Source organism: Amphiura filiformis, chromosome 13 (genome assembly GCF_039555335.1).
Source record: "Amphiura filiformis chromosome 13, Afil_fr2py, whole genome shotgun sequence".
NCBI lineage: Eukaryota > Metazoa > Echinodermata > Ophiuroidea > Amphilepidida > Amphiuridae > Amphiura > Amphiura filiformis.
The window spans coordinates 49,618,558-49,679,505 of record NC_092640.1 but is presented as its reverse complement, the minus strand read 5'-3'; the positions used below and the strand labels follow the sequence as shown (position 1 = coordinate 49,679,505).

Below are 60,948 nucleotides of genomic sequence, written 5' to 3'. Positions count from 1 at the left end.
AAGGGGGGGGGGGAGAACACGTACGAGGCTGAACTTTACCCACACAATTTCTCCTTTTCAGGAGAAATACGCACACAAAAATTGCAACAAGTCTCAACTTGTAATGTAATAATTATTCTCTTCGAATTTGTTTTTGCTATAGACCTGCCCTTTAATTTACAATATAAGTCCTTATTCTTTTGCGGGTACAAAAGTAGCCATGAAAAGGGCTGTTTTGTTTGTCTTTGGTTCTTCTAAATGAGTTTACTAATTGCTCTACCCGCTACCTGGTTGACTCCTTGGCGAATACTGGTTTCAGCCCTGGTCCTCATTGCATCAATTAAGTTGCGTACCATCTTGCGAATGCAGCAGTAATTTTGAGAAGATCTTGGAGGCCAGCTGGTGCTCCTTGCACATAGACGTCGCTTTGGATTTTGCACCAAAGGAAGAAATCCAGTGGCGTGAGGTCCGGTGATCTTGCAGCTGCTCCAAAGCATGACTCATCCCAACCCACCCGTTAGCTATCCGTGTGCAAAGTGAAAAACTAATACATTTATTTAAAAGGTCTTCAAAAGTTATAAGCCGATTGAAATAATTGTTTCGGTTTATTAAAGCTAATGATTAACGGGTTCTTTTCATACCAAGATATGTTTGATCAACTTGTTAGAAATAGGAAAAAAGGGCGCAGTGAGTGTTCTGTTATTTTATTTGGAGGGGGGGGGGGGGCACTCTGTGTGTAAGACATATCGATTGCAGTGGGAAACTTGGGTACGTTGACTGCATTGGTAAAGAAGATAAGAATATTCTAAACAGGTGTGATTGAGTGCTTTTTTAATCAATACTGAAAAATATATGCATATAAACATTTAGATAACAATGCTTTACCGGTCATACAGATGTGACAGGCTGTCGTTGTTTATTCTATTGCATTTCAAGTTGTGTTTAACTTCTAATGTTTGGTGACTTAAAATTGATAATCAGATATGTTGTGTCGAATATCATCTAGTTTTCGTCATTAAACATTCGTTAGAATTTAAACATTACTGGAAATAGAAGACAACTTATATCGATTATTCTATATTCGACATCCATTAAAAAGTATTGCTGTCATTACACGAGACATACTAGTACTACGAAAAGACCACTTAATATGATTATTGAAATCGATCGTAAAAACATTTTTAGTTCGGTGACTTTTAAATATTTTAAGTACATGACTACCTAATAGTTATATCCAATAAGTATACATAAGTATACATTCGAGTTGTTTATAAGGAATAGATACATTTGTTTGTGGAAACTGGGTGTGGTTTTTTGAGTTGTTGCATTGCTGTTGTACGCCAACTAAAACTTCATCTATATAAGAAACTCGTAAATCCGTTGCACTGCTGTACAGGGTGTCCCCGAAAGAAATGTTTCGTCAGAAACCTACTTATTTGGATATTTTAACGCCACAAATAAACATAAACTAACTGGCGTGGTTAAGGAATAAATCAGCTATCACATTTTTTTTGTAATTTTGACAATTGACATCAGCGCATAATGCGTCTATTCTCATTAATATACAGACTGCTCAAAAAATGCAAGTGAAAAGCGCCCTTTTAAGTGCCCTGGCAATTAGAGAATACCGTTGTGACATTATGCTTACATCAACGAAAAGGGCGTAGTCTTAGCTCTCAAATGTCGTTTGTTCTGTTCAATTTGCTTATCTTGAGATATGTTTAGTTGACAACAAAAGGGTAATATCACAATTTTGCTACTTTTACTAGGGAAGAGGGCTGTACATGTAAAGCAATGATAGCTGATGTTGATGCGTCAAATGCACTCCCCTTTTCGGGACTCGTGCATTTGACGCATCAACATCAGCGCGTGCATTATTTTGTTTAATTTCTCTCCCAACAAGTAATACGCGTTCATTAACCTATAAGTGTTTTTTAACATGTCTTGAGTGACAAAGAAAACAGTATTTACCATGATAAAATCATTGACATGCACATATATTTAATTTTACAGCATCAATTACACAACAATCCAAAACTAGATTTACTATTGTTGTTTTTTTGTTTTTTTACTTTTTTATCATGATACAGGTATAATGGAAAAAGAGAATCATTATACCTGTATTATGATAAAATAGTAAAAACTATTTTGTATTGTTGTGTAATAAGATGCATTCTTTTGATTTCACGAAGGAACTCTTGAAAAACTTGATTCTGTCATTGATTGTACAGCCCTCTTCCCTTGTAAAAGTGACACAATTGTGATTATACCCTTTTGTTGTTAACTAAACATATCTCGAGATTAAAACAAGCACATTGAATAGAACAAACGGCATTTGAGAGCTAAGACTACGCCCCTGACGTTGATGTAAGCAATGTCACAACGGTATTCTCTAATTACCAAAGAGAGCGCTATTCACTTGCCCATTTTTTTAGACAGGCTGTATATTTGATTCAGTGTAACGGATTGAAAATTAAGTAGCTTCGTAAAATTCTTATATTCCAAGAATGGTGTGGTCAATTGCCAAAATTCAAAAAGTACGCGATAGCTGATTTGTTCCTTAACCGCAACATTTATTTATTTATGTTTGGTTGAGGCGTAACAATACCCAAACAAGTAAGTTGCTGACGATATAGTTCTATCAGGGACACCCTGCAGTACGCTATTAAAGACTTCATCTAAGTGGTAACGTTATTGAACTCATGTAGTACGCCATGGATAAGGCCAACAACAACAACAACAACAACAACAACAACAAGAACAACAACAAATACTACAACAACAACAACAAAACGACCCAAATCATACAAACAAGTGGGCAATGATGACTCCAATGGAAGATAACACCAAACACATCAAGAATCAAGGACACTTGAGAGCACATCTAACACACCAAATTGCATTCTGATTATGAGGAATTTCCTTCTGATATCAAATAATTTAGATTTTTGATTAATATAGTATAGTACAAAATTTATGGCAAAATATTAGAATATTTTTGACATTTAACAGTCCTCGAAGTAAAGTTTATAAAATCTAATGATATGTACATAAAGTGTATGTAGATGAGAGGAAAAAGACGACCATCATTTGATTTTGTTACTTTTCGACAGTGGCGTAACTAGGGTTGATACGGTAGCGCCCGGGGCAAGAAACAAAATTGGCGCATACCCCATCCCCCGCCGAGAATTTCTTAGACGCGGGCAGTGGCGTAGCTAGGGGTTGTGGCGCCCAGGCTAAATATGCATAATGCCCCCCCAAGTCTTGAAACAATTGTTTCAAATGTTGGACAAATAAGGCCTACCACTAATTGATTTTGGTTACTAGAAGTTAAATATCGGTCTAATGTTCTCTCAATTGATTGTGTGCTGAAATGCGCGCAAAGCCCCCGACAATTCTGACTTTAAACGCTTGTAGGGGCGCAGAATCGATGCTGAATTGATCAATTTGGCGCCCCTAAGGGTTGCGCCAGGGACACGTTGCCCTCCTGCTCCCTAGTTACGCCACTGCCTTTCGAAAGACCGAGAATTTCCTCGTATTCAGAATGCAATTTGGTGTGTCTAATGTCCTCCCAGGTCCCGCAAAAATACTGAGCAAACGTTGCTATTCGTCACCTTAAAATAAATGAAATTTTGTATTGATCTTTCAAACTGCTATGATTTAGACAATTTATTACTATCGATATGAATTTAAATGTTGTACATAGCTTCCGCACATACACTTAATGTTACTGCGTGACAGATGTTTTTATTCAATCAAATCGTCTTATTTTAAAGTGGCAATCTGTGTTAATGGTTTGGGCGAGAATAATACGCCCCGTTATAAACGACCAAGGAATGTTATTAAATAATGACATTCAAATGATTATACTTTCTACTTTTATTTTTTATTGAATATCAAGGTTTGCTTTTACTATATAAAACCGTCCACTTCGATCCAAATTTGCTTTATTTTATACAAACTGCTTTGTACTTTTACCAATTTTGTTCATAAAACGGTTCGCAATATACGGTATTGGACTGAATACCAATTTGATAAAGCGGTTGGGTTGTTCCATTTGAGATCCACATACCATGGTGACTAAATTTTAAATGGAGTTACCCATTCACTTAACTTAACAAATAGAAGGTGTATGGATTTCATAATGGAATAGCCCTTTGCTGTATTTTGTTAACAAGCACATCACATGGAGAAACATGCTATATCTTTATTGATATTTATTGTGGCAAAATCTTCGATCTTTTTTAGTGAATGTAAAAAAGCAAAAGTAATATACAAACAAATTTTATACCTTCAGAAACCTACGATTAAATGTTTGTGTGCATAAACCTTTTTGCAGATTCGTTCGTTTGACAGAGATAATGTACGATTTAGATCTTCTGATGACCTGTGGTTGTAATATTTATGCATTATGCGGAACTCTCAAGTTCAATTTCAGAATCAACTGACTGAAATTTTGGAAATAAGACCTTATCTATTGAACCATACGATAAAAGCTAGAATGCATAAAAAACTTAATTCACCTCTGGATGTGGTACATTGATGATAATAAATAAACACAAAATATTTCTTTTATAATCAGAAGCCAATATTTGATGTTGCTCATAGCCATCCAGTCAGTACCCCAGCAAGCACACTATGTTTTACAGACAACTTGAAATATAATTCTGGGTTATATAGATGGTATATAAAATGTTTTAATAACATTAGAAAACATTTTGTTGTTGAAAATCTGTTACAAAACATTATCTCATAATGATATTTAAGCGTTAACAATATTTTACAATAACATCTTAAAACATTTGTTTTTGCTGGGACGCTTTTTGACGTGGAAGTTTCGTTTGGAAGCATGGTAGTTGTCATCTTGCATGGAGTACACTGTACAAAATATTTTGCTCAACGCTGAGTAAAAAGGTCACAGCTCAACAGTTGAGTAAAAAAATACTCAACATTGAGTAATTGTTTACTCATTTGTTGATTTGTGACATATATGATCTCAATGTTGAGTATTTTTTTACTCAACTGTTGAGCTGTGACCTTTTTACTCAGTGTTGAGTAACATATTGTTTACACTGTAAATACATTTTATAATAAATAACGTTTAAAATGAATGTCAAATGCAAGACTCCAAACGTTGTATACTATATCCAATATTGGTTGATGAATAAGGATCAATTATAGAAACGTCAAAACAAAATTGCTTTTTGTGTGTTTCTACCATATGGTAGGCCTAAAAGGAGTTTTCATTAGTTTCGTATTTCAAACGTTAATTCCTGCTGTTTAAGAACTATATACTTTATTTGCATTGTAAACATCAATAAAATCAAAACAAAGCTCGTTGTATTATTTATTCTTTCAATACGTTTATACTTTTAAACAAAACAGATGCGAAGTAAATCTAGCCAAACCAGAAATTGAAGCAACTCCAAGACAAATAAGGGGCACCCTCCGTAGAGGGACCCCAAAGCCATTCGTTCATACGTAGCATTATGCTATACACGTACACATTACGTTTATCCTGATTGGCCTCTGCTGCAGTTACTAAATAACATGCGAATTTAATGTTATCAAAAATATGATATTCGTGGAGTTTAACGTTATTTTAACGTGTTTTACCGTTTTTCCTACACTTTTTAAGGCCGTAATATCGAAACGGTTCCTACAAAATTAATACCTAGAATCATTTCCTCCCTTTTCGACGTACCGAGAAACTGCTGGCCCCCTTTGTCTTTTGATTCATTCAATAGAGGTGTATTATGTGTCATTTAATGTACATATATTCTGTACTACATTTAAATATAATATGCATAAACTTGTGTAATATAATCATTTTAGCGCCAATGATGTAAAATATATAAATTCTAAATAAGAGCTCTGTATAGCTTGATCTTTCCATACAAATGATTAAAATATGAATGTTGACCAAGATTGTTTTGACCAGTCCACAAAGAGCTATTCCAGAAAATAAGTGCACAAGCCCCTATAGAGGAGTAATTTTTCAATCAAGAAATGTTTTGATTTCTGAATACGACTGGAATTCCAGTTGCAGATGTCACTTAAAAAGTGACCAATGCCCAAAATGGGCTCTCAAATTCAGGATTTATAATATTTTCCTGCTGGATTAAATTGTTTCGCCAGCAGTCACGACTGGACAAAAAGTCCGGAAATCCGAACTCCTCTATATGGGTTGTGCATCTATTTTCTGGAATAGCTCAAATTTATTAGATATAATCGACAGTTGATCAGACTTTGAACAAAGAAATACATTGGATAATTGAACAAATGCACAGGGCTAGACGTATAATGTGCAAATAACAACATGTGAATATATTTATTCTGCTATGACATGTTTTAAAATATTCCTTCTGTCTATGTTTGAACTACACATTCTACAAATTGAAAACAATCAAGACTTGTCAGCAAAGCACAGCAAAATATCAATTTGCATAGTCTTGAAGCTGATTCCCGAATAGGCTTGTGGTTGCTTTCACAAAACAATGCCATCACTTTATAGGAAACTCATCGGATCAATGGTCAGTGAGATTAACATCCATGCTGTAAACACTGTATAAAATGAGAAAAACAATAGGCGAAATTATAGTGATTTTTTTTCCCATAACTAAATGACAAAAATAACAATCTAATAGCAACGCATAGCAAAACTCAAATGTATTGTGTTTATTAAAGCTATTAATTCCAATTAAAAAAAAAAACTTGAGATTATGTTTTTTTTTTCTTCAAAATCTGAGATTTTGAATAAACCGCAGGTACCGTCGTTTTATTGTTACGATGGAAATATTAGTCGAACACTGGCGACCTATGCGCTGGTATTAAATAGCGATTGTCTTTGTATTGCCTCGACTGTTTGGGCCCAAATTTAACAGAACATATCTGACGGTGAAAACTAACATTTTATACAAAGAAAAATACATTTCTGTTTCATGGAAATGTAATAATATGACTTTAACATACCAAAATACATTTGATCACATTTTGATTACATTCGATCAACATAAATATGAAAAAGAGGGCATAATGGGGGTTTTGGTTTTGTGGACACCTTGTATGACGTATGACGTGTTATTATACTCACCAAACAACACCACACTAGGATCCATGGCCAGAAAAATAGACTGATGCAACAGTGCATACAATGGTTAACACTCTGCCTAGATATATTTGCAAATTAAAAGAAACATAAAGAAAGATTAACAAACTGCCCTAAACATCGTTCTTGTATAAGCAACTCGTTAATAGGCACATATGCTTATACACGGATTATGATGGCGTATACAGGCCGAGTCAAAAAGAAGTTAGATCATGTTTGAGGAGCTGTAACTTGAGATCTGTAAGAAAAAAAATGACAATACCACTGGAAAGAGCAAATTATACACGTCTTAATAAAAAAAATGTTGGAATTGCTCACAGCAAATTCAAGTTATACTCATTTGTGGTATTTGTTATTTTTAGCAGATTCCTTGAAGATCTTACTCTTTTTTGACTCAGATATTTATTACAGGTACACTAAACGCTCAAAATATTCTTTCAAATGACATCCCCGAAAGTGGAAGCTTAGTCCATCCCTTGAGCTCCTTCAAGAGAGAAAAAAAAACGTATACACTTATATATATTTTGTAGCAGTTTTTCTTTAAAATTACCCAGTTTTGTATGTAAAATGACTCAGGTATTTGTATGTAGTTTTTTGATCAATTTCAGGTAAATAAACTCCTAGTTATGTTTATTTGTTTATATTTGAATTCAGAGACCTCCAAAGCATAATACAATTACACATTTCAGGCTCTGGTTGTTATTTTTAGGGGATTTTTTTGCGACATATTGGGAAAAAAGCTTGTTTTTGGCGGCCATTTTGAAGAAAAAAACCTGAACCAATAGGAACATGTATTTGATGCCAAAAATATTTCCAGATTCTGTTTCAGCCAAAATGACCATTATGTCCACATGTCTTATTATTAGTATTGTTATTTGCAATTTGCTTACACTTAGTTGTACTTACTCTGTTTCAGCTGGAGTAGGCTCCGCTGCCTGAGGCACAGTAACTACTGCTGGCGCTTGCTGAGAGGGTATTACAAAAATATAAGTTTAATATTTTATTTGAATTTTACCTACAAATGGCAGTGCAGAGAATGGTACAATGATATGACTTGGCCACAATTACTGTTTTGTAGAGCTTGGCCATTTTCGAAGAAAACCCAATAATGTGTTTACCAATTATAAGTCGAACAAAGTGTATTATACTTTGGTTAACCTGTAGTTTGGAAGCGTGATGACAAAGCGCCTTTGTACGTGTGCATGTACGGTCTGTTCGGTTAACTTTACAACTGTACAATGCGTCAAGACCAACATTTGACGTAATTTCAAATTGCATTTGGCCAATTGTGCTGGGCCAAACTTAAACGTAAACGTAAACAGTAGCGTAGCGACGAGGGTTGGGGTTGGGAGCAAAGGGTGCGTGCCCTGGGCGCCACCATTAGATGGGCGTTGAATTGACCAATTCAGCATTTATTCTGCGCCCACTCCAAGTGATGAAAGTCAAAACATTTGAAACAATAGTGATAGGCCCTATTTGTGCACATTGTGTGCGCACCGCGCACAATACTGTTTCAAGAATTGAGGGGGAGGGGGATTATGTAGCCTTGGGCGCTACATCACCTAGCTACGTCACTTGTCGTAATATAATCGATGAAACGGTTTCAGTTTCCAACAAGAATAATAACTCAAAGATCAATGTCCTTTCATTATCGTGGACTACAGCCTGTCTCAAAAAAATTGCTCAAGTGAAAAGCGCCCTCTTTGGCAATTAGGCAATTAAAAAATACCGTTATGACATGATGCTTACATCAACGTCAAGGGCGTATTCTTAGCTCTCGAATGCCGTTTGTTCTGTTCAATTTGCTTGTTTTAATCTCGAGATATGTTTAGTTAATGACGAAAGGGTAACATCACAATTGTGCCACTTTTACTAGGGAAGAGGGCTTTACATGTAAAAATACCGTTTTTACTGATGCAGGAATACTGATTCTCTTTTTCCACTTAAAACAGATTAAAAGATAAATAAATATTTCACATTCTGCTATAAAATTAAAAACATGTGCATGTCAATGATTTTATCACGGTAAATACTGTTCTCACTTAAGACATGTTAAAAGACAAACAAATATTGCACACTTAGCCTACAGGTTAATGAATGCGTATTACTTGTTGGGAGAGAAATTAGACAAAATAATGCACGCGCGCTGATGTTGATGCGTGCAATGCACGAGTCCCGAAGGGGGAATGCATTAGACGCATAAACATCAGCTATCATTGATGTACAGCTCTCTAGTGAAAGTGGCACAATTGTGATTTTACCCTTTCGTTGTTAAATAAACATATCTCGAGACTGAAACAAGCAAATTGAACAGAACAAACGGCATTTGAGAGCTAAGACTGCGCCCTTGACGTTGATGTAAGCATGATGTCACAATGTATCATGTCTAATGTCTAATTGCCAGAGAGGGCGCTTTTCACTTGCACACTTTTTTTGAGACAGGCTGTATATTGGCATTATTTTTACAAGATATTGCTATTTCTTCGGTATCTGAAAAACGCATAATAAATCCTGTCATCGTGGCGTAAGCGTTGCAAAATATAGTGCTAGCGTCTTGGCGTTAGTATAATTGTGTACGTACTTCTTGCTGGTCATATGGAGGGGGTGCTGGCTTATCATAAGATGTTGTCATGTTTATGGTATGTGTACAGATTTCAGCTTTGCTAGATGACCTCTGACCTGTAGTTGAAGGTGCAATTGCAGCTACTAGCTATTCAATTGAGTCTCGTGCTGGTGTTTCCTGCATGGGGAATATACAACAAAGCAATACGCGGAGTTAGAGTCCTCTATACCGCCACTAATGGAAAACGTTCATTCGAAGTATTGAATTAGAACTTGGCCAAATGGCCTTTGACAATGTAAGCTTATTTCGAGCACTGAAAATAAGGGCAAGTTGGATGCATTGTCATTTTAAGGATATTAGGTGGCTGTTTTCGCTTCTGCCGTTTTGGACACACGTATACAAAAAAAACACCAAAAAACAAAAAAACAAAAAACACACACAGTAATAGTGCCAAAAAACTAAAAATGATGCACCAAATGGACTTAATTAGGCTTTATTTTTGAAAACATTTCCAACTTGACACACCCCTGCGTATATAGGTAAAAGTATATTTTTTCTGGATCGCCATGATAAGATTAGCAATAGCCATCAAAAACAAAACCATGGACACCAAACAAGTTTCTGTGGCAAAATTGAGTTTGACAGTCGGACTAGGGTATACGCCCATGGTTTTTCTCTCTTTTCTCTTCTCTTTTTGTATTTTCTCTTTCTCCATGTCCCAGTTTCTTGGGGACCTCCGATGTCCACACTGGCTCTAAGGTAGAAATTATTTCTATATGCATGTGACACTACATGAAATGGGGTCTTTCTCGAAAAGGGCAGTGTCGATTTCTACTATATATTTAAAGTGCGGACGTATAATTTTAATCATGTTAATTGTCACTGCACGGATGATTAAAGGACCAGTCGTCAACATCGATCATTGTGGGGGTGGGGGTGGTGGGCAGTGAGACCAACCATAGGTTTCTGCATCCATTTTATTTTGAGCAAACATTTGTGTGATATTTTAGCAGAACGTAGATTTTGCCTGTACAAATATACTCTTATTACACATTTTGCGATGGCGCACTCACATTACGACGTCATATCCAATGGCGTAGCCGGGTGAGTGGGGCAGGGACGGCTTGAGTGTTTCCCGCAGAATTGTTACAGGGATAAAAATGGGTACGGGAAAGAGTAAAGTGTCCTTAAAATGAGACAAAATATAAATGGGGATGAAAGGACTAAAAATGGGATAAAATATCGACAAATGAGGATAAAAATTGATTTTCCCTCACACTAAAATCCTGGCTACGCTACTGGTCAGAGTCACTTTACGTGCGGAATATCTATACTAATTCTGGCATCACTAGGTTCAGGAGATTGTAACTATATACATTGCTTTCAAATAATAGTTGAAAATCAAACTAGAATTACAACATTCAACACTGGGTTATTATTTTCATGCTTTCTTATTTCTTAATAATGTAAACACACAATAAAATAAGTCAGAACAGACAATTAATAGTAAGCGGTAATATTGGAAGCAAAGAGGTCATATGTGTTTTAAATGTCCCTAAAGTCGTAATGTCTGAATATGTGATTTGCTCAAAAGCGAAACCCTCAAGTCTGTCTCAAAACTGGGCTATTATATAGGTTATAAGCTTTCACAGACAAATAATGTACACCCTGTACGTCGTAAACACACACAAAAAAAAAAATGTCGTCACCTAGTCACGATGTGTACAATTGTACACATGCCCTAATTTGCATAATTGTTAAGGTAATCATTTTTTTTAAAGTTTTTGCAAATCACTATCCAAAATAGTTATAATAGGCATACAAATACTTTTTTGATCGAGCCATCTTCCTTCGTGTCCGAAGGGGAATTGGAAGCGAAGAATTAAGTCCCGAAGAAGTGTTTTTAAATTCCTTTTATGTCTCAATATGTGATGCTTGATGAATCTTACTCCAAATGTACTTTTATACGGTTCATCTTGTTTACCGCCAATATTGAAATCTATTTATCGAATTAAATTATGACCTTCATGAATGTTTCAGTTATTGGGTGATTTACCAAAGTTATCGAAAATATCAATACTTTATGAATAGAACCTTATTATCATCATTATGAACTTATCATTATAAACCAAGTTTAGCTCCAAAGTACATTTTTACAGATGATTGATTTCAATATAGTAAAATTTTCATTTGCTTGAATCTCGCCTTTGACATAAATACACCGTTTTACATACATTTTTTTATAATGTCAAAATCCATGGGAACAAATTGCTAAATATTCAAGCTACTACTAATTCAAATCGAAATTTGAGATCTCCGTGATCTTGGAAACACGAAAGACCCGTGACTGTCACAACATTTTCCCACTACAAGTCTAGAAAAAGCGGAGCCAATCTGTTAAACAATATTTTTTTCTTCAAAATAAGGCTATTCAAATAATGGCTGGAAATGTTCTTAGCAATGTTATAAATTTTCTACCACATTTTACCTTTTTTGTTCATTTTAATCCGTGACATTCATCTCTACAATTTAATACATTCACGCATGGCATGGTTGTCTCTCCAGTTATAATAATATTATTGAAGTTAACTATCGATTGTCCAATATACCAAGGTTAAAACTAATGTTGCAAATGGTATTAGGTATAGGCATCATTAATGGATGTCTATTATCTCTATAGATGTTTTCGACAAATAAATGAAAATCAACTTAATAGCGAGCTGCAGCCAAGTATAGAATTCTTTATATTGGACCTGAAGGGCTGGGTAAAGGGCAAACTGAAAGTACTGTAAATAGAGAGAGAAAGCGATGCGGAATTGTTTTACATTTTGGGGCGTTTTTTTTTCCGAAATTTGATATTTGGGTGATATTTCAAGGCGGCGAAATGCAAACTCTTTTCTGCATAGCTACGTTACAATTCGTTTCGGTGATTTAGTAATATTGTATATTTTGTGACTGTATTTCGGCGTTTTCGATGCGATTTTAGGCTTACCGAGAATTAACGTTGATTTCTGGTCCTCCTCCATTTATAAGTTTACTTTGATCGTCGGCTTTTGCAAATAACATAATGTTATTGGCTTTGAATAAGTATCGTAGTCCTCTCGGTGGGGTTTTTCATGATATAAGTACTTTTATTTATTTATTTATTTATTTATTTATTTATTTATGTATAAGTATTATTTTTCAGGTGACTAACTTTGGAATTAAAAGTGCTCAAACCCATTACAGGTGAGCGTAGAAACAAATTCAAAGTATAGACCTCTGGAAAAGGCAACCGTTACTACTAGTTTCACAGCATACCCTCACTTACGATCATTGGGTATACCGATCATCAGACGGATAATTTGTCATGATTTCAAGTTAACACAAATGCATATACAGGTATATACATTCTGTGGTGTCAAAACCAGGACAAACCGAGCCATTCCAGCACAGTCTCTACTCCAAAAGTAGTCGAAAGTGCTCAACCACTATAAATAGTGGGGGCGTAATATAAGTATTATTTTTCAGGTGACTAACTTTGGAATTAAAAGTGCTCAAACCCATTACAGGTGAGCGTAGAAACAAATTCAAAGTATAGACCTCTGGAAAAGGCAACCGTTACTACTAGTTTCACAGCATACCCTCACTTACGATCATTGGGTATACCGATCATCAGACGGATAATTTGTCATGATTTCAAGTTAACACAAATGCATATACAGGTATATACATTATGTGGTGTCAAAACCAGGACAAACCGAGCCATTCCAGCACAGTCTCTACTCCAAAAGTAGTCGAAAGTGCTCAAGCACTATAAATAGTGGGGGCGTAATATAAGTATTATTTTTCAGGTGACTAACTTTGGAATTAAAAGTGCTCAAACCCATTACAGGTGAGCGTAGAAACAAATTCAAAGTATATACCTCTGGAAAAGGCAACCGTTACTACTAGTTTCACAGCATACCCTCACTTACGATCATTGGGTATACCGATCATCAGACGGATAATTTGTCATGATTTCAAGTTAACACAAATGCATATACAGGTATATACATTCTGTAATGTCAAAACCAGGACAAACCGAGCCATTCCAGCACAGTCTCTACTCCAAAAGTAGTCGAAAGTGCTCAACCACTATAAATAGTGGGGCGTAATATAAGTATTATTTTTCAGGTGACTAACTTTGGAATTAAAAGTGCTCAAACCCATTACAGGTGAGCGTAGAAACAAATTCAAAGTATAGACCTCTGGAAAATAATACAACCGCCCCCACTATTTACTAGTTTGAGCACATTCCCTCACTTTTGGACGAGACTGTGTTGGGGTTTGTCCTGATCATCAGACAGATAATTTGTCATGATTTCAAGTTAACACAAATGCATATACAGGTATATACATTCTGTGAATGTCAAAACCAGGACAAACCGAGCCATTCTGAGCACAGTCTCTACTCCAAAAGTAGTCGAAAGTGCTCACCACTATAAATAGTGGGGCGTAATATAGTAACGGTTATTTTTCCAGGTGACTATACTTTGGAATTAAATCATGCTTATCAAACCCATTACAGGTGAGCGTAGAAATGGGTTTGAGCACTTTTAATGGGTTTGAGCACTTTTAATTCCAAAGTTAGTCACCTGAAAAATAATACTTATATTACGCCTCCACTATTTATAGTGGTTGAGCACTTTCGACTACTTTTGGAGTAGAGACTGTGCTGGAATGGCTCGGTTTGTCCTGGTTTTGACAATTACAGAATGTATATACCTGTATATGCATTTGTGTTAACTTGAAATCATGACAAATTATCCGTCTGATGATCGGTATACCCAATGATCGTAAGTGAGGGTATGCTGTGAAACTAGTAGTAACGGTTGCCTTTTCCAGAGGTCTATACTTTGAATTTGTTTATTTATTTATGTATTTATTTATTTATTTCCATATTTATTTATTTATTTATTTCCATATTTATTTTTTTAATGACGTTTTAGGGGGTCGAGTGAACTGATGTATTTATTTATTTATTTATTTATTATTTATTATTTATTATTTATTATTTATTATTTATTATTTATTATTTATTATTTATTATTTATTATTTATTATTTATTTATTTATGTATTTAGTTATTTAGTTATTTAGTTATTTAGTTATTTAGTTATTTATTTATTTATTTATTTATTTATTTATTCATTTATTTTATTTTAATTTTCGATTGATTATTTGAACGACATGATGATTGAGTGAGCAGACTGATCGATTGCTACTTTAGTAGGACATCATACATAAGTATTGATTTTTCCGTTAAGCATTATCAAGAATTAATATCACAGGTTACAGAGGAGATAGGAAGTTGGTTTAGTGGTATTAACCGGGCTTCAGAACCAGGAGGTACCGGGTTCGCTTCCCACCTATGCCTAACCTTTTTAAGACCAGGGAAATTACTACAGTAAGTTTATTTGGCGCGCGATCTCGGATATTCATTTTCTGATGGCTGTACCTCGGTTCGCTCTTCTCACATCCTCAAAAACGTGTTATAACATGCCACTTATTCATGTTATACTGGTAGAAAGACAATTATGTATATTTCGCCATAGATATTGACAAAATCATGAAAAGAACCTTCTGAAAAGGAAATGTGTTTGTCAGTAGAATTAATGTGTATACAGGGCCCTGAAATCATGCATGAAATACAAAGAAGGTGATGTAATACAAAAGTCGGAGCCAGTAGGTTGGAGCTGCCCCACCCATGGCTCTAATTAAATATTGATTGCAGATATGTGTCAAATATTTGCACAACAATTTATAACCGCCTAAGATTGGCCGATAGAGTAGCATTTGGCGTAAAATGAGGACAAGAACAAATGTCGATGAATATTTTCACTGACTTAAGGGGGTACTACACCCATGTGGTAAATTTCTGACTATTTTTGCATTTTTCTCAAAAAATAAATACACACTGTTAACAAAAGTTATGTATATTATTGGGGCAAGGAATCCAATTACTACACTGAAATTTCAGTGCCCCAAGTCAAGTGGTTTAGTATATATGATAGGAAACGAGGTACATCCTAGCGGTACCAAATAACAAACCGCTTGTCTTGGGTCACTGAAATTCCAGTGTAGTAATTGGATTCCTTGCCCCTATAATATACATAACTTTTGTTACCAATGTGTTATTAGTTTTTGAGAAAAATGCAAAAATAGACACACATTTATCGAGGGGTGTAGTACCCCCTTAAAGCCATATTATAACATTTCTGTAAAAATAGATTAGTATTTTTTTCACAAAATGTTAGCCTTTACTGTCAGATATGTCCCCTTTTAATTATGAGCCGAACACGTGAGGTAAAGCAAAGAAAATTGGAATATACTAAAGGTAAAGGTAAATGAGACGATCCTGTATAAACAGTGATCGGAGTGCCCATCTCTCTTTCATTAGCGATTGGGTCAGACTTCTCCATGCAATGTTGCTAAAGTGCCTTACTCAAGGCCACAACACGATGGCGTCGCCGGGGCTCGAACCCACAACCTTCCGATTATGAGTCAATGCCCGTTCCGCTAGGCCACCGTGCTCCCGAATATACTACAAGCACCAATGCGTGTTACTCCGGCGGTTGTAATACGGTACGATCCTCCGATGTAATTGTCTGTGTATATATGCCGTGTACATACTGTATTCGACTAATGTTTCCATCGTAATAATAATCGTGCTGTAGATTTGAAAAAAATTTGCACCATAAGTCTTGATTTCAATCGTGTAAAATCCAGAATTTAAATGTTATAATATGGCTTTTAGGGCCTTGATGTCAATGATATAAGAAATAATTGCAGGGTCAATCAGTGAGAATACCCCCCAAAAAAAAAAAAAAAAAAAGGTTCAGTTTTTAATGGCAAACACACTAAAAATACTGAGAGCATCATTTTGCTAGTTTGTCCGTGTTTTCTAAATAGGGTGAGATAATCATACTGGAGTACAAAAAAAAGGCCATTAAGTGACAGATGAAGTGGGTCATTAGGTGAGAACAAAATTAAGAAGGGGACCATTCAGTGACTTTCAAAATAAAACAACGTGGCCTGATAGTCTCATCGCCGAGGTCAATCGTCGATGATGGGTTACTTGTCTGAATAAAAAAAAAAACACTGAAGGCAAAGTCGCTGCAATATAATTAATGGCGCCCATTTATGTCCTCCAAGTGAAGAGAACATAAAACATTAATGTAATATCCAGGCAAACACGTACTTGATACATCACGTTGAAAGCTTTGTCTGTCGCAGACAATCAAATTGCAAATTTTCATCACAATTACAGGCAGAGCTCTAGTCAATCGATTTCTATTGTTGTACAAGGCTCACTCAGTCATTTAATGAGGCAATACAAACGATCGAATTTGGTCTTGAAATGAGCACAATTTTGAGTTGCGCCTTTTCAATGTAATATTAATTTTCTCGGCCAAATTTTTAGTAAATGTCATTAAAATCTATAATGCCTGATGCTATATTTTTTTTTTCAAATCATAGTGTTAATTTTAGGCGTGAAATTCAGTAATTTTTATCAACCTTTTAGCTTCTCAAAGTAATATAGTTCGCTAATGAAGGATTTCCCGACTTTCTAACGCTCATCACCGTGAGCTATATGTGACCCGTTCCGACAAAACCAGGAACAAGTCGCATTTTTGACCTTTCATGATTTGAATACAAACTTAAGGATATTTTTGTAAATGATACCTTGATATTTTTGCAAAATTGCTAGTCTGAGATGTGCTAATTAGTTTCATGCCTAAGACTGGATTGAATAGGGATTACCATAGTTCAGCTGTCAATTATTGATTTATTAAACCTCTTTTTAAGGAGGATTTGGCAGTCCACTCAGTCTCAAGGTCAAATACCATGAAATTATTCCATAATTTGATTTTCCTATCTTTAAAGGCCTATTAACTCAAAAACAAACCTGGCGACTTGTTCCGGGTTTTGTTGGAGCTGGTCACATTTATAGTTTTGTCAGAATTTCAGTTTTGATTGCACCATTTTTTCAATTCCGCCTGCCAATTTTGTCAAAATCAACTCATGAATGTACCCATGGATGTATGATTCTGCAAGCCACAATAGAATGAGTTGGACATTTTGGCAGTCGCAAGTGTTAAAAGGTGAAATCAAAACGGATATTCTGACAAAACTATAATAAAAGACCCACACGGTGTGCCTTACAGTTGTGGGAAATATCTTTCTTTAGCAAACTGAATTAGTTTGAAACGCTAAATAATTAATTCCTTAAAAAGCTCGAGGGCAAACTTAAGGCCTATAAAATAAGAAAATCTTACACCAAAAGACAAAATTTCATGCCAGATTTTAATACCAAGATTTTTTAAATGTATATCCAAGCACTATGTTTTTAACTGCCATTTCTAGATTCTGAAAAACAAATATTGCTTTATATTTGACCAAGAAAATTAATTTCGTAGCAAAATGTAAATCTAAGCACTATATTTTTAACTGACATTTCTGAAGGAAAAAGCAAATATTACTTTATACTAGGAAATTAATTTCGTACCAAAATTGTGTATCTCTGCATTGTGCTGATTTTGACAAAAGAAGCTGGTGACTAAAGTGCTGCCTGATTAACTCAACTGAAAATATTGACGCTTAACATCACATTCTGTTCACTTACCGTGCGCATTCGTTGGAAAATCTATAAATCATATAAATTGTTATTACTGGTAATAGCTGCCTCTTGTTGAAATTGATGGTTAAATAATGAAATATAAAGACTAACATCAGAGGATGATTTAAGCACTTCCCACCACGCCACTGTGTTGACTTGCGGTTAGCACAGCTGTGTGAGTGAACATGACACCACTGCTCGCACATTGCATTGACGGGCATGGTTAAATTTGAATTTGGACTAATATATTTGCAATAAAAACGCATTCAAAATGCTAGTCGATTTCACATTAATGTTACCTACAGAAGGTGTGAATTATCCTTTATGCATACATCACTTTTGTTCTGAAATCGACCAAGTAATAATGACACACGCACAATTGTTAAACAACATCTTTTGCACAGAATTCAATGGGATTTGAAAAGTAAACTCTATTGATAACACGTTTGCAGTGCATGATGGGGCTTCCTTAAATCATCCTCTGGACTAAAATATATAGCCTAAAGAAATTGTTTTTATGTGTAAATAAGACATATTGTGTATTATTTACCTGGTATTGAATGTCTAACATGTTGATGAAATTTTAGTTTAGTTATGAAACAAACAAGAAAAAAATAAATAAAAATAATAAATATACCATTTTAAGGCAGAAAATATAGTCAGACTAAGGAGCTATATCCTTGATAGAAAAATGTCGAAAGAAATAAACGTAATGGATGACTCAAAACTGAGCGGGATATGCATTAAAACGTTTAAAAAACCGGGAGCGATCGTATGGGCTGCTCATCCATTGTAAAAAGAGTCAACACAGTACTTGAAACCGCATCAGGGAACTGATTGCGTAGCGAGCGTATTTCTTGCATATGCGCTACAGTGCGTGTTCGCTGGGGAATGCCGTATGCGTGATAGGGCGCTCATGACCAGTGGTGTGCGCAACCCCCCCCATTTGGGCACGTCACTGCTCATGACTCGATGCCGTCTGTACGCTCATGAGGAGAACATATTGAAACTCATCCCATGAATGCGTTTTAATCAGATCCCGCCGTCTCTCGTATGAGTCACCCAATACAACATCACAGGGAGTTAAATAAATTACAATGAACATTGCGTGTCTAGAGTATTGAGATAACATAATATATCTGGGTGTAGCTGAAATTGACCTTGGTTTTGTTTTGTGATGCGACGTTGTAATTCGTATTTCTGTTTTCATAAAGCTACGCTATCCTTTTAATGTTTTTGTGTGTATTTTTCATGTTAAGGTGGTACTACACCCCTGATGAATTTTGTGACTAATTTTGCATTTTTCTTAAAAATAACTACACACTGGTAAGTAACACAAGTTATGTAGGCTATATCATTGGGGCAAGGGATCAAATTACTTTACTGAAATTTCAGTGATTCAAAACAAGTTTGTTTATATAATTATGTTATAAAATTGAGGTACATTCTAGCGGTACCTCTTTTCTTATCGCAAATAACGTACCGCTTGTCTTCAAACAATCACTGATATTCCAGTATAGTAAATGGATTCCTTGCTCCTATAATATTACATAACTTTTGTTACCAGTGTGTTATTATTTTTTGAGAAAAATGCAAAAATAGTCACACATTTATCAAAGGGTGTAGAACCACCTTAACAACTGGTTTCATTTTCCAATGTATAGCATTTTTAGAATCTTTTTAGGGCAGGGCTTCCCGAGCTTTTTTTTCCCTTGACCCAAATTTTTTGAGAAAAATATGACGCAACCCAGAGCATAATACAAATGCTGTTACTTTCAAAATCTATATCAGCGGCGAACCGGGCAACATTTCCAGGAGAGGCACAGTGGCCTAGCAAGGGGTTGAGGATAAGGACAGATAATGGCTCACCCCCCCCCCCACCCCACCCCAATTCGTAAAGCAATTGTGCGGCGCGGAATTTTGGACAAATATGACCAATCACTACTTATTTTGGTTTAAAATGAAGTTGTATATCGGTCTTAAATTGCTCTTTCAAACGCGCGAAATTTTTGACCTCCATCGCTTGTAAGTGGCGCAGATCGATGCTGAATTGCTCAATTCGGCGCTACCACGGTGCTCCAACCCCATACCCCAACCCTCACCCCGTCGCTACGCCATTGGAGAAACGTAATATGGTTTCGTGGCAATATATTGTTTTCATATCGAAGATAATTTGCGCACCCGGGCTTAATTTTTATGGAGTTTTGTATATTTAGTCCAGATGAACAAATTTAATATTCATTTTATTAAGTTCTGTATATACGCACTTACATTCCATGAAGTTAATACATACATTTAAGGCAAAAGTGATCCACTTACTCCACTATCCCCTACACATGCATACATACACTTAAGCAAAACACGTGAGAAAAAATAGTAAATGAGAGAGAAAGACAAAACTTACATCAACGGCTGATGATACGCACATAAAATGTATTGTCCTACAACTTCTATGAGCGTTGAAAAGGTATGTCGACTTATCATGCGATCGTGTAATACATTAACGACGCGATCACTGGTGGCATTGTATCCCTGTGTATTCCTTCGGTTTGAAATCTAGATGAGGTGTGGTTGAGATAACTCATTAATGCGCTACTCCGATCGCAAAACTGAAGATAGTGCAAGTTCGGGGCCTTGTGTAAGAGTCGTGACATTGTATAATAGTCCGACATTACGGACCATGAACATGCGCAGCTGAGTGGCAAAAATGTGATTCTCGTATAAATAAGCAGACGACGTCGCAATATAAACGTCTTCTCGTATCTTTTCTGAAGATCTGAATTTTAAAGGTAAGCATGTTTCTTATATTGTTGAATATAACATTTTTAAAACAAAATGAATGTGTGATAGAGTTACCTATTTAGATTTCTGTTTATTTTTATTACCGATTTAATCCAGTAATTCCGACTCGCTGTGCTTGATGATTGACGGCTAGATGGCGACGGTACAAACAGGATGGTCCTCTCGCTATCCCGAAGGTCCGCCATTCTGAAGGTTTGCCATTCCGAAAGCTCGGTATTCCGAACGTGCAATTTCTCCACTCTCTATACGAATGTTATTAACATGATTAAAGGTTTGCTATTCAAAAAAAAAGTTTCTCTATTCCGATGGTTCTCTCTGCCAAAAACAAGAAGGTTCTTTATTCCGAATACGAAAATGAAAAAAAAAAGCGAGATCTCAAATCCGAAAACGCAAAAGGTTCTTTATTCACCTTTGGTAAAGGTTGGCTCGCGACCCTTTTTCAAATTGCCTGCGACCATGTAACATACGGTTCTGTACTTTATCAACGGTCAGATCATACCCAGTCCCACATTACTCTGTATAAACTCTCTATACCAGTTCAGAGGGCATACCGTAGTCTCGAAATGCATATCATGACCCTATTCTGTACCTGCGGTCACGTCTGTTTACGAGATGGATATAAATTTCTTTTCAGTTCGTCTGAATGGTTATAAACATTTTGTTGATGGCAGTGAGGTGACCATCTTACATACACATTGTATGCCAATTTGCTATTGGTTTTCACTCACAAAAAAGAACCTTTATTACAATTCGGAATAGAGATCTCGGGGACTCATTTCGGAATAAGGAACCAGTTTTATATTTCGGAATGAATGGAGAACCCTTTTTTTCAAATTGCCTGCGACCATGTAACATACGGTTCTGTACTTTATCAACGGTCAGATCATACCCAGTCCCACATTACTCTGTATAAACTCTCTATACCAGTTCAGAGGGCATACCGTAGTCTCGAAATGCATATCATGACCCTATTCTGTACCTGCGGTCACGTCTGTTTACGAGATGGATATAATTTCTTTTCACTCACAAAAAAGAACCTTTATTACTAATCATAGATCCATCCAGTTGTGATACAACTTTTACCCCACCACCTTTCTCGGGGGTAGGACCGGTCATCAAAAATGACCATAGAGGGTGGGGGTTGTGAAGTCCACCATTGGTTACTACTGTAAAACCATTGATGTTCAATTCAATCTAGTCAATTGTTTCCAAGAGCTACTGACTTTTTACTTGTCAGTTAGGTTTAAATAGCCATTTCCTTTGATAATTAGGAGAATATTTGGTGAAATTCGCATTTTGGTAGAAATTGAAGCCGATAATCAATTTTGCCTTTACTTTTGGACATAGCCAGAATATACCACAGTTGCATGGGCGCCCTCACATCATGACGTCACAGCGACATTATGGTGAGAATGATTGTACTTATTTTGGTATCACTGGATAGAGAAGACCAATAGCTTTGGTATTTTTGGTATCAAAGTTAACGGTATATGACGTTTATAATTGAAAATAAGGGAGAGCGCAACAGCCCCCACCCCCTGCCACCACCTGCTTCGTAGTACTTGTTAAAAACATGGATCAGTATCTTTATGGTTAACAGTCAGATTTAGGAGCTGATAAACATAGTGTGTGTAAGTGGGTAAGAAAAGCGGACCACATAACGTTTAGATATACAATAATTATTCCTGTGTAAACATTCGATGTGCTCCAGTAGAGCAGAATTTGGAAGCCGTGCATCGTACGGCTAGAGTTCAGAAACAATTCAGAAAATATTGTTAATGTGTATTGCTCAATTGGAATGGCCCCAAAATGAGTCTATTGGTAGATTCTCAATGATCTCAGTGAAGGGATTTTGATGATTTTTGAACCATTTTATAGACAACACTTCATTGTTATTTGAATCGTCAAGGCAGTTAATCTAACTGGCGTTTTTTTTAATTATGTCCCTCCAATCAAGAATGACATTCAAATAAATAAAAAAAAATGTGATTTTGTAGATACGAGGGGCGGTCAAAATTTGGTCTCATTTGAAAGCTTGTTCCTTCAAAACATTACCACAAAGATATTAGATTTTTACATCACTGTATGTGGGCAGGACACTTTTCAGAGGAAGCCTACCTCCATGAATTCACATGTACTACCAGAAGTGAATACAGGGTCATTATGGAAATTTCTCCGAACGGCGGTAAAAACTAAAATGAAATTTAACAATGTACAGTTGCTGTAAATGGTAATGAAGTCCTTGATATTCAACAGCAACGAAATGCTTCTTAGAGTTCAAGAATGGAATGAGCTTCCTTGAAGATCATCCAAGGTCCAAAAGACTTGCTGACGTCACCACTAACGATATACGTGCTGGTACAGTGGCATTGATAATGGATAAAGAGCCAAAAAAGAAAGATGAGACAGCCACCAAATATGACAACTCTGTTGAATGCGTTTTCAACATTAATCCATTAACATTGGGTATTCCAGGGTGTCTTCTAGATGGGGTCCCAGAATCTTAATGTACAAGTTTGATACCAATTGACATATTCAGGTGCGCCTTCTATACACTTAGAATGAGGACTGAGGCAAGTTTGATCTATGTGTGGCTAAAGGTGATAAAACGTACATTAATCACTGGAGAGCATTTAGTGGAAGCACATGGATCTCCCACACCTAAGAAGATCATCACTCGTTCACCATAGTGCAAGGTCTTCATCGCTGTTTCTGAGATCCAGGGAGAGTCTTGATGACAGATCATTTGCCAAATGAAAGTACAATCATAGGCATATATCATACAATTTTACTAGCAAAATTGAGGCAAGCCATCATGTGAAGAAGGTTGATGGTAGGAATGTGACTGTTCTCGGATTGTGTCCTGTACGCTATTCTTAGTTTGTCAAGCTGCCATTCACGGCAGAGGGTAAGTTAAATAAAGTAACCACATTGTAGTTCAGACATGGCCTCCAGTTAGTGAAACCTATTTTAGAATATCAGGTTTGCTGGTGATCAATGCTGGTGAGCCTTCACTGAAGAGTGGCTAAAGGAGGTATCGGAAGACTTCCATTTTGTTGACATAGAAGGTTTCAAGAAAAATTGCGACGGGTGCATTAAGGTTTGTAGTGACCATGCTCAAGAGCGAGATAGAAAGAATTTGGCTAGTACTCTTTCAAGTGCCTTGTTCTACGAACTTATTGACCGCCCCTCGTACGTACTTATAATGTGTAGAACGAAAAATAGTCCCTTAAAACTGACGAGTGGCTGCGGCGCACGCGTTATGGGGAGAAACGTACCAATCTATCGTATTTTTTATACTTAGCTTGATTCCCTTGACCTCTCTGTCGAAACTATATATATATCATGACGGAACTAAATGGCCATGCTGTTGAAGAACGAGTCGATTCAGTCTAAGATCGGTCTTTATTGGTCTCGGTCTCAGACCTACTGGTCTTGGTCCCGGCCTCCTGGTCTCGAAGAGACCAGCTCGAGATGAGCAAAATAGCACCATTCTGCGAGTAAACATCTGGCAGCCTGATTGAATGACTTTATTTGTGACAGTAAGGTTAAGCAAAACAAAATAAGTGAACTACAAATTTACAGTCTTACCTCAAGATCTACTTATTTATTTAGGATTGCTTAGTTAGGCATTTGGTTATTGTTTTCATTTTATAAACTGTTAGTAATGTAAAACAAACTCAATCTACTCTACTATTTCCTTTAATTATAAAAGTGAAAGTTCTGGGGGAAAAGACAACTTTTTTTATTCAATGTACTGGGTGTCTCAATAATAACAAGCCGTGTGATTGGGTGACAATAATAAAGATAATGTCATAATTGGAATCTGCGCCCAATAGGTATTTTTAAATTATTCTTGAAAATATTCAAGAAATAAAGACACAATGATACCTAAGAAAATGCAAATTCAAAAGTTGCAGCTTGTTCCATTGCATTTGTACAAGGGGAAGGTTAAAATAAGCACATCACACACAAAAAAAAAAAAAAAAAAAAAAACCACAAAAAAAAACCCACACAAACATATCAATTTGTAGATTGTTTGAAGTTAATGCCCAGAGAGGCCTGTGGTTGATTTTACGAAGATTTGCATCACTCTGTAGGAAACCCGTCGCATCTTTGGTCAGTGAGAGAAAAGACTCTGCTTATTAGGCTGCTGTTGTTGTTGTTGAAATAGGCCAGATAATGAATGTCTTTAACAGCCATGTTTGCAACACTGTATTAAATAAAAAAGGTATGCCTTGTTATTTTAGTTAAACTGTTACAAATGAGACATACAAATGTACAGAATACAAGGTTTTTGCTATTTCAGTTTATAAACTTGATGCACATATTTTAAGTTATTGTTTTCAAAAAACTGGGGTGTAGTTATTTTTTGTGATGTGTTCTTGTGGAGCATAAGCCCAATCTTATTGAACTTATTTGCGCGCTTCTCTCGTTGAATGTTCGTCTCCCTCTGCCGATCTTACAGGATACGTAAATCAAAAAATACCTTCCTCACGTTGAGATTGAGGGCATCCATAGATTGGCCTGGCCCAGGACCCACAAAAAGTAAATCTAAAAATCGAACCAATTTTCAATGTTGTTCTGATGCCTGTGCCCTTGTAATTTTGAGCTGAACAAATGAAGTAAAACAATGAAAATCGCTATAATTCCATCGCCTATCGTCAATGAGTGTATCAGTCCTTCGATCGCTACGAGATCGATCGGCTTCATGTGACATTAAGATCACGTAGATTAACTCGCGCAGCGTGACATTCAGCCACGCACACACGCATTCCGATCATATGAAATAAATCTTCTGTTCAGTGATTAATTCAAAGTCTCAGATAAAAGCGTTATATTGCGTTATTCTGTGTGCGCGTGTGGGTCGCTCATGTCGCGATATCGCCCAATATTATTATACTCACCAAACAACACCACACTACGAGCCATGGAAAGAAGAAAATACTAATGCAACAATGCAGACAATGGTTTACATCCCTAGTGAAAAAAAAAAAAAAGCTGAGTTTATGCTTTCAACTACCCATAATTTTTCGTCCAAAGCTAGCTAAAGTGAAATCTACAGGTTATTTGTATAAAAGAGTGATTTTACTGTAAATGTTCCTCAAATTCCAAGATATAAAAATAGGTGAGTAAACTTGTTGTATACTATACTATTATGTTTATCTAATTCCATGTGCAATTTCATAAAATGTCATTACTATTTAGGGGTGCATATTGGATGATGAAATTTAGACCCTCTTTTTAATCTCATTCAGAATTATGCAGTACCGTAGGCCTACATAATGACCATGGTAATATCTTAACATTGCACATGAAATTGGTTCAATATTATTATTATAATATACAAAACTTGACTCATCCAATATAACTTGGATTTTAGAGAATTTTTGGGCCTTGGATGCAAAATTCGGAAACCTCGCACAAAAAATCGTCACTACAAATCAACTTTATTACATGTTTTGTGACTTAAATTACAAGTTGTCAAAATTTGGTGATACATTTTTTGGTCAAATTTGTTTATAATTTTTCTTCCATGACTGCCATCTTGGATTTGTACAAAGAAATATAGAACAAAAAGGCAATTTCACAAGACCAGATCTCCAAATGCATTTATGAAAACCCGTATTTATAAATGATTTCTTCTTGTGAGTATTTGTATAAATCATGTAATCCATTTTCAAGGGTTACTGAAAAGGTGTTTTTTGAAAATAATGAATTTGAAACTGGAAATTATTAAATTTTGTGCCATTTTTCCTTGGTGTCCATAATCTTTCCAAACTGCCTATTCAAAACACGCATATAAAATTGGCCATAACTTCAGAACCATTTATCATACTGAGGTCATTTAAAGACTGAAATGCTCCATTTAATGTGCTCTTTAATATAAGGTATGATTCTACAATACAGCAGAAACTTCAAATTGTCATGGTCATCCCTACTAATACCTACAAGCGAGAGGTGTGGGGTTCAAGTCCCCGCACAGGCAGGTATGTCCTTAGTTTTTGCTCTGGTATATCGGCATATGCATGTCAGGTTTCCCTTTGTAAATTAATATTTAATTGTGCTAGTGTGCGATGCGTAATTCTGCTTTCCCATGTATATTGATATATTAAGAATAACGATTAAGCATCATTAATTTGATCTCGTGCACTAGTTTGTAATGTTTAAATGTTTCCCATGTTCCAGTGTATGAAGTGTACGTCTCTTCCCTTGATTGTATGATTCAGTCTTAAACTAAATGCCATCTATAACTATGATAATAGTTAAAACATTTTAAAACATTAAAGAAATGGACAGTATATAGAATTGCAGATTCATACGTAGTGAAATTGTTAATTTTGTTTAACTACTTGTCTAACAACATCGGCTGATGACGAGAAGTTCCTCGAAAGCACTCCCGGTAAGCGAAATAAACAAGTAATGTTGAAGTCTAAAAGTTTATAATTTTCAAAGTGGACATTGTTTAAATGTCCTTTCAACGTAAAGTTACATTTGTAGATTAATTTAACATGACGACACACTATAAGTGGATTTATGTAAATGCACATGTACCCTAGGTTTGCATAGTTGCCAGTTTGCTGGTACCTCTCTGAGCATTCTTACGGTAACCCTAGTTTCGTATTCGAGCCTTTTTACGTTAGGACTAGCGCACATTAGGACTAGCGGGCCTTTAACTTGTGACCACTGACCAGTCGTCCCCGACTACACTGTATGTTGTCATTGTACTTACTCTCTTTTAACAACAGTTGTTGTCACTACGACTTGCTGAGGAGGAGGCTGATTCACAACTACTGCTGGCGATTGACCCAAATGTGGTGGTGGGTAGCCCTGCTGAGGTGGATAGCCTTGCTGAGGGGGTGGGTAGCCCTGTTGAGGTGGGTAACCCTGTTGAGGGGGTGGGTAGCCCTGTTGAGGGGGTGGATAACCCTGTTGAGGTGGTGGGTAGTCCTGTTGAGGGGGTGGATAACCCTGTTGAGGTGGTGGGTAGTCCTGTTGAGGGGGTGGGTAGCCCTGTTGAGGGGGATACCCTTGTTGAGGGGGTGCCTGGTAAAACAAACAAAAAGAATAATTGCATATACACTTCATCATCAGGATTCAAAAGGTTTGACTGTGATGTGGTGATACAGAGAATGTTACAATTGTAAAAACTGTGCACAAGTGTCAATAATTAAATACTGAACCTGAACACTTAACTTTGACAAAAAGGGCATGACATCTTGATAGTGTTGGCTCTTTTTCTAAATTTTGTCATTGGCTTATCCCAGAACGCCTGGCAGGGAAATTTTCAAAGATTGTCACCAACATTTTACAAGATATACGTCACTTGGATCACGAAAAAGAAAACCAACATTCCTTGGCTTTGGTGATCCTTTTAACAAGTTATTTGACGTCAGATGACTCTTGAAATTACCTTCAAATTTTGTGAAACGTATTGATAGTTACTCACCAAAAAACACATTAAAACGATGGATAACAAAGTTTCATAAATAAAACAAAAAGCAGACAAAAGTCTACAAAAAAAAAGCTGATGGGGACGCTAACGTGATAATGGCCTGTTTTTTATTGTAACCTTACAACACCCATTTTTAGCATAAGCATATTGAAACGTATATTGCAACTTTATTTACGATTTATTTTGTGTATAGTAACATCATGCTTCGTGAAGCCCACTGATAGACAGCCCTTGTACGCGTGTATGTACACTATATGTGATTAACTGTACGGGCGAATCGACACTGTGACCAGCCGCTCTCCGCACCCACTTCCCTACCGCACATGAGGTAAACAAAACTATAGTTGCCGATTGTGTACGTACCTCCTGCTGGTCATAGGGAGGGGGCTCCAGTTTTTCATATGGTGTTGTCATGGTTATGGTAGGTGTACTTAGCTAGATGACTTGTTGTTGGAGGTTAACTTGCAGATGAGCCGCCTGATTATGTCTCCTGCTTAGGGAATATACAAGGAAGCAATTCAAATGTGAAAATTAGTCCCGATCCAGAATAATACAGCCTAGTCACCTCGCCACCGGCACCATATGTTATCCTTTTCACATAAATACACAATCCCTTTACACCAGACCTTTATTATTAATTGTAGAAATAAATAAAGGGTTTCGAATTCATCCAATCTATTTAGTTTGGTAAGCAATTACACCTAATCTGTAAGCATTAACACCCACTCGATTTTGGTTTGCCAAGTAATTACACCCAAATCACACTCAATCTATTTGCTCCGCTAAACAATTACACCTAATCTGATTGTGTTGAAAGTTGTACTTTGGTCCTTTCAACTCCATATGGACCTCGACTACTGTAAATTAAAGTCTGCATGTTTTGTGAGAGTTGAATGGATCAAAGTGCAACTTTCAAAAGTGCATATTGTCTTAGGTAATTAGCCATTGTGATCAAAACAAAGATGTGTGACATTATAAATTATTGTATTTGCTTAATTTTGCTACCAACTTGTGGGGAAAAGTGGGGAGGAACCCGTTTTCACCAAAAATCACCTCGACACAATCAATCCATTTTTGAAAAACATGTTTACATATACCTACTCTCTGAAAACCCCTGTATATTTGGTTTTCGTCTTGCCTCCTACTCCACCAAATTAGGGAAGAAATGTTTATTTTGCACACCCCTGAGCACGAAAGCTGGCTTCGCCCTTTGCTACAAGGAGGACCCTTACGAAAATGCAAGCAATGAAAAATGTGTGCGACAGCATGCAGCACGCGTGCGGCAGTGTGCAGCACACGTGCAGATGTGTGCAGCATGCAAGCAAGGCTTGCTGGTAGCGTGTTCATGTGTGCGAACCAGCTGTGTGCATGCAGGCACCGCACACAAATATCCACCGCGCACACAATTTGCTTGCAGAACCTGCGTGCAGACTACCAATCTGTACGCAAATTACGTGCAGACTACACTTGTGTGCGGACTGTAGGACTGCATGCAAATTGCAAGCATCTTGCATGCAGCACGCATATTGCTGCACGCATGCAGGGTTTTCAGATCACAAATTTAGAATGCTGCACGCATACAGGGTTTCCAGAAGCAGTAAAGGTAAAATGCTGCAGGCATGCAGGATTTTCAATGACTAATTCACTGTTACACAACTGACATCAAGTCACAATTTGGCAATGATCTAGAAGTGAAAATATTTAAATGTTTACAATGAATAAATAAGTTGGCCTTCGGACCAACATTTTCTAAGTATTTAACCTTCAGACCAAGATTTTTTGGCAGACCAAGAGGGGAGGGGGGGAAGCAATTTTTGGCAGGCCAACAGGGGACGGGGGCAAGCATTTTTTCGCAGGTCTAGAGGGAGGGCAAGCAAATTCCTGTTTCGATAGTTGGCATTTCAACTTTGGGCCAATGTTCAGTGGAATGCCATTCCTGTTTTGATAGTTGGCATTGAAACACTGGGCCAATGTTGGAATGCCATTCCTGTTTCGATAAATTGGCATTGCAACATTAGGCCGATATTTGGATGTCATTCCTGTTTCGAAATTTGACATTGCAACATTGGGCCAATGTTTGAATTCCATTCCTGTTTCAATAGTAGGCATTGCATCATTGGCCCAATGTTGGAATGCCATTTCTTTTTCGATAGTTGGCATTGCAATATTGGGCCAATGTTATGCCATTCATGAATCAACAGTTAATTGGCACTGCAAAAAATCAAAACAAAATTCAACATTTTTATAGTGAGTGTTATCAATATTCACAGTAAATTTGACCAATATTCATAAAATGATGCACTTTGGCCGGTTTAGTCATCAAAATATTGCTTATATTAACTTAAAACACTTCATCAAATGTGTATACCCCAATAGCTCAAATGGTAAAGCATCAGACTCCCATGCAGAAGGTCCCAGGTTCAAAATCAGGTAGGTTAAGTTAGATAAGTGACTTGTATAAAATTAAGCTAGGTAATTTTAGTTCATTGAGAAATGGATAGCCAGGTTATGTAAGACTAATTGTAAGGACAGTATACACTGTTAACCATTTTTTTTGATTTTTTTTTCATGATTTTGTCTCGCATATATATGGCCAGTACGTGCTGCACGCATGCAGTGCACGCTAATGGATTTGCATGCTGCATGCAAACTGCACACGCTCATGACCTGCACGCATGCAGCAAGCATCTGCACGCTTCCCTGCATGCGTGCCTCGTTCCAAATATACGTATCCGCACGCTACCAACTGCACGCGTGCTGCTTGCATGCTGCATGCGTTCAAAAACTGCGTGCCATTTTCGTAAGGGGAGCAATCCCGGACAGAATGTTGTCCAGAATAATGCAAGTTGACGGGTGGCATATACACACACATTTGCAAAATTTGAAATAAAATAAATAAGAGCGAAAAATAGAAAAATATAAACTATTAAACTTACATCGACAGCTGATGATAAGCATATACCATGTACGGCACTATAGTTTCTATGGTCGTTGAAATGGTGCGTCTACATATCGACAGCCTGTAGCACATGTATTTGTCACCGAGTCGTACAGCACATTGCATGAATAATATGATCATGCAATGTGCTATACGACTCGGTGAGAGATACATGTGCTGCAACCAAACACAGCATGATCGCCCTCATCGGATGATCGGCCTCCAAATCACCATTCATAACATTCGCCTTTTCAAAATATGGCGGACACAATAGGGTGGCGCTGGCGTTGCACGAAATGGGTAAAGTCTTCAGGCGGCATAAGACACGCGTCATGTGACGTTTGAGTCTGGCCGTTATAAATTGAAAAACAACATACTTACAGTGTGGTACATTGTCGTACCCAACGGTTTTAGAGTAAGATAATATTTCTTTGACACCACATAACAATTAATTAAGAATTTGTTGTGAAGATGTCATGATTATGTGTTAATCCAATGGCGACGTCAGAAATTGGCGACGTCAGAAAATTGAAGACTGCCCTCCTATTGTGTACGTCATATCTCGTTTTTATACATTTGGATTTTTTTATGCCGAATTCATAACGATATGCAATACTTGCATGTTCTGAAATAGTCGATATATCCTTCAAAACGCGTTTAAACAGCTATTCGGCTTTATGCTGTATCCAAAATGTCTCTATCACTGCACAGAGAGAGGTCAAATACGCATTCAACTACGTGTAAAAATAGCACGCATTCTTGATTTGGGGCTTTTGTGTAGAAATTACTGGTTGTCCTAAGGCTATGTAGACTTAACTTGCTATATACGTTATAAGGGACCGTTCACAAACACTTGTAAGGGGGGGGGCTGATGCAAAAAGGGGGGACCCTGAAAAATGTTGACCCTCCTAAGGGGGGGCCCTGAAAAAAATGGCCACAAATTTTTCTGGGAAAATTGAGTTTATATGCTTTTCTGTGGGGTTGACCGATAATTTTTATGTCAAAAAGGGGGGCCCTGAAATTTTCGAGGTCTGTAAGGGGGGGGGCCCGAAAAATTTTCGCGATAAAATTTTTTTGCATCAGGCCCCCCTTACAAGTGTTTGTGAACGGTCCCTAAATAGTCATCCCTGTAATATTTAGCAAAATCTCGAAGATTTTAAAGCAAACATAACAATATTGGCCTATATTTTGCGTATGATTTCCCGGGATTTTCCAATTTCACGGGCGTGCACTCACATTTTTAAACCACAGCAATATTATGTGGGGAATGTTCGTAGAAACAGAGGAAGAGGCATACGCATCATACACTGGAACATGGAAACATTCAAACATTACAACTAGCGCACGAAATCAAATTAATGATGCTTAATCGTTATTTTTAATATACGACGTATCAATATACAGGGGAAAGAAGAATTATACGCATCGCACACTAGCACATTTAAACATGAATTTACAAATGGGAACATAACATGCATAGGCAGATATACCAGAGAAAAAACTCCGGACATACCTGCCTGTGCGTGGACTTGAACCCCAGACCTCTGGCGAGCGCTCTACCACTGAGCTACACATACTGTCTCTGATAAACAGGACTCAAGACTAGTACTTATGGATATGAGCAGTCAAGGGTGAACAGTACAAACAATACATTACATCCCAGTGTACGAGATCAATTAATGATGCTTACCCGCCAGCCTACTATAATCATAGAAACAGAGGAAGAGGCTCATGATGCAGTCATGTCTACAGTAGAATTCACCACGACCTTTGCAGGACTTAAACCCCATTAAAAGCTATTAAATCAAGATAGCACTCATTGAAAACAGCTCAACTGATTAAATCATATCTTCTCTGGTTAAATACACACAACATATGTTTCTGCTTTACATGTACAATGGAGCAATAGCTGGTATTATAGTTTGAGTTGGGTGAACGATTATAAAGCGAACGCTAGAGAACAATTATGTGTGGGCTTTTGTTTACGAAATGAGACAAAACTCTGCTTATTGTTAACCAGCGTTCTGAGAAGCATGGTGGTTTGCAGACTTAACACGGTTTGGAAATAATTTCTTCATATTTCCTGGTGTTATCTGTCGTTTACATATCCTTCCTAAAACACCAACGTACGAATATTTCCAAACATCTAAACTAGCTAAAAATTTAGGACATGTTACAAAACTATATTTTCTAGAATTTTAGAAGAGTACTTTTTAATATTGGTCGGTTATTTGTCACATAGCGACGTTAACTAGGCAATTACCCATACTTCTAACATACGCTATTTGTAGAGGTTACGCGTCAATGGTAAGAGCACTGTGTATTGTGTATAGGAAAACGGACAGTAACTGCAGTATGTTACACATCATACACTGGAACATGGAAACATTCAAACATTACAACTAGCGCACGTGATCAAATTAATGATGCTTATTCGTTATTCTTAATATATCAATATACAGGGGAAAGAAGAATTACGCATCGCACACTAGCACATTTAAACATGAATTTACAAATGGAAACATAACATGCATAGGCAGATATACCAGAGAAAAAAACTCCGGACATACCTGCCTGTGCGGGGACTTGAATGTGTGTACTTATTTTGGTATCACTGGATAGAAGATACCTACAGCTATACACAGATATTGGTATCAGATATATTAGTATAGGACATGTAATATAGATAATTCGGGGTTTCCCGCTATACAATACTATATATCAACATGATTTGTACAGCTAAGTATACGATTCGTCTCTCTGCCGAATTTATTTATCGCACTTAGGCGCGATTCGTCCAAATCAAAATTTCAATAACTACGTCGGTGAGTTAGATTTACCATTAATTATTGGTGGAAATAAAAGATAACCTGAAACATAATCATAAGCATACTTAAGCTCAATTTGCTCAAAATTCTCGATTCGTCACTCTGCCGAATTCATAACGATATATATGATATATAATACATTGTTTCCACCACGCTTTATTTTTCCGCAAAATGGTTTATTGAAATTGCGTGCTATCTACAGTAGATAGTTAAACTTATGTCCACACTTCCATTTTTTTCATCAATAGTCCGTGTCCTTTTTCTCAGCTAGTTGATATGCAAGCCACAAACTCTTGTTAGTGGACCAAGTGGGACGAAACGGCACAAAACTTCTAGTCATCTCGTAAATATATACATGCATGCAATGTCCTTTTATAAACATTTTGTTCAGAATCTTATAGACATGATAGACGCCAGACTCAGCTCCGCCGCAATCTCGTACATCTTCATTAGTGACCCCGGTACATATATCGCTTGTATCTGCTGCAATATATGAATTTTCGTGTTCAGCATGATAAGGATAGTTCATTATGTATTTATTTGATTGTTCGTTTGTTTGCTTTTAGTTCGTTAACAATTTTCAATCGTGTTAAATAGTGTTCCCTAAATAAAAATCGAGCAAAATCCTTCCAATATGAGGCCGTTTACATGCGTAAAGATGGGGATGTTTAAACCCTCTGCATTTACTCAAGATCTATTTATTAACGGCGAAAACTTGGCACTGGTTTAGGACCAGGCATTGATCCAGACACTGATGAAACATTGGTGACCGAAGTTGTTCTTCGTGGTGGATTATTGCGTTCGGTCACAGATCCTGGTTCGGTATGAACACGAGCTCCTTTATATCTACCGCACGTCAAAATACGTTTGTACCCGTCACGAAAATGCTTATTGGTAAGTACATACAAAATACAGTTTATAGAACTATTCATATGAGCAAAGATGAGAGCTACCGCGTAAAATGAATGGCTCCAAACATAGTCCCTGTCAAACATAATGATGACTGCGTACGGACTCCACATGATCAGAAATACACACCAAATCGTAAAAGTTGAACGAACAATTCGCATTTCGGTGATACTTGCAACGCGTGTACCTTTGGTATGGGCTACATTTCGGTTTCCTCGTGCCAAACTTCGCTTCAAATTATCACTGGCGTTTTTGGTGAAGGTAAAGATGCTCAAGTAAGATATTCCTGATACCACCCATGGTGTGATGAAACCAACAAGAAAGAAGAATAACGAATAACCGTACGTCTCTTGACTCTGAACATACGTACATAACATAAATCTATCCGAAAATTCATGCTTACCCCATCCTAAATTACTCGGTAGATCGATAAAAAACAAAATAACCAAAACCCACAACCATGCAAGGAACTGTACGTTTGTTATAAATCTTGTGGTAGTAACTATAGCGGCAGATTTTAACATAGCGGTTTATACTGATGGCAGCGATGTTTAAGACCGAACTGATACAACTGATGATACAGATGGAACCAAGAAATTTGCAGAGCCGTGGTCGTGATATCAAACTCTGACCATTTGTAAGCAGAGAAGAAAGTCCAGATGAATTCACAGCAAAGGACACCATCAAATCGGATACTGCTAAATTGACGATGAAAGTGTTTGATAAAGTACGGAGTGGTTTGTGATAAATAACAGAACCGATCACTAGCACGTTTCCAAATATTCCAGAAATCATCATCAAGATGGTCACAATGAATATAACATCATTACGTAGTGTGTCTAAAGGCTCAGTATCTGTTGGATAAGTCATCGTGTTTTTGGCTTTGAATCCAAGTTGAATATTCTCTTATTTCAGTATAGTCTTCATAACTGTCCCAGACAAATTGACTGACCATCTCACATCGCACTCAATCAATCACTAAGCTATAATGAAAAGCTGCATTTTTGTTTTTCACGATTACTTGACTTAACTCTCATCAAAACAAGGATTTATTTGCTACTAAGGTCGTCATTAAATCGAATTTAAATTAATGTATCCATACGCTACTCGTATTATTACTTTATTACCCAGGGATGTTTGTTTGTAAAAGTGAGGGCCAACGGACTTAATACGGATTAGGTCAGGTTAACAAGCCAAGTATGTGTATTCTGCTGTCTTAAACTGAATTTCTTTGGAAAATAAATTCTTTTCACCTGAAAGAAATTATATTTGAATTCTGGATGGACCACAACACTACCCATTAACACATTCGAAGGTATATCATACTAACCAATTTGAGTCACATGGAGGCGGTACCGTAAAACCTCATCTACAAGCATATGTAGTGCTTTTGATGAAAGCTAAATTAATCCAGGCGCCATCCATCGATAGAATTATCTGGATTATAACATTATGGAGTTTGACCAGTGTGTCCAGAAACAAGTTAAAATATAGAGCCATTTAATTATGAAAGGAATTAGAAAAAGATAAATAAAAAAATAAAAAAATACATAAATAAAAAGAAAGTGGGGGATGGAGACCATTGCCCCCAAAAAGTATCGTTATACTTGTACACTTGGAACAATAATCACAATTTCAAAACTGGCCAATATTGGGGAAAATAGTTTTTTTAATAGATGCACTCTCTAATCCTGCACATTATGACACCACATTGAATCCACCTTGACCCCAATAAGTACAGTTACAAGCAATAGACGAAGGTCCAGTTTTAAAAGTGACACACTGGCCTTACAAATGTACAAGGGGGGAGATTCCAACACGCGAAAACAAAGAGACAGTGAAGCTTTATTCAAAGCAGTTTTTATTTCAGTTTTACTTCTCTTTACTTTTCATAACTCTCATTTTATTTGTCAGTTCTTTTGTTTCAGTTTTCTAAAGGCACGCATAAATTAGCCATTCACCACTCTCCAACCAGATGTCAAGTCCGTGGAGTTTTGAATAGGCCAGTTTCTCACTTTTAAAACTGGACCTTCGTCTAATCAAATGCTTTGAAGTCACATTGGATTCAACGGAGTGTCATAATGTGAAATACATTTCAGCTATGGCACGATTTAGGGCAAGGATGAAAAAGTGAGGAAATTGAACATCACAAAACACTCCCTCTGTTTTATTTCATCACCCACGAAAAATTCATTTCTTATGTATTATTTTGTTTTGTGATGAAAATTGTGATGTTTTATTTCATCGCGCTTTAAAAGAAATGATTTCTTATATATTACTTTGCTTTGTGATGAAAATCGTGATGTTTTATTCATCACGCTTTAAAAGAAATGATTTCTTATGTATTACTTTGTTTCCTGATGAAAATCGTGATGTTTTATTTCATCACGCTCTAAAACAAATGATTACTTATATATTACTTTGCTTTGTGATGAAAATCGTGATGTTTTGTTTCATCACGCTTTAAAAGAAATGATTTCTTATGTATTACTTTGTTTCGTGATGAAAATCGTGATGTTTTATTTCATCACGCTCTAAAACAAATGATTTCTTATGTATCACGCTCTTAAACAAATGATTTCTTATGTATTACTTTGTTTCGTGATGAAAATCGTGATGTTTTATTTCATCACGCTTTAAAATAAATGATTTCTTTTGTATTACTTTGTTTTGTGATGAAAATCGTGATGTTTTATTTCATCACGCTTTAAAAGAAATGATTTCTTATATATTACTTTGTTTCGTGATGAAAATCGTGTTGTTTTATTTCATCACGCTCTAAAAGAAATGATTTCTTATGTATTACTTTGTTTTGTGATAAAAATCGTGATGTTTTATTTCATCACGCTTTAAAAGAAATGATTTCTTTTGTATTACTTTGTTTTGTGATGATAATCGTGATGTTTTATTTCATCTCGCTTTAAAAGAAATGATTTCTTATATATTACTTTGTTTCGTGATGAAAATCGTGATGTTTTATTTCATCAGGCTTTAAAAGAAATGATTTCTTTTGCATTTGTTTTGTGATGAAAATCGTGATATTTTATTTCATCACGCTTTAAAAGAAATGATTTCTTATGTATTACTTTGTTTCGTGATACAAATCGTGATGTTTTATTTCATCACGCTTTAAAAGAAATGATTTCTTATGTATGACTTTGTTTTGTGATGAAATTGTGATGTTTTATTTCATCGCGCTTTAAAAGAAATGATTTCTTATGTAATACGTTGTTTCGTGATGAAAATCGTGATGTTTTATTTCATCACGCTTTAAAAGAAATGATTTCTTATGTATTACTTTGTTTCGTGATGAAAATCGTGATTTTTTTATTTCATCACGCTCTAAAGCAAGCAAATGATTTCTTATGTATTACTTTGTTTCGTGATGAAAATCGTGATGTTTTATTTCATCACGCTTTAAAAGAAATGATTTCTTATGTATTACTTTGTTTCGTGATGAAAATCGTGATGTTTTATTTCATCACGCTCTAAAACAAATGATTTCTTATGTATTACTTTGTTTTGTGATGAAAATCGTGATGTTTTATTTCATCATGCTTTAAAAGAAATGATTCCTTATGTATTACTTTGTTTCGTGATGAAAATCGTGATGTTTTATTTCATCACGCTCTAAAGCAAATGATTTCTTATGTATTACTTTGTTTTGTGAGGAAAATTGCGATGTTTTATTTCGACAGGCTTTAAAAGAAATGATTTCTTGTGTATTACTTTGTTTTGTGATGAAAATCGTGATGGTTTATTTCATCACGCTCTAAAGCAAATGATTTCTTATGTATTACTTTGTTTTGTGAGGAAAATTGTGATGTTTTATTGGGTGAGATGTAGAGTGTGTATGATAAATTGAACAATAAATATAGTTGTTACATGCATTTTAAGAAACAAATTCTCATTAAAACAGTATATTGTTTAGGAAAAAGTGTCCCGATTTTTTTTCTTGCCCTAAATCATGCCGTATCTAATAAATTTACCCAAAATATGGTTTAAAGATACTTTTTGGCGCAGTATATATATTTGGCAAGTACCGAAATAGCATTTAGACTGGATTTAATCTGAATTAACTCCGGTGGACTGCATCTAGAAATTAATTTCAAAGTATCGTTAATCTTTCAAGTTTTCAAAATCCAGATGGGACAAGTCGATAAAAAGTGCTATCAATAATGTCCTTGGCCGATAGTGCCCGCCAGTGGAACAAGTATATAATATTGAAGTGTACTCAATAATGTCCTTGGCCGATAGTGCCTCTGAGTGCGGAAAAAATAGCTTAATAACCCATTTATCTAAGTGATTTGACGTTTTAATACCTCGGAAATTCAATCATAGAGGGGAAATAATGAGGAGAAATGATAAAACAATTACTATAAAATACTAATTGACCTTGAGTAGAAAGACAGCTGACAGAAAATTCCATCGCGTAGGCATTCAATTCAATGCCATTCACATTTGAATCTTACATAGCAACAAGGCATATTATAACAATATAATAGAATATGTACTACTACTACTACTACTACTACTACTACTACTACTACTACTACTACTACTACTACTACTACTACTACTACTACTACTACTACTACTACTACTACTACTACTACTACTACTAATACTACTACTAATAATAATAATAATAATAATAATAATAATAATAATAATAATAATAATAATAATAATAATAATAATAATAATAATAATAATAATAATAATAACAATTGATTGGAATAAACTTTAGAATTTAATAGAAAGAATGATTTAATGATTAGCACTATAAGTTGTGTAATGTTTGGAACCCGATTTTAGCAAATCATTTGAGATGAATCAGTATCTGCCGTCCTAGTAGTAGGCCTGCTGCAATATGTGCAGGAATTGACTAGCGCCCCCACACAGCGTCAGAGCAAACCAGAATCGCAAAAAAGCGACCTTTAACAGGCGACGAAAAAAAAATCACTGCTCTCCAGTTGGAAATACCTTTCAACCCTACAACATAGACCATTTAAATATACTTTCAATTAGGGTCGGTCGGGCCTTTTTTATTTTATTTTATTTTTTTTATTTGTACAGGAAAATATTTACCGAATATCTCTATATCTGGATCGGTTTTTTTGTCATCTTAACACCAACTTTTATTAACACTTAAATTCCTTGACAATGATTGAGAAAGACCAACAACCACCAACAATGCTAATTTTACGAAGAAAAACAAAACAAAACAACAACAAATAATAAAATAATGACCAACCTTCCTCATCAATTTTTAAAAATCCTCTAGACAAGAACCAAATTATTATTTTTATGTGGCCTATAGGAAAACCGCAATGTCACCCCTGCTCGCGTCGTCGATTGCGTGATCATGTTATGTAGATACCGTTTTTAATAGCGATCATAGCTATACAGCCGCACATGCTCTATACTCATCGGTGTTTGTAAAATGTAAGTTTTTATTTATATCTCTTATTCACTCGTACTCGATCGCATCTTGCATGCATTTTGTGTATGTGCAACCCTGGACATCCATATTTTGTGCAAGATTTGAATATAAAATTGAATCAATTGAGACCATATTTATTGGTCGAGCTATGAGTTTCAAAATGTTGGACGAAACGTAGTCGAGTCCATTTTCAAACACTTGGATTCAACATAATAATGTCCCCCAGTGTAGTAATTTTGCTCGTATAGTAGGTGTATTCTGTTCAGTGGTGTAGATTTATTATTTTTTGACATCAATTGGAGGGATGGGGTTGGAAAACACATTTTTGAAGTATAGTGAATCCAGCACCTTTTGGCGATATGGGGGGTGCTTGTATGAACCACCCCTGGCAAAATATTGGGGATTTATCCCCATTTTCAGAGAACTACGCCCTTGATTCTGCTGTACAATGTAGTTTGCTTGTGCTGAATAAAGGTTGCGTTTAATTATATATATTTTTTTTTGATAGATGGTGAAATTAATATATGACCCAAATCAGTACATACATTTTCGACGTGGTTTTGACTATATGCACATTATAATGTTGTCTTCTTTTGAAATATATCAAATCTATTTGTATTGAAGTTTTCCTTTATATAATCACAAGGATTGCTTGAACACCAGTTTGTCCTAAAACTTGGAGTAGGGCCTAACACGATTTGACATATCTGTCAACCCTTTGAGCTGAGCCAGATACGTCACTACTATCATAATACTCCTAACATTTAACCCAACTAGTACTGTACTAACGACAGAGCAGATGGTTTTATGCTTAGGCCTAAAAAATGTTTGGTTGGCGTAACATAAATAAAAATTACTTTAAAAGGAATAGGGCGGGCAAATGAGAAATTGTCAAGAGAAATGAAAGAATGAGTAACTCTTCACAATTAAAAACAGGGAAAATATGACACAAGATCGATTTCCAATGGGGGAATAACACAAAACGTATAAACAAAGTTAAAAGAGTTTTTAACTTTATACGTTTATACGTTTGTTATTCCCCCATTGGAGGTTGTGTCATATTTTCCCTTATTTTAATCTTATCTATTGCTTATCCTTTGGTTCCCTGCTGGTCAGTTGGAACAGATTTTCCCTGTTTTTATATTAACCCTTCACATCATAACAGAAGAGAAGACGATTTATGTTAACATTTTATATAAAACATTGTTATAAAACTTTTGTAGATAATAGTTATTTAAAACAGGTTTTTTTATCATCAGATAGAAAGACTTCTGCTCATCTTCTCTGGTGAGACAACAGGGCTGGGGTATCTTTCCATATCAAAGTTTAAAAATCTGTCATATCAATTTCCTCAATATGTTGTTTTGATACAACTTATGAGCGGTAAGTTTGATTTTACAATATTTCGATATTATGTTTTTAACTTTGTAACTTTATTATGATTAACATAACTGTATTTCAAAGCATCAAACTATATCATTATTTTGTCCGAACAAAAATAATCCAGGGAATAAAATATTTATTCATATGTTTATTTATTTTATTCAACCTGGGCCATTTCTACTGGTGCACATGCATTATAATAATTTGTCTATAATACCTTATACAAGCATCAGCAAGCACAATTTGTCACAAGATTTGAAAAGTAAATAGCCTATGTACACACTGAACACAATGCACATACAAGCTGTAAAGTATATCGAAGCTGTCAGTATAAAATGATATACACGACCTTCACGATGCTATTAATTTAGCCCAAAGATTAATAATTTGGCTCACCTCAAGTTTGGAAGTGACGTTAATGCTATTTATTTATTTACTTATTTATTTAAAAATAAAAAAAACCATAGGGTAGGTTGGTCGGCATTTAAAAAAAAATATTATTATTATTTACACACACATTTTAAGCTGTACATTAAGTATGATAAAGGCCTTGGAACTTTTTTTTATCTCTCTTTCAATTATATATTTGTTTAATTATTATTATTTTATTTGGCCAAAAAATAAGAAAATAAAGTATAGGGTCAGACCTTTTTAGGTCGGTCGGGTTACGTCAATTACATAAAAATATGTAATTAATTACCATAATGAGCCGGGATCTGAAATTTTACAACGTTCAATAACTTTTAAATGTTAAAATCATTATTTGTTTTCTTATATCGGTATTTACTCGTAATATTGATGCCCGAAAGAGTATAGGTTACCGTTTACCGTTGCCGTCAAAAATGTTTTAAAATTCTTACAAAATAAATCAAATTACAATATAAAGTTACAACAACATGTTTAAATACTTATTATTTTGCTAGCTCATAAAAGGTTAAATAATGAGAGACCTAATATGCATTATACATGTAACTACTCGAAAGATAAAACACTAAAGAACAACATTTGATCCGCAGAATATTTATTAACTTAACAAATATTGAATGCGCCAAATATCAGACTAAATATTTTATTTAATATCAAAACACAAATAATTCAATATGATTGCACAAACTAGCATATTATTTTTTGGCATGGTAGCGCAGAAATATAACTCAAAAATTCCTAATTTATAAAAAAAATATTTGAAGTGAAAGCATGGAACAACTTATATATAATTACATTTTAAGAATCGAACAATTGAGAGTTGAATATTGTTTTGAAAGTTCATCATCACACGATCGATTCATCACTGATTTACAATTTATAATATGTTCATCGTGGGAGACTACGTGTAATGGATGTGTGTACAATAATGACAACCTACTTTTAATTGGAATACATAGCTAAACATCAAACATGCATTCCTTCTTTGAGTGCTAATTATAGCAAACAAAGGTAACCTACTATTTAGTTGCTGTGTGGGGTCAAACATGCATTCCTTCTTTGAGTGCTAATTATAGCAAACAAAGGTAACCTACTATTCAGTTGCTGTGTGGGGTCAAACATATTCCTTCTTCGTGTGATAGAAAAGAAGCTTGCATGTGGAAAAAACATAAATTTTGTGATCAATACAATGTTTCATTGTGGCACTTTTAAAATTGCACTATGTGAATAGCTTCTTATTTAGGTTGGCCGTCACTGGAATTTGTCTTATATTTATAGGTTAATGAACGCGTATTACTTATTGGGAGAGATATTAGACAAAATAATGCACGCGCCCTGATGTTGATGCGTCTAATGCACGAGCCCCGAAGGGGGGAGTGCATTAGACACGTCAACATCAGCGCAAGTGAATTATTTTGTCTAATTTCTCGAGCAATAAGTAATACAAGTTTATTAATCTATTTCATACACGAGAAGATAAAAACACGTGATTTTTACATTTTTATATAACAAATTATCACTAAAAAAGTTGGATAATATAACCAAATTTAAATGCATCAACCCGCCCTAAAAATGAATCAATCCTACGCGACGCGAACGCGCGCGAAACAATGCGCGTAGTACGCGGAGTGCACAATATACACAATCAATGCATGTTTCGTACTTTTCTGATTGGCTGCTTTGATATAGGAGTATATGAAATAATAATAATCTTTCTTTATTGAGGGTAATACCACTTCAGTGTCAAGCACTGCTTTCCAAGCAGGCCCTCATACAATTATAAATACTGTAATACATATTGATAAACAGTAAATTTACATATTATACACATGATAAATCAATAACATAAATTGAACTCATATGGCAAAGATTATACAAAATACAAGCTAAAGTTAAAATGTCCTTATAAAAAGTACAATTTATAAGGGAAAAGAACTCCCAAGTTATTTAGCAGAAATGTTTGTTTGCGCTTTAAATTGATACACAGACATTATTTAATTCTTTGTCGATTTCAGGTGCAATTCCATTCCAAGTATTATCAGCTCTGGCATGGAATGTACGCTTGCCTGAATTTGAATTACATTTTGGTACAACAAGAATATTTGATGTATGATTCCTGGTAATATGCATATGACTATCATGAACAAATTCAAATTGAGATGATAGATAAGATGGACCGAGGTTTCTTAAGCACTTACAAACTAAAATAAGAAGTTGATTATTCCATCTATCATTTAGTTTTATCCATTTTAGTGCACTCATTAAGTTACTTATTGGTGTTCTAATATCTGCAGATAAAATTGTCCTGGCTAGCTGATTTTGTAACACTCGCACCCTTGTTTGAAATTCACAAGAAAAATTACTCCATACAGAACTACCATAATCAAATCGAGGCATAACAAGTGCAGTTGATAACATAACAATGGTATGACGAGGCAGGAAGTATTTAACACGCCTAATTACACCAATTTCTTTAGAAACATTTTAACATAAATAATCTACATGAGCTGACCAAGAAAGTTTAGAATCAAGTTTTACTCCAAGATATTTAAACTCGTGAACTCGTTCAATAATAAAAGTATATTCATATGTTAGATTTATACCATTAAACTTTTCAAACATTTGGTTGGTACCACAGACCATAAAGTAAGTTTGTTTGCATGAAACCAATTTGCTACACTGTACAGACTTGACTCTAATTTAGCTTGCAATTCCAAAACATTCTGTCCTTTACCAATTAAACTTGTGTCATATGCGTACATTAATAGTTTTACAGTTAACAGCATACAATTTACAAAAGTAATAAATAACAAAGGACCCAATTCCAACATTAACATTTTCAAAGTCAGATAAAGAAGAATGTACACTACCTGTTTGGGATCTTTTATACAAATATGATTTAACCCACAGAAGCTCTTTACCTTGAAAACCATATTTGTCAAGTTTTTAAGAAGTATTTCATGATTTACTGTGTCAATCGCTTTCTTTAAATCAATAAATATAACACCAGTAGCGAATCCACTATCCATGTTCTTTAAAGTATCAAATCTTCTACATTAAGTAAAGTTGTGGTAGTTGAACAGGCATAATATTACAGTAGTATATCAGGCATAATCTGTAGGATGACTAATTAATATGAATCTCAGACAATAAGAAATGGATGACCCATGATAAATTTAAACTAAATGATAGTAAAATCGATTTCTTTTAATTGCTGCTTCTCCCATCATCAATTGCAGGCACCTAAGATATCGCTATAAACAATTGCATAATACCATTAGAAAGTCTTAGTCAGTGGGAGTGGTCTAGTTCGTAGACACATTTCTGATTGGACAATTGCATGATTTCGAGTGCCGTCTATCAGGCCGTAGACGACCCCACGTCATCATGCGTCTTGATAATGCGTAACATGCGTGTAGAGGTGCGCGTATGTATCGCGCTAAATGCGTAGACTAGTGCGGAATACGCGAACGAGCTAGCAATACGCGCAACAGAATACGTGAAGTTGTAAACAAGTTTCGTTCATTTTATAACGAGGGGAGTTTTTATGACGGTAACTTAGTTTTTGCTTAAAAAAATTGTTTACAGTTATTAAAATAATATTTAACTGACTAAGAATGAGAATAAACGATCGGAATTTTTATTTTGCCTATCCTCTACCTATGATAGACGACAGGCAGGTCCAATATTTTTATCGTAGTAGATACCGGCTGCGCCGGCATCCACTACTCAAAATATTGGACCTGCCTGTCGTCTATCACACGGTAGAGGATAGGCAAAATAAAAATTCCGATCGTTTATTCTCTAACTATACCATGTCCTCTCGTATCACATTAAAGAAACTCGTATTCAAAAATATATTGAGCAACCAACTTGTCATCAGGCTGTGAGCTCTCTATTTCTTAAACGTCTCATTATATACCGTGTGTCATAAGTCTGTTCCTCCCCCCATAGAAAAAACATTTTATCATGCTTTAAATTAAACTTATATAATTAATTTGATATTAATTTGTTACTAGTTATTGTTTTGGATTAATATAAATGCCACTTAAAAAATTAATTTGAAGTTGTTGTCTTTCGACACACGGTATAAAACAAGCTTCATTTTGATTTGAAGTCCCAAGGCATGTCAACACAATATTTGTCATGAATCCTGATACTTTTATGGAGATTATCCAAAGTTACAGGGTGAGTTAAAAAAAAAGTGCAATAGAGCATAGAATCGATATTTATGTAAGAACTAAGTTAAACTTTCCCATTATTGAAATTTTCTATAAATGCCACACTCAATAGTAACCTTCTGTGAAAATATGAAGTGACTCGCTACTGCCGTTTAAATTTTATTAGTCCTTTTTTCTGTTTTTCCCAATTTCATTATTTGTCCACGTGGTACCATGTATTTTGAATGAGAGAACACAATGCACGATAAAGGCACCAGCTTTGAAACTGACTTTAACTTAAATAAGGTTGATTTTTGCGTATATTTTAATCTCTTTCGCTTCAGTTTTTAACCGTTTCCTACGTACCAAATCTGTATTCGCTTTAACCAACATATTTAAACAACCAACAATGACGTTTTCATCAAATAATATTGGTTTGTGCCCTAGAGTATCAAGAGTATAAGGATGGGTAATTTCAATATCCTGGCATGTAAGATAACAAAGATGTGATGCTGGAAGCATAGAACTTTACGAATGACTTTCGTACATCGTTGTTTTAAATCAGTTGTTGCCACAGGCGTAGATCCCTGGGGATAGATCCCCACTATTTTCCTGGGGTGGGTACATACAATCACAACCCCCATATTGACCAAATTAACCTCATAATATTTGGCCATTTTAGAACAAAAGTGCTAATGTTTTTACGCTTCGCGCGATTTTATTCCACTTTTGCAACATATCTTATCAGTTGAGCTTCAATATGGCAAACTATTTAAAACCGACTAGACTTGAACTGAGAACTCGTGTAGATGCGTTTCCAATAATGTTACTTATTATTATATCAACATGAGCTCAAATGTTATGATGCAAGGGTGGGTCACTTATATTTACAGTACTGTTTCCACCCAGTAGCCTAAATGCCCAAAACATAATGAAAATGTCCACCAAAACCTTTTGAAATGTTCATATAATTAGAGCTCATAATTATTGCACAGAACAAAGTCTATGATATCAGGAGAATTCAATGTGTGTAACAACTCCCGATTCTAGAATTATATAATTATAAATGAACTGATTTCTTGTATATTCCCAATACATGAGACAAAACCAGGCGACTCATGTGAGTAAGAAGTAGCTGCAAGTGAACATTCCACTAGTACAAGTCATCTAGCGAAACGGAAATCTGCACATCTACAGTAACCATGACGATACCATATGAGAAAATGGCGCCCCCTGTGTATGACCCGCCGCAGGTACGTTCACAACTATATTTTGGTTCGCCTCAATTTCATTAGTAGTGAAGTTGTTGTGTAGGTGCTGGTCGCAGAAATGAACCTCGCGCGTAAAGTTAATCGCATTGTTCACACTGAGAGTACACGCACGCGTACAGGGACACTGAAAGCCAAACTGGTGTCAGGGTGACTCAAAAGCAGAGTCCAGCCACTCTGCGACTCTATGTCTAAAATGACTCCAAATTGGGAGTCATCTGACTCCCTTGAAGAGTCATATATGTCTCCGCGGAAAAGTTACCGTTAATGACTCTACACATGAGTCATTATCTCCCAATTTTAGACATAGAGTCGCGTAATGGCTGGACTCCCTGCTTGTAGAGTAAGTAACCCAGACTCCATTTATAGAGTCACCCTGACTCCATTACAGGGTCACTCCGACAGTTCGGAAATAGCCAAAATTAATGATACACATAGATGTACATCAAGATAAAAATTCAAAGTATATACCTACCAGAATAGGAGACTTTACTTTGAGTTTCACACCATTAGGTTATCGTCCGACGACAGGATGAAAAGAAAATATGCTGAACCACCATCCCTTAGCATGCTTAGGAATGGGAGAATATGCATTCCTTGGTTTCAACTGCCAAACTATTCCAGAGTCTGACTCTCTTGAAGAGTCATAAATTTCTTGACTCCGTCGACGACTCTATGAATGTAGAGTCAATTGACTCCACGGGTAGAGTGGGGTCAAGTGACTCCTTTGAGAGTCAGAGCGGGTTTACTCCACTTAGAGAGTCACTTGACTCTATTCTGGCTATCAGTGGACGGTTTTCATAATTTTGGGTCCAATTTTAATTTTGCATTCAGTTCCACTTAAAGTGGCACGAGGAAAGAACACAAACAGTACCAAGATGTCATATTTTTAATGAGAGAGTTCGACTGTTCAAATTAAATATTTGTTGACAAATATGCTTTGATACGCAACTTATATAATTTTAACTTTCCCTGCATTACCATTTAACCATAGTCAAACATATTGAGGTGAATGTGTAAAACCTGATATTGAAATTCAAATGATTTATTCAATTTAATTATGTATGTTTTACCAGGCACCCCCTCAACAAGAGTACCCACCTCAACAGGGACACCCTTCTCCTCAACATGGCTACGTACCTTCTCAACAGGGCTACCCACCACCTCTGCACGGCTACCCACCCCCACATCAAGGCCAGTCGCCAACAGTAGTTGTGCAGCAGCCAGCAGCGCCTCCACCCCAGCAAGTGGTAGTGACAAATATTGTTAAAACAGAGTAAGTAATGTATAGCATGCAGTATGTGGCCACCTGTCGGTAGTCCTAATATTTGCTAGTCCGAAGTCCAAAAAGGGGTTCATTAGTCCGAGAGGTTAGATTTAGGGTGAGGTTATGGGTTAGGATTAACATGGATAATGTACTTGTCTATACTTTGATCAGCTCGTAATCGACGGGATTGGTTAGGCTTTTTCCACTACGCCGAAAAGTAAACCGACGTAACAAGTGATATAGTTGACCTTTTTGATCTATATTTTGCGCATTAAAGAAATACAACAAAGAATATAACTTCAATTAACAATTTGTGATGGTTCTGGCGAGATGTTCTCAAATAAAATGTATCTTACTATAATTCAGCAGAATCTGTACATCTGTTTGTCTGTACATCTGTTTGTCTGTTTGTCTGTCTGTCCGCCTCTTTTCTCGGAGACGGGGGGTCGCACGTTCCTCAAACTTGGTGGGTGGGTGCAGCTTGACCCCAGGACAACACGTTTGTATTGGTTGGTGGGTCAAGGTCACCCATAGTCATCTAAGGGTAAAATTAGTAAAACTGTTTTTCTCGGAGACTGGGGTCGCACGTTAGGTCGCACGTTCCTCAAACTTGACGGGTGGGTGCGTCTTGACCCGGACAGAACAAGTTTGTATTGGTTAGTGGGTCAAGGTCACCAGAGGTCATCTAGGGGTCAAATTAGTAAAAACTGTCATATGGGCATGAAACTTGGTGGGTAGGTGCATCTTGACCTAAAACAGAACAGGTTTGTATTGATTAGTGGGTCAAGGGGGCCATCTGAGGTCAAATTAGTAAAAAGAATTTCCTCCTATTTTCTCGGAGACTAGGGGTCGCACGTTCCTCAATCTTAGTGGGTGGGTGCATCTGGACCTCAGACAGAACAAGTTTGTTTCAGTTAGTGGGCCAAGATCACCCGAGGTCATCCAGGGGTCATCTGAGGTCAAATTAGTAAAAACTATCGTATGGGCATGAAACTTGGTGGGTACAGTCAACTTTTGTGGTCAAATTTTTGAAAGGTCATTTGGGGGTCATCCGGGGTCACCCAGGGGTCATCTGAGGTCAAATTAGTAAAAAAATGTCCTATGCGCATGAAACTTGGTTGGTACAGTCAACTTTTAGAGTCAAATTTTTGGAAGGTCATTTTGGGGTCATCCAAGGTCAAATTACTAAAAACTGTCATATGGGCATGAAACGTGGTGGGTACAGTCAACATTTAGAGCCACATTTTGGAAGGTCATTTTGAGGTCAAAATGGGTCATCTGAGGTCAAATTAGTAAAAACTGTCCTATGGGCTTGAGTACAGTCACCATCAGCCAGGTAATCGCGACAGCCGAGAACCGCCAAATACGGGTAACCGCCTAGTTGATATTTATCCGCAATGTTATAAGGCCAGCCGCTTATGAATACGAGCTGATCAAACTGTAACGAACTTTTGGACAGCGACCCTTGGAACCAGTAAACCTTTGGACTATAGCTTGTGTAGACTGTACAATCTTTAGATTGGGTTTGACGGCCATGGACATTCACCTAAACCCACTTAATTTGTGACTACATGTTAAAATGATCCCAGAAACATACTAAACTGCCAAAGTTGGTGAGCTCAAAAAGAAACTTATAATTTTTCACAAGGTCATATCTTGAAATCCTGTCCATCAAATTGAACCAAAATTACACACAGATTTACTTCAATACTCTACTCTTAACACATGTCAGTAACCAAGCAGTTATCCAACTGACACAACAGCAAAATGCACTGACATGGGACAGCTTCCTGGACCACATTCACAGCCCAGCCCTGTTTCATGACAAAATTGTATGAAAAGCAGAAAGCAGCACCGTTTTATCATCTGTGCAAGGATCTTGTGTGCATTCTCACAGATTTTTTGTCCTGGGTGCCAAATGTTGGGCTGTGAAAGTGAAGGAAATCCAGGAAGCTGTCCCATGACAGTGCATTTTGCTGTTGTGTCAGTTGGACAACTGGTTGGTTACTGACATGTGTTTTGAGTAGAGTATTAAGGTAATCATGTGTGTAATTTTGGTTCATTTTGATTGACAGTATTTTAAGATATGACCTTGTGATTCACAACTTGTAAAAAATTATAAGTTTCTTTTTGAGCTCAGTTTATGTTGAACGGAAAATTACATAGTATTCAGTTTATTGAGTGAATTGTTTAAAAAAAGAACTTCCAATTTTATGTTGACACTATATCAATCTAAGATACCCTACACAAATTCAAGGCTATAGTGCTGTATTTTTTCAAATCCGAGATTCTGAACGAATCGCATGAACCGTGTTTAAAACACAGTACGTACATGGCGTGTGGGAGAGCCATACACACAGAGGGTCGTTCCGTAGCCCGCTTTTGCAACATTGGTGATGTGGTATTAAATTCCACTTTTCCTCAGTTGTTCTGCACACACTTATATATAAGAGGGTAAATCTGACAGTAAAAGCTAACATTTTATGGCCAAGAATATTAATACTAAACTATTTTTTATTGAAATGTTACAATAATGGCTTTAAGCAGACTTTATACGCGATCGCTGAGCGATTACGATGGATCGCTTTCGGCGATCGCGATTGCAGACGACGATATTCTAGGCCACAAAATGCATTTTCAGAATATCCAACCGAGAGTTAATGATCGAGAAAGTAAATTATTTAGCAAAATTAATAATCCAGTTGATAGAAATTGTTTGGTTGATGTATTTACGTGTTTAAGAACATCGTTCGGGAGTTGAGATTTCTTCAACTAGCAACGTCTCAGCGATTCATATCGATTGAGCGACTTGACGCTCTAAAGTAAACACTGAGCATGCGTAAAATCACTTTTGTGCATAAGCTAACGAACATTGGACAGTAATGTGTTAGCACCCTACTCTTTTCGAAGCAGAACATTTTTGTCTATGTCCCCTATGCTTCCAACGAGGGGTCGAAGGTTACAATGGGGAAACAATTAAAAATGTGTCTATTGTGTTGTACTATACCTAGAAGTGTTCATCTTATTTCTAGGGATAAATAAAATAATATTACACTAGGGTTCTTAGTTCAGGAGATATTGAGCAAATTATGTACTGATTATTTTCATACAGCCTGTATATAAATACAATGAATCGACTCTGTATTCTGATGAATATTCATGTCTTTCTTTTTTATTATCCCTAGAGAGAGTGTTAACCATTGTCTGCACTGTTGCATCAGTATTTTCTTCTTCCCATGGGTGTTAGTGTGGTGTTGTTTGGTGAGTTCATTTATGCCATATCATCTCATCATCAATATCGTATCTTTTACTGAGGAAGCTATTGTTTCTCAGCATTCTGAATTGTACACGATTGTAATGTGCTGAAAATGAATAACAGCCTGTAATAATCAAACCCCCTAACTCTCTTCACGCGGGTGTCGACTGCAGACGACAAGTTTCAAAATAAAATTTTTACTTCAAAAATTTCATAAATGTTAATTTTCATGACCATATTTGGAATCAGCATGAAAAATGCATTAAAATGAGTACAAACAAGCCTAGTATTGATTCAGTAGTTCTTAAGATAGCTCTTGATATTTTGAGAAAATAGTTCTTTTTCCATTGAAGCGCATGGCTAGCACGCAGAGCATTAATTGCGGTATCCGTGACAAAATCTGAGATTTTTAATTTATAAATCACTAAACACAGGAATGATCCATATGCTCGAAATATATCGCAATTGGCTGAGAAAGTGAATCGAGATGACACATGAAGCCATACGACCGCATTTACGATCGACGGACTAACACGCTTATTGCCGAAAGGCGCTGAAATGACAGCGATTTTCTTTGTTTTACTTCATTTGTTCGGTTCAAAATTAAAAGAGCACATACTAAGATACAACATTCACAGACCAAAATTTGACACCCAGCACAAGAAATCTGGGAGAATACGTATAAGATCCTTACACAGATGGTACTTTCCAAAGAGTAAGTGGAATAGTGTGGCACGGGGCTGATTTCTGTTTTTCATGCACTTTCTTCAAGAATCAGGCCTTGTAATACACTATTCCACCTACTTGCAGATTTTTTGTGCTGGGTGCCATTTATTGGGCTGTGAATGTGGTCCAAAAAGCTGTTAGCGCATTTTGCTGATTTTAGATAACTGCTTGGTTACTGACATGTATTTAGAGTATTAAGAAGAAGAAGAAGAAGAAGAAGAAACAAACAAACAAACAAACAAACAAACAAATACCAATTGACTACATTCCTTTTGTTTTTTTGTTTTACTAGTGTTGTATGCATGGCTGTTAATCATGTGCATTACATCCATTGTCCGACCCGCTTCAACAAAGACAAGCAAATGACCAGAGGTGCAATGGATTTTCTACAAAAAGATGGCAGATCTTTGTGAAACTAACCACAATCTTCTCAGAGCCGGGTAACTTCAAGTACTATAAAACGTCCGCTGAATTTGAACTTTGATTTTGAACATTTACTTGCAATTTTACATTTGTAGTGTTAAGGTGGTACTACACCCCTTGATAAATGTTTAAATATGTTTTGCATTTTTCTCAAAAAATAAAAACTGGTAACAAAAAGTTCTGTATATTATAGGGACAAGGCTCTGTATATTATAGGGACAAGGAATCCAGTTACTACACTGGAATTTCAGTGACTCACAACAAGCGGTACGTTATTTATGATAAGAAAAGAGGTACCGCTAGAATGTACCTAATTTCTTAAAATATATTATGAACCACTTGTCTTGAATCACTGACATTTCTGTGAAGTAATTGGATTCCTTCCCCATATAATATACATAACTTTTATTACCAATGTGTAGTTATTTTTTGAGAAAAATGCAACATTATTCTCAAAATTTATCAGGGGGGGGGGGTAGTACCACCGTAGGCTTCTTTTGTATTTGCATATTTGCATATTCAAATATGCAATCCTCAATTGAAGACACGACATTAATCTCACACTCATGGATTTCAAATTTAATATGAATGCCATTTGGAATAATTTGTTATCGATTCTAGCACTACTGACATTGAGATTTTCCAGTTTAAAACCATACATCCCTTATGGAAGACATAACCTCGCTATCCCACACAGTGGGGTTTGAAATGGTGTCAGTCATTCATGTAACCCCGCTTGAAATTCACACTCCCTGTGTGAGAGAGCAAGGCCATATTGTCCATAGGGGTGTGTGAATGTCAACTGGAATAGTCTGTTAAGATGTAACCCTTTAAATGGATATTAAGTAGTTTAATTTGATATAATGTGGATGTTGTGATTAAAAAAAAAACACATGCAAAATGAACACGACTCAAAACTGTTTTCTTAATGATCGAACATCCTGCATCAATATGTGAATAGTCTAATTATAATTGTAGATAGTATACCCCATAGGGTGGTGTATGCCATGGAACACAGTTGTTCCGAAATCCCTTCCCAGCTCCTCCTTATAATTATATTCACGGGTAGGGATGATTATAGTGATCCCTGAGTAGTAAAGATCATAATATAATATATTTTTTTACTACCTTGCACGATTCTAGACCCAACCATGGATCTGGTGGGGATGGTCTGTGGAAGGGACCTTGGAGGGCAATTTCAATTATATGAAACACAATGTATTTTCCGACGGCTGCTTAATCATTATGTGGGACTTGACGTAGCAGTAGGTGTCTTGTATCCCCTGCTAGTATTTTAACTTTGAACATTTTGAGGTCCAAAATGCAATGCAATAGTTGTTAATTTCAAATCTGCATATAACTGCAGGATCACTTAAGGGATCTAAAATGAGCGTTTATTGTGTTTCGACAGTATTTTTTGTGATATCAAATAATTTTCATTTTTTGAAAATCACAATATAATACAAATTTTATGACAAATTATAAAAATTTGATATTTTTCAAATTTTTGATATTTAACAGTCCTCGAAGTAAATTATATAAATCTAATGATATATTCTTAAAGTGTATGTAGCAGGGAGGAAAAGCCGACGGTCAATTGAAAATTTTGACCTTTCATATTGAAGATATGGATTTTTTTCCCAAAAGACCACATTTTTTTGGTGTTTTGGGAAAAAAAATCCATATCTTCAATACGAAAGGTCAAAATTTTCAATTGATCGTCGGCTTTTCATCCCACCTACATACACTTTAAGTATAAATCATCAGATTTATAAAGTTTACTTCAAGTACTGTTAAATATCAAAAATATCAATTTTAATGATTTGCCATAAAATGTGTATAAAATTGCGAATTTCAAAAATCAAAATTATTTGATATCAGAATGACATTCTTCGTATTCAGAATGCAATTCGATATGTCTGATGTGCTCTGATGTCCCAAAATAAATACTGTCCAAACGTTCATACCCCAGCCCTTAAGAATACAGATTTAAGATAAAGCTTAAGATAAAGTTTCCAAAACATATACTAAGAAGAAGGGGTTTGTTTTATAATTTAAAAAAAAAATTTGACCAATCAATAACATCTCACCGTGCTCCACTCTTTCTTTCAATGGACATATCTATATTTTATTTATCATTCAATTCCGTTTTAACACAAATCAAAACTTAAACCCATAATGTGTGATTTGCTCCAAAGCGACGCCCTCAATTTTTCTCACATTTCTACTTTTTGCATGATTTTAATGCCCAGTGGTGTATTAAAATATCACGTGAAAGATTAAGTAAATCATTGATTTACATGTACAGCCCTCTTCCCTAGTAAAAGTGGCACAATTGTGATTTTACCCTTTCATTGTTAACTAAACATATCTCGAGATTAAAACAAGCAAATTGAACAGAACACACGGCATTTGAGAGCTAAGACTACGCCCTTGACGTTGATGTAAGCATCATGTCACAACAGTATTTTCTAATTGCCAAAGAGGGCGCTTTTCACTTGCACAACTTTTTTTGAGACAGGCTGTATAGGTGATATTACTCTTATATTAGTGCAAACGCGTTTTGTTATGTAGGTGCGTATTACTCTTATATTAGTGCAAAAGCGTTTTGTTATGTAGGTGCGTATTACTCTTATATTAGTGCAAACGCGTGTTGTCATGTAGGTGCGTATTACTCTTATATTAGTGCAAACGCGTTTTGTTATATAGGTGCTATTACTCTTATATCAGTGCAAACGCGTTTTTTCATGTAGGTGCGTATCACTCTTATATTAGTGCAAACGCGTTTTGTTATGTAGGTGCGTATTACTCTTATAATAGTGCAAACGCGTTTTGTTACGAAGGTGCGTTAGAACTCATACTCTTATATGAGTGCTTGTGACAAGCAATGTAGATCAATGTCCGTGTATTACAATGTGCACCATTCTTCGAAATCTGCTCCTCACATACGAGTCTCAGTGTGCAAAATCCAACCATCGAAAATGATAATATCGCCGAAATTGTCCCCCTTATGGAATAAAGGAACATGGTCGATTTAGTTGATCTAACGTTTCTTATTATCCGAAATCAAAGTAGTAATCGTATAAAGATACGGATTCAGTGACGAATTGATCGGCAAAATAAACACCACAGACCAAACATACGCATCTAGAGGAATTACAACTGCTCCTAACTGAGAAAGTAACCCCATCAAGATGATCGGAAACCAGCAAATGAAGTCAGTACCAACGATTGCGGCCATTTTGATCGCCATCTTGATTTCATCGTTGAAACTTTCTTTGCGTCCGACTTGCTGAGCACTGGTTTTCACTCTTACAAATATGATAACATAACAGATGAATATGACTACAAAGCATGCGAGATTAACTACGAGAAACAAGATAATTGAGAAGTACCACGCAGGTTTGGATTCTGTTGATACCGGCAAATTGAAATTTAATGTCCCACCCAGACCTTCTGACTCAAAGTTAAAACTTGAAGGACGAGTAATAAGGGGTAATCCAATACACACGTCCGAAAGATCGTAAAAGTCCGACTCTGGTCCAGCTAACAAAACGGGCACCGCAGACAAAACCAAAGCAACACACCAAAGAAACGCCACGGCAGTTTTTGATGACGTTAACGTCATTTTAGCTCGACCAAATGGAAACGCTACACAGATGAGCCTATCGATAGTAATAAGGGAAATGAAAAACACAGATGCCTCGCTTGAAAGAAGCCCCAAAAAGCCAGTTATTCGGCACACATTACCATTACGCCAAGCGTCAGAAAACTTGAAATATTCATCACCGTAATAAATGTCAGCACACGCCAGAATGATCATGTAAACTCCCATAAGAGAATCAGAAAGAGCCAGATGAAAGATGAATAGACGTTGTTTCGATTGAGTTTCAGAAGCAGTTTTCTCCTTCATACGTAAAACAATAACGAATATATTCCCTACAACAGCGCTTATACATAATACCCACATAAATACCCGCAGAACTTGATTTTGCATCAGACTACCACAGTTAAATAGGGGCGAATATGTCTCGACTGTCCGGCATGTTTCAAGATTGTCGAAGAAGCAGCACAGTCTATGGTCATCGTTGTACCTAATCAAGAGATAAGGATAAAGTAATCTTGACATACAGTTGTCATTGCTGTCACAAAAGTTGTGTTTATAATTTCAAATCATTCATAGGCGGGCTGGTCATAAGGAGCGTCCAGTAATTGTCCTATTGCCTACAATACTTATGCTAGTTTGTTCCGGTTTTAATTTTTATAAAAAACGACCACATAATGAAGATAATGGTTGGATGAAAAGATGAGCCACATACTACTTCTGCAATATGTGGCTAACATGATTACAGACCCCGCATCAACAGCTGACCCTGTATTATCAGTCAAAGTCCCCATGCATTGTATGATGTGAATTCTCGCATATTCTTGAGGGCCGATTGTTCGACCGTGACGTGTCTAACAATCACGCCAGGGTTGCGTGCATATGCGTATACGCGATAAAGTTTTGAGTGTCCTCGCGTTTACGCGAAAGACCGTAACATTACGCGGTACGTATCGCCTGTCGCATTTCATAAAACAATCGGTCATCATCATGATCATTGTCTGGTCATGCTGAGTGTGTGCCTCTTTTGACACGGTCTATGGGATAAGTTATAGTAATGATAAGGCAATTGTAATAAATTAGTTCGATCATTCGATAGACAATTGGTGCGTGGACGATTTAATTTTCACCTATTTTTTCCCCAATATAAAAAAAAATGACTATTCCAATCTAACGAACAAGTAAAAAGTCCATAGCTGTTAGAATAATGTGGCTATAGTCTGTCCACATAGAAGTACAAAGTAAATAGACCTCGGAAACTGGAGGTATGAGTCGGAATAATGATTTCAGTGCAATGCTCCTTTGGCGCGCCAACTTAGTACGAGGAACCCATGCCGTATAGTAGCTCTGCACAACTGTATGGGATGAAGTGTATACAAAAAGCTAGTGCAACGTTGCACTAAAAAATACAAGGCTCCTGTCATCTATGGCACGATTTAGGATAAGAAAAATCTGCTCTGTTTTTAAACAGAGAGGTAAACAGAGAGGATCCTGCCCTTTAACGATGGAGCTACGTATTTCACTTTCTGTTCTGTTTTTCGCTCTGTTTTTGCAATATAGCACCAGATTTCATAATCCACTCTGTTTTTCGCTCTGATTTTGAAAACATAGCCACAGATTTTATAGTTCACATTCCGCTCTGTTTTTCGCTCTATTTTTGAGATATAACCACAGATTTCATATTCTGCAATTCCACTCAGATGTTTGCTCTGTTTTTGAAATAGAGCCACATACTATATAAGTATTTCACTTTCTGCTCTGTTTTTTGCTCTGCTTTTGAAATATAGCACCAGATTTCGTATTCCACTCTGTTTTTCGCTCTGATTTTGAAAACATAGCCACAGATTTCATATTTCACATTCCGCTCTGGGTTTTTTTCGCCCTGTTTTTTGAAATATTATAACCACATATTTCAAATACAGAGCGGTAAACAGAGAGGATGCTGCCCTCTAACGGTGGAGCTACATATTTCACATTCTGCTCTGTTTTTCGCTCTATTTGTGAAATATATAGCACCAGATTTCATATTCCACTTGCTCTGATTTTGAAATATAGCCACAGATTTCATATTTCACATTCCGCTCTGTTTTTGAAATATAACCACATATTTCATAATACAGAGCGGTAAACAGAGAGGATGCTGTCCTCTAACGGCGGAGCTACAAATTTCACATTCCGCTCTTAGTAGACTTGTTAAGGGGTGAAAATGGGGCGAACGCTGCATTTTTAGTACAAAGGTCCCACTTGGCATGAATGTTCCTTGGGGCAAAAGGAAAAGATTCATCCAAAGAGACACTCTGTATCTATGCATAAAACCCCCTAATTAGCATAAATTATGCTAATTAGCACCCAAAATATGGTATTTTCTAACTTTTAGCCCATTTCACTTAAAAACATGTGTAAACAGTTGAATTTGGATTAATGTAGGATAAGGAATTAATTTTAGGGATAATTTTGGGAATTTTCTGACCCCCAAATCCAAGATGGCCGCTGGCCGCCATCTTTAAAATATGCGTTTTTACAACTTTTGAACCAATTGAGCTACAAACTTGTGTGGCATATCAATTTATACTAACATGGGGGTGGGAAACTCATTTCTGGTACTGTTTATAAGATAGGAAGTCATTTGAAAAGGGCACAGTGGTTTTTAAATGTAAATTCCAATGTACCGGTCTTTGACAATATTGTAGATGGATAATCATCCAACTTATGTTTGAATATATAGTTTGGTTCAGTGCGTCACCAAACTTTTGGTCGTTGGCAATTGTGGGGATTTTCTATATTTTGCTTTTTTTGAAGTCTAGGATTCACTTGTAATGAAAACCAATGTTTACCATTTTTTAAATACCAATATGGCGGCCATTTTGACGATCCAAAATGGCCGGTTAATCTGCACACACGCAGTCATGTTCAGTTCCTAAAAGTGGACCTTTGAACCTGAAATAGTCACTTTTTATTGGACTATGCAGTCATATTTCTTCTTAGCGCAGTGCCGAGCAGAATCGTTGAATTCAGCTAGGTCCTCATGTGTGCAATGTTGCCCCATCTGTGGACAGACCAACAGGTGTTCCATAGTCTGTGGAACCGTTCCACACTCACAGGTAGTGTTTTGTCCTTCTGGTAGGTATCCCCATTTCTGCAAAGCGACCTTGCACCTTCCGACCCCTGATCTTAGTCTGTTGAGACACCGCCACTCAGGCCATGTGGCATCAGCTCCAGGTGGTAGCTGCTCACTGGGATGTAGTCCCATAGCTGGTGAATTGGGAGATCTCTCTTTCCACAGGGTGAGTCTTTCCGCTTTCTTGGAGACTGTCCCAAGAGGATGAACTTTGCTTAGGAAGCTTCCTCTGGATCTAAGGCGTTTGGGTGCAGCAGTCTGGTTAAACATGGGGTGCTTCATATCAGTGGTCTGACGCTCACGCTCTTGCATGCTGGTCACCTGTCGGCGTACATCTGGAGGGGCTATAGCAGCTAAGGGGTAGATACTCTCGGTTGGTGTTGATCCGAGGCATCCAGTGATAAGTCGACAGCATGAGTTGAGTGCTTGGTCCACCCACACTGGGCAGGCATATTCAGCACTAGAGTAGCATAAAGCCAAGGCTGTTGATCTGAGAGTGTCTGGTCGGGCTCCCCATCTGGATCCAGTGAGCTTGTTCAAAATGTTGTTTCGTGAACAATCTTTGCTCCTTTTCTTCTCAATGTGGCTCTTGTATGAGAGTGTACGGTCGAGAGTGACTCCCAGATATACGGGTGTTTCACAGTGCT

The 60,948-nt window shown here is 36.3% G+C and overlaps 2 protein-coding genes and 1 long non-coding RNA gene across 5 annotated transcripts; 1 reads left to right on the top strand and 2 right to left on the bottom strand.

The window, feature by feature from the left end:
* Positions 1 to 3,589: 3,589 nt before the first annotated feature.
* On the bottom strand, positions 3,590 to 20,892 carry LOC140168480 (uncharacterized). Its single transcript, XR_011861209.1, has 5 exons — positions 20,696 to 20,892; positions 9,669 to 9,827; positions 7,994 to 8,052; positions 7,073 to 7,148; positions 3,590 to 6,543 (listed from the first exon to the last, which is right to left on the bottom strand). It is a non-coding gene; the product is annotated as an uncharacterized lncRNA (long non-coding RNA).
* A 4,179-nt stretch (positions 20,893 to 25,071) lies between these two features.
* Positions 25,072 to 31,611, bottom strand: LOC140167314 (uncharacterized). Of its 3 annotated transcripts, XM_072190643.1 has the most exons (5): positions 31,486 to 31,611; positions 28,913 to 29,039; positions 27,827 to 28,140; positions 26,001 to 26,073; positions 25,072 to 25,306 (listed from the first exon to the last, which is right to left on the bottom strand). In XM_072190643.1, exons 2-5 carry the CDS (start codon positions 28,961 to 28,963, stop codon positions 25,286 to 25,288), a joined length of 459 nt encoding a protein of 152 aa, XP_072046744.1. In that variant the 5' UTR covers positions 28,964 to 29,039; positions 31,486 to 31,611; the 3' UTR covers positions 25,072 to 25,285. The 3 variants fall into 3 exon arrangements, with proteins under 3 accessions (XP_072046744.1, XP_072046742.1, XP_072046743.1); XM_072190641.1 differs by lacking the exon at positions 26,001 to 26,073; XM_072190642.1 differs by lacking the exon at positions 26,001 to 26,073 and having other exon boundaries at positions 28,913 to 29,042; positions 31,486 to 31,595.
* An 8,938-nt stretch (positions 31,612 to 40,549) lies between these two features.
* LOC140168479 (uncharacterized) lies at positions 40,550 to 54,484 on the top strand. The gene is made up of 5 exons (XM_072191879.1): positions 40,550 to 40,673; positions 47,739 to 47,892; positions 48,984 to 49,183; positions 52,360 to 52,435; positions 53,449 to 54,484. Exons 2-5 carry the CDS (start codon positions 47,842 to 47,844, stop codon positions 53,467 to 53,469), a joined length of 348 nt encoding a protein of 115 aa, XP_072047980.1. The 5' UTR covers positions 40,550 to 40,673; positions 47,739 to 47,841; the 3' UTR covers positions 53,470 to 54,484.
* The last annotated feature ends 6,464 nt before the right edge of the window (positions 54,485 to 60,948 follow it).

Coding starts and splice junctions, on each gene's coding strand:
- LOC140167314 (XM_072190641.1), bottom strand. CDS start 28,963: ATGACAACACCATATGAAAAACTGGAGCCCCCTCCCTATGACCAGCAG. Junction 28,141..28,912: donor CTCCCTATGACCAGCAGGAG/GTACGTACACAA, acceptor TTGTTTTACCAG/GCACCCCCTCAACAAGGGTA. Junction 25,307..27,826: donor ACAACTGTTGTTAAAAGAGA/GTAAGTACAATG, acceptor TATTTAATACAG/TGTTGCAAACATGGCTGTTA.
- LOC140168479 (XM_072191879.1), top strand. CDS start 47,842: ATGACGATACCATATGAGAAAATGGCGCCCCCTGTGTATGACCCGCCG. Junction 47,893..48,983: donor CTGTGTATGACCCGCCGCAG/GTACGTTCACAA, acceptor ATGTTTTACCAG/GCACCCCCTCAACAAGAGTA. Junction 52,436..53,448: donor TGTTAGTGTGGTGTTGTTTG/GTGAGTTCATTT, acceptor TTGTTTTACTAG/TGTTGTATGCATGGCTGTTA.